Here is a 72,089-nt window from a genome sequence, read left to right on the forward strand (position 1 = left end):
GTGCTGCGACGGGACGACAAGTCGTTCGTCATCGACATCGGCGGCAGGTCGGACCGGATTGCGGTGGACCGCCTCAAGCCGGCGCACGTGGACGTCGACCACCCACCACGGGTGGCCCTTCCGCCGCGGCGAGGCCGCCCCCCGTCCACGGTGCCCCCCACTCGACCGCCCACCACCACACCGGACCCCCTCCCACGACCCGCCAGGGGTCGCTTCGGCCGGGTCATCAGGACCCCCCTCAAATTGACCCTGCCGGTGCAAGTCGATTCTGGGGGGACGTGTGTAGCGGCTACCGCTGGGTTTTCACAATCGCCTTGCACCTATCAAGGACGCGGAGCGATCACCATGCCGGGCTCGTCCAGGACGCCCGGGCAGGCCCGCGCTCAACTTGCCAGGCCTCGGTCGGGACGCCCGGGCATGCCCGGGCATGCCCGGGCAGGCTCGCCCTCAACTTGCCAGGCCGCAGCCAGGACGCTGGGCCACGCCCCCTCTCGCCTTTCCTGGGCAAACGCTCCGGGATAATATGTATATATATTGCTGCCCGATAAACGGGCTTTTCAGAGTGCCTGAGTGTTTGGTTTGATTAAAGCAACTCGGATGAATTCCAGCTTTTTGTCGCGTCCATTCTTCCGATCGACGTGGGAGCCCCAGCTCCTTCAACCGCAACTTTTAGGGATCAGAAGACTACAGTTCCAAGACAGACTTATCTTCCGGGGGGCCCGAGGCAGACCACGAGTTTTTCCTCCGGGCCTACTTGCACTTTTTGCAAGAAACCTGGACATTTGATGTCCCAATGTTATGCCTTGGAAAGGAAAAATCAGGAGCGGAGTCAGACAAGTACAACTCCGAATGCATTGGCAAATGCGAGAAATCGTCCTTGGAGGACAGTGCCTCGTGAAGGCTCCCATGCCAAAGTTACGGCATCACAGAACGACCTTGTTCAAGAGGGTTACAAACCTTTTATTTCAGAGGGGTTTGTGTCACTGGATGGAGACGTGACTAACCAGAGACCTGTTAGGGTATTGAGGGACACAGGAGCACATCAATCTTTGATGCTTGAGGGCATTTTGCCATTGTCAGAGAAGACGGCAACTGGTGTTAGTGTTCTTTTACAGGGGGTTGGTGGCTGTGTTAAAGCCCCACTTCATGTCATCCATTTGAAGTCTGATTTGGTGTCAGGACCGGTCACTGTAGGGTTACAAGCCACTCTACCTGTAGAGGGAATATCTTTTGTTATCGGGAATGATTTGTCCAGTGGTCAAGTTTCTGGTAACCCGATGTTTGTTGAAAAGCCTAGCATGGAAAATAACACTGCACAGTCAGAGCAGAAGATTCCGGGTATCTTTCCATCCTGTGCCGCGACTCGTGCTATGGGTAGGAAGCACTCTGAAGAGAAGAGGAAGGTACTGAAGTCACGCTTTGCACGGGCACGTCTTGTCAAGTACCCAAAAACTAAGTGTCAGCACACACAAGTCATGGATAGAGACCGAGACAATGTTGGCAAGCTCTTTGTAGGTGGACTGAAGTTCAAAACAAGCGAAGTTGTTCTGGACTCTGTCTTCGGCCAATATGGACCACTCTTGGAAGTGCGGCTGATAAAAGACAGGGAGACGCAAAAGTCAAGAGGGTTTGGCTTTGTCACGTTTGAAAACACAAAGGATGCCAAAGTTGCAGAAAAGGATTTGAATGGCAAGGATTTGGATGGTCGGACCTTAATAGTAGAGAAGGCAGGCCATAGGCGCCGAGGGGGCTACAGAGGAGGAAAACGTGGAGGTAGTTTCAGGGGTGGCTATAGCTCCCGGGGTGGAAGTAGTAGTTTTGGTGGTGGCCACAGTCGAGGTTACTATGGAGGCTCCCAGAGTTACGGCAGCTCCCGAAGAGATGATTATCAGGGTAGTGGCCGAGAAGGAGACCGCTATTCACGTGACTACAGCGACAAGCGCTCCAACCGTGATTATTATGAAAGTTAGGAAGAGTTTGAAGCACTGAATGCTGCGGAGCAGCCGAGCCAAGATTCCTACATGGATTAACCGTGAACTCCACATTCCTAAAGGCGTCCATGTAGTGAATACTTCCAGGCCTCACCACCCAACCACCATGAAACCTGGCTCTCAGCTCGGCCTCCCTAAAAAAGTGCTATCGATTTGCTTGACGATGGATTTTTGATCACAACCCCTTAACATTCATTCAAAAAAGGAAAAATAAAAATCAGAGGTTGATGAGATGGAGTTTGGCTTTGCAAGAGTTCAACTGGGAAATTGAGCATGTAAAGGGCAGGGACAATGTCGTTGCAGATGCTTTGTCCAGAGTGAACTAACTTTGGAAATCTCTGTAGGTTGTTTGAAGTTTTGTTGCTTTATTTTTGGGAAATATTGATTATTGCTGCTCACGGGAATTGATGATTTGGGTGTGAGCTTACTTTTGTTTGATGGAAGAGTTTTGCCGACAAAGAAAGTTTTCACTATGTTCAAACTTTCTTTCTTGAGGGGGGGAAGTGTTACGGATTCATCACTTCCTTTGTGGTGGTTTGCATCCACTGTAAATATTGCTGATTCCATGCACTATTATTGTTTTCAAAAGGTTTATTGTTCATGAACTGTTTTCAAAAGGTAAAAAAGTTAATGTGAAAAGCAACAGGAAACCGGATCGGGAACCGGACGACGAAGAGGAAGAAGAGGGGGAAAAAAGGGCAGAGCGAGTGTGTCGGACAAGAAAGCCGAGTCGCTCCGAGTTCTGAAGCGAACGTTGGCGAGCAAGAGTCACTAGCGAACTTTTGGGTTTCCAGGAAAGGGATTCCTGCGACAGAGTTGTCATCGCTGTGACTGATCAACCTGCGTGTCAGGTTTTTGGCGGTGGATTCTGAGGAGAATTATCGCCGGGCCGTTACGTCTCAAGAGCGGGTCGTCGGCCATCTTGACTTGCACAGGACTTGTGCTTCGCTCGCGGTTTCGTCTCTTTTCGACCATTTTCCCCGCATTCAGACGTCGATCTGGGGCGTGTGTGTGACGTGGCTTGTTGAAGGTTACATCGCCCATACCCGAGGGTGTGATCTCTCAGTCGCCTGTAGGGTGCCTTTGGATTTCCCAGTCGCCTTGAGGGCGCCTTTGTACAGCTTCGGCGGTGTGACTGTACTTGCCATCCGCACGGGATTCTGGTCTCGATTGGACATCGTTCTGGCGATCGCTGGAGCGAATCAACTTCGTCTTGAAGCCGGGAATAAGAGACATTGGGGAATGTTCTTGTTTCACTCACTTGGAGCACCGTGAGTTTTATATTACAAAACTGATGGTACCATCAAAGGACATATTGATTGTACTTTTGAATACTATTGTTGTTGTACTGTTATTCTTGTGTGATCTTAATACAATATTTGTTTGTGAGTAACAATTGGGGTGGCTTCTCCGTTGATCTTTGACACACAGAATAACACATTTTTCTGCCGTGACTCCTCTCGGGGCTCGGAGGTACACTGTGACCAGGGGGTCAGGGAGGAGCACGTAACAAATGCTTCACGTGCTAGAAAGCTGAGCTACATGGAAAATGTCTTTCACAGCCATAAAGACTCAAGAGGGTCAAGGACATTCAATACATATTGTCTCTCCCATAATCTTAACTTCAATGATACCTTCCAATATGTGTGACGGAGTTCGGTTCTCATTGGGAGAAATGTTCACGACTTAACTTGGGTGAACCAAAGCTCTGAAAGTAGAGTATAGTCATGGATGGATGGCACTGGCCATTCGATTTGGGTGCTGTAACTCCAACAACAATTGAATGTTGAAATCGTGATGCGATTCTGGGTGTGCTGTATCAAAGGGAGGCGCAAAGCTCCCCTCCCTTTATATAAGGGATCGTTTCTCTGTATGCAGGTTTTAAATGGGGACTGAAAATGCATTTCTTGGCTTCTACTGGACGAAAGTGGCTGCAAATTTCAGAAGTAAATGCTTTGTACATCGAGGTAATATGTTCCAAATTTCAGACACGTCCGTTTATGCATTCTGGAGTTATATTTGGAAAACCCTCGAAATCACGTTGGTGTCTGTACGTCCATCCGTCCAAAATGTGTTGGCGCTCATATCTCAAGGGCTATACATTGGAACTAGCTGAAACCTGGAATATACATCGGCCAATCAGTCTAGTTAATGGCTTTCGAAACAAATTCCACCTAAGTGCTCTAGTTTTTGCTTTAAAATTAAATATATGAAAATATATATACACACTTTTTAACTATTCAAAATATTATTACCCAAATCTAATGTGCTGGATTAATGGCATAATGGATAAGGTATCAGACTCCCAAGCATGCTGGACTACCGTGGTGTTCTTAGAAGGAACCAAGTAATGCTCTAGAAAAGTTCATATAAAGGGGCGCCCTACATCTGGCAAATAAAATACATTTACTTCTTCATGCAGATGGATGAATAAAATTGGCGCCCTTTATATGAACTTTTCTAGAGCATTACTTGGTTCCTCCTAAGAACACAAGGGTAGAACAGCATGCACACGAGATTTTTTTTTGAATGTCCCTTCTTTTCTATACTTTGCCACATGGCGCATACCATATATAAATGGGCCTTTTCTATGCCCCTGGCATTTTACCCAAGAATCAGTATAGTGTCTCGGAAAGGGCAACCAGTGGAGCAACTCTCCAAAAAGTGTATGCTCGCTGGTTTTCCTGTCTGTCAGCAATCACTGTACTTGTGAATGTCATTGAGTTCCTTTATGCGACTCACCTCTTCCATGAAACCTGTTGGCTCCATTAAACATTTACAAATATTCCAAAATAGCATCTTTAGCTCACGTGGAACATAGTTTAGGTGAGGTATTGGCATTGCACAGTGTCTGTCAGTCATGAGACAGTTAGTATGTAAACACTCGGATCTTCTTCCCCAAAACTACACACACAATTTTAATGAAACTTGACCACAACCTTCAGTACCCGTGAAGGACTAAAGTTTGTTAACAGCATTAAAAAAAATCAGGGTCTGAAACTTGACCACAACCTTCATCGCCCGTGATGCGGAAACGAATAGTCCTATTTTCACCAAACTTTATAGAGCTTCTGAGGACGAAAGCCCCCTGATGCCTTGCAAATCCCATCAAAAAATTAGACAATAAATAGGTCAATTTAAAGGTCAAAGGTCATTATGATTCCGGGATTGCTACTTTTGACTTCTCAAAAAGTAGTCACCCGATTTACTGTAGATGTAACTTGGTAGGAATCGTCTCTGCATGGTGCTTTCACAAGTTTGATCAATCCATCGACTAAGTTACATATTTTGTGGGTCATCCCTGCCTACCTGTGGTTCACTGGTTCTACCAGGTGAGGCCAGAGGCATTGCCACTATTTTTTTTATCTGCAAAGTCAAGTTTCATGGAAGTGCTAGAACACAGAACTGATCAAGACAAAAGAGAACAAAAGGTGCACAGCAGAAAGAGAGAGGGAAACGCCAAAAGCACGGCGGAGGGACAAAATAGATGGAGTCGGACAAACAAGGGCTGCGGGTAAGAATGAGTGGTAGGGGAAGACGCATGGGCTGGACAAGATGAACACGGAAGCAAACTCTCAGCAAGGAAAAATTTGAAGTTTGGGGGTGGTGGATGTGAGTGGTTTAACATGGGCAGAAAAGATCATGGTTTTGGATTGAGGATGATCTGACATGGTGGTGAAGAGCTGTCTTGAAGACCTGGAGGGAAGAATGACATTGAAGAGAATGTGGAAGTTGATTTCAGAAATGGGAAAAAAGTAACAAATGAGTGGATGTGAGCAGTGTTTCTGGATTTTGGGAGTTTCATGAGAATGGGGTTGATGGTGGACTGCATCCGGCCTGCAGATACCTGTCGGGTACAAAGCACGGAAAGAGCAGAGGTTGGAAGACCAGAAAGGAGGAAGTATAAGACAAAAAGACTATTTGAAAGTGTATTTATAGGCCTCGTGTTCTCGAGACAAATTCTACTTGTGGGTTTAAGTTTAACTGTCTTGCCTCCTTTAGACCCTTTTCTGATTGGATTGGGAGATGCATCTTCTTTTGTATGTAGACCAAAGATGTGGAGAGGCATCATTGGCTGAGGTCATGAAACTATTCAATGTAAAAAAATACAAATATGTAAATATCCAAAGTAATGGCTAATTAATTATTTATATTTTCCTGACTCCAATATGGCGCCACCAGATGAAGTTGCTTTGAAGACATTGTGGCTGTGGCTCAAGGAAACATGACAATAAACACACTCCGATATTGATGAACGAGTGAATCCTGGAAGTGCAGTGAAGAAAGTCTATCAGGGAATGGATTGATATTGATATATAGGGCTTTTCCATTGATGTAGGGAAACAACCTGCCAAAGGTTGTCATGATCTTTTTTGGGAACCAGGAAAAGGATTTGTAAGAAGTGAGAACTTTTTTCAGTTGAAACCCAAGAGATCTGTGGACAATCCAAAAGTTTGGCATTTCGAGCAAGATGCTGTTTACACCTGATTTTCAAAGGAAGGTTTCAATAAGGTCATTTAAAGTCGAGCAAGGGGTTGTCCAAATGTTCCACAACAGGATGTGTGTATTATAAAATAGAGAACGTGTACTTTGCTTCATGATAAACATCACGTTCGTCATGACAAAATAGTGGAATTGGCAAATCGTTGAAGAGTTGGCATTGGCAAATGCCAATGTGGAATTGGCAAATGCCAATGTGGAATTGGCAAATCAAAAGTGGAATTGTGGAATTGGCAAAAGTGGAATTGTGGAATTGGCAAAAGTGGAATTGGCAAATCGTTGAAGAATTGGCAAATCGTTGAAGCAAATCGTTGATTTTTTTTTTTTTTTTTTGTTGTGTATAAGATCGAGGCTCGTGAAAGAGCGAAAAAAGTCATTCCTTGTTTTTCCAAAAAAGCGTGAAAAGCGCCAAAGCGCAAAAAAAAGCGCCAAAAGTCATTCCAAAAAGAGCGTGAAAAAGAGCTTCTGTCCTGGAAGTCATTGGTGTCCTTGTGTTTTATACTTCTCCCTCCACGCCCCCCCCCCCTCCCCATGCCTCCTCCCCCCAAGCCCTCTCCCTTCCACACATCTCCCTGCTCTCAAATGTTGTGTTTGTGTGCTTCACCTTCTCTCCCCATCTTGTTTTCCGCTCCCGCTTTTTGTGTGTTTTGTTTGTCTGGTTGATTTGTTTGTGAAGTAAATGTTAGCTCTTTCACGAGCCTCGATTCAGTATACAAAAAAAGAAAAAAAAGAAAAAAATTAAAAAAAAGAAAAAAAAAAAAGGAAAAAAAAAAAAGAAGAAAAAAAAAGAGATAACGGTTCTATTCATCTTGTCACACAACCCCCCCCCCCCCCTCCCTCTTCCCACAACCACCTCCCCAACACCCTCCTCCTCCACTCGTGAATATTATAAGTACAACAAACCAGAGACAAGACTGGGCATGTAACAATGCAGAGCCTCCTTGGGGTATACCGTGTGTGTGTGTGTATATATATACACACACACACATATATATATATATATATATATATATATATATATATATATATATATATATATATATATATATACAGTGCATTCAGAAAGTATTCAGACCCCTTCACTTTTTTTTACATTTTGTTATGTTGCAGCCTTATGCTGAAATCGTTTAAATTCCTTTTTTCCCTCATCAATCTACACTCAATACCCCATAATGACAAAGAGAAAACAGGATTTTAGAAAGTTTTGCAAATTTATTACAAAGAAAAAACTGAAATATTGAAGGAGCTGGGGCTCCCACGTCGATCGGAAGAATGGACGCGACAAAAAGCTGGAATTCATCCGAGTTGCTTTAATCAAACCAAACACTCAGGCACTCTGAAAAGCCCGTTTATCGGGCAGCAATATATATACATATTATCCCGGAGCGTTTGCCCAGGAAAGGCGAGAGGGGGCGTGGCCCAGCGTCCTGGCTGCGGCCTGGCAAGTTGAGGGCGAGCCTGCCCGGGCATACCCGGGCGTCACGACCGAGGCCTGGCAAGTTGAGCGCGGGCCTGCCCGGGCGTCCTGGACGAGCCCGGCATGGTGATCGCTCCGCGTCCTTGATAGGTGCAAGGCGATTGTGAAAACCCAGCGGTAGCCGCTACACACGTCCCCCCAGAATCGACTTGCACCGGCAGGGTCAATTTGAGGGGGGTCCTGATGACCCGGCCGAAGCGACCCCTGGCGGGTCGTGGGAGGGGGTCCGGTGTGGTGGTGGGCGGTCGAGTGGGGGGCACCGTGGACGGGGGGCGGCCTCGCCGCGGCGGAAGGGCCACCCGTGGTGAGTGGTCGACGTCCACGTGCGCCGGCTTGAGGCGGTCCACCGCAATCCGGTCCGACCTGCCGCCGATGTCGATGACGAACGACTTGTCGTCCCGTCGCAGCACCCGGAAGGGCCCGTCGTACGGCGGCCGGAGTGGCCCCCGATGTGCGTCGTGACGCACAAAAACATACTCCACTGTGCAAAGTGCTGGGGGGACGTAGGACTGGGGGTCACCGTGGTGGGATGTTGGCACGGGGGCAAACCGTCGGGCGGCCTCCTGGAGGTCCGAGCGCTGGTGAGCTGCGGACCAGGGACTGGTAGCGTCGGGCACGAATTCGCCCGGGACGCGTAGCGCCTGGCCATAGACAAGCTCGGCGGTGGATGCCTGGAGGTCCTCCTTGGGGGCCGTGCGGAGGCCCAAAAGGACCCACGGCAGCCGGTCGGCCCAACCGCCGTCTTGAAGGCCGGCCATGAGCGCGGCCTTCATGGAGCGGTGGAATCGCACGCACAACCCGTTTGCTTGGGGGTGGTAGGCCGTAGTACGGTGGAGCTTGACCCCCAGGTTGCGGGTGACCGCGCCCCACAGCTCGGAGGTGAACTGTGGTCCGCGGTCTGACGAGATGTCCGCCGGTGCGCCGAAGCGGGCGACCCAGGTGGCGATGAAAGCCTGCGCCACGTCGGCGGTGGTGGTGGAGACGAGGGGAACGGCCTCCGGCCACCTGGTGGTCCTGTACACCATGGTGAGCAGGTGTGTGAACCCCCGTGACGGGGGGAGGGGGCCCACCAGATCCACGTTGACGTGGTCGAAACGTCGTTCGGGCACGGTGAAAGGTGCCAGCGGGGCCTGGGTGTGTCGGTGGACCTTGGCCCGTTGGCAGGCCGTGCAGGTGCTGGTCCAATCGTGGACGTCCCGACGAAGGCCGTGCCAGACGAATCGCGCCGACACCAGCTTATGGGAAGCTTTCCGGCCCGGGTGGGAAAGGCCGTGGAGGGAGGCGAAGATGCGGCGTTGCCAGGTGACGGGCACGATGGGGCGAGGCTGGCCTTGGGAGACGTCGCAGAGCAGGACAGTGTCCGCGAAGGGGATGTCGGCCAGGCGGAGGCCCGTGTCCGCCGCCCGGAGGGCTTGCACCGTGGTGTCGGTGGTTTGGTCCGCCGCCATAAGCGCAAAGTCCACGCCCAGGTGGACCGCGTTCGCGCTGGCCCGGGAAAGACAGTCGGCCACGGCGTTGTTTTTGCTGGCGACGTGCCGGATGTCCGTGGTAAACTCCGACACGGCGGAGAGGTGGCGCTGTTGGCGGGCCGACCACGGCTCCGTGACCTTGGCCATGGCGTAAACCAACGGCTTGTGGTCGACGAACACCGTGAAAGGTCGGCCCTCCAGGAGGTGGCGGAAATGGCGGACGGCCAGGTGTAGACCGAGGAGCTCCCGGTCAAACGTGCTGTATTTGAGCTCGTTCGGCCGGAGCTGCCGGCTGAAAAAAGTGAGTGGCTGCCAAACCCCGTTCACCCATTGCTCATGTACGGCGCCCACCGCGTAGTCGGAGGCATCCGTGGTGAGGGCGATGGGAGCGTTGAGCACCGGGTGAGCGAGCAGTGTTGCGTCGGCGAGGGCCCGCTTTGAGCTTTGGAAGGCCGCATCCATTGCTGCGGACCAGGCGATGTCGTGCTTGGCCGGCTTGCCCCGGAGGGCTTCGTAGAGGGGCCGCATGAGTTGAGCAGCGCGGGGCACGAAGCGGTGATAAAAATTCACCATTCCCAGGAATTCCTGCAGGGCCTTTATGGTGCGGGGACGCGGGAACGTGGTGATGGCCTCGACTTTGGTTGGCAGCGGCACGGCCCCGTTCTTGGTGATGTGGTGGCCCAAAAAATCAACGGCCGTCGTGCCGAAGTGGCATTTGGCCGGGTTGACGATGAGGCCGTGCTCGCTGAGGCGCCCGAACAGTGTTCGGAGGTGGAGGAGGTGCTCGGCCCGGGACGTGCTGGCGACGAGGATGTCGTCCAGGTAAACGAAAAGGAACGGCAGGTCACGCAGCACGCCGTCCATCAAGCGCTGGAACGCCTGAGCCGCGTTCTTGAGACCAAACGGCATCCGCAAGAATTCGAATAAGCCGAACGGCGTGATGACTGCCGTTTTAGGGACGTCGGCCGCCCTGACAGGTACCTGGTGATATCCCCGTATGAGATCAGTTTTCGAAAAAATGACCCGTCCCGCCAGACGGGCGGAGAAGTCTTGGATATGCGGGATCGGGTACCTGTCGGGGGTGGTAGCGTCATTGAGACGGCGGTAGTCGCCACACGGGCGCCATCCACCCCCCGGCTTTGGCACGATGTGCAGTGGCGAGGCCCACGCGCTATCGGAGCGCCGCACGATGCCGAGGTGCTCCAACGCGTCGAATTCGGCCTTCGCCACGGCGAGCTTGGCTGGGTCGAGGCGGCGGGCCCTGGCGTAGACCGGCGGGCCCGTGGTTGGTATGTGGTGCTCGATCCCATGCCGTACTGCAACGGCCGAAAACGTCGGCCGCGTGAGGGCCGGGAACTCCGTGAGCAGGCGAGCAAACTCGTTCGCCGCCGGGACGGCGCATGCCAGCTCGGTCGGCGCGGAGCTGCTCAATGTGCATACCAGGGAGCTGAAGGTTTCGGCGTTGATTAAATGACGCCGTTGGACATCCACCAGCAGTCCGTGTGCGCAGAGGAAGTCGGCGCCTAGCAGAGCCATGGGCACGTTTGCGGTTACAAACGTCCAAGCAAAGCGTTGGCCGCCGAAGCAGAGGGTGACGTTGCGCGGGCCGAAGGTGCGGATGGTCGATCCGTTGGCTGCAACCAAGGAGGGGCCACAAACCGCGGATTGCCTGTCCTGGTCAGAGGCGGGTATGATGCTCAGTTGGGCGCCGGTGTCGCACAGGAAGCGGCGTCCGGACGCTTTATCCGTGATGAACAGTAAGTTGCCCGTGTGGCCGGCGCTCATGACTGGTAATGAACGCCGGCCCGGCCGTTTCCCGGCCTGCCGAAGGTGCACGGGGGTCGGCATGTCCGGGCCTTCTGTCCGAACCTGGCATGATAGTAACACCACGCCTGGTCAGGTGGAGGCCCCGGTCGTCGTGCTGGAGGTGGTCGGCTCGGTGTAGCGGCCGCCAATTGCGTCGGCAGTTCGGTCGTCGACCGTGCCGGGTGCTCGGGCATCATGGGTGTTGCGTCGGACGGCGGTGGGTCCCATGTCGCCGCTGCGATGCGCTGTCCTGCGGCGGAGATCTTGTCGGCTTCTCTGGCAAGGGCCCGGGGATCTGTGATCGTCGTGCTTGCCAGGGCGAGGCGTACCGGGTTAGGCAGCTGACGGAGGAACAGCTCCCGGAACAGGAATGCCGGAGAGTGCTCGCCGAGCAGTGAAAGCATGTAGTCCATTCGCTCGGAAGGGCGCGTGTCGCCGAGCTCGGGCAGGTCGAGCAGGCGCCGTGCGCGTTCCGCCGATGGGAGGGCGAAAGCGTCGAGGAGAAGCTTCTTAATCGCGCCGTATTTGTCAGCGGCTGGCGGGCTCTCGAGGAGGCTCAGGGCGCGGGCCGCGGTGGCCGAACCGAGCGCTGTTACCACATGGTGGAAGCGGGTGTCGTCGGCCGTGATGCCTCGCAGGGCGAACAGGGAATCCGCCTGTGCGAACCAAACCGCCGCGTGAGCCTCCCAGAAGGTAGGCAGTTTAAGGGCGACTGCCGTGTCCATGTCGGTAGGTCACCAATGAAGGAGCTGGGGCTCCCACGTCGATCGGAAGAATGGACGCGACAAAAAGCTGGAATTCATCCGAGTTGCTTTAATCAAACCAAACACTCAGGCACTCTGAAAAGCCCGTTTATCGGGCAGCAATATATATACATATTATCCCGGAGCGTTTGCCCAGGAAAGGCGAGAGGGGGCGTGGCCCAGCGTCCTGGCTGCGGCCTGGCAAGTTGAGGGCGAGCCTGCCCGGGCATCCTGGACGAGCCCGGCATGGTGATCGCTCCGCGTCCTTGATAGGTGCAAGGCGATTGTGAAAACCCAGCGGTAGCCGCTACAATATCACATTTACATAAGTATTGTGCCTGTCGAGGCACAGCTAAAAACCACACTTGAAATTTAGCTCAGGTGCCTCCCATTTCTCTTGATCATCTTTGAGATGTTTCTACACCTTGATTGGAGTCCACCTGTGGTTAATTCAATCGATTGGACATGATTTGGAAAGGCACACACCTGTCTATATAAGGTCTCACAGCTGACAATGCATATCAGAGCAAAAACCAAGCCATGAGGTCGAAGGAACTGCCTGCAGAGCTCAGAGATAGGATTGTGTGGAGGCACAGATCTGGGGAAGCCTACAAAAAAACTCTGCTGCATTGAAGGTTCCCAAGAGCACAGTGGCCTCCATAATTCTTAAATGGAAGAAGTTTGGAACAACCAGGACTCTTCCTAGAGCTGGCCGTCCGACCAAACTGAGCAATCGGGGGAGAAGGGCATTGGTAAGAGAGGTGACCAAGAACCCGATGATCACTCTGGCTGAGCTCCAGAGATCCTGTGTGGAGAAGGGAGAAACTTCCAGAAGGACAACCATCACTGCAACACTCCACCGATCTGGGCTTTATGGCAGAGTGGCCAGACGGAAACCTCTCCTCAGTGAAAGACACATGAAAGCTCGCTTGGAGTTTGAAAAAGAGCACCTAAAGGACTCTCAGACTGTGAGAAATAAGATTCTGTGGTCTGATGAAACCAAGATTGAACTGTTTGGCCTCAATGCTAAGCGTCATGTCTGGAGGAAACCAGGCACCGCTCATCACCTGCCCAATACCATCCCAATGGTGCTGTGGGGGTGTTTTTCAGCAGCAGGGACTGGGGGACTGGTCAGGATTGAGGGAACAATGAATGGAGCAAAGTACAAAGATATCCTGAATGAAAACCTGAAACTGAGCGCTCAGGACCTCAGACTGGGCCGAAGGTTCACCTTCTAACAGGACAATGACCCGAAGCACACAGCCAAGACAACTCAGGGGTGGCTTAGGGACAACTCTGTGAAGGTCCTTGAGTGGCCCAACCAGAGCCCTGACTTGAACCCAATCGAACATCTCTGGAGAGACCTGAAAATGGCTGTCCACCGACGGTCCCCATCCAACCTGACAGAGCTTGAGAGGATCTGCAGAGAAGAATGGCAGAAAATCCCCAAATCCAGGTGTGCAAAGCTTGTCGCATCATACCCAAGAAGACTCGAGGCTGTAATCACTGCCAAAGGTGCTTCAACTAAGTACTGAATTGAGGGTCTGAATCCTTCTGTCAATGTGATATTTCAGTTTTTTTCTTTTTAATAAATTTGCAAAACTTTCTAAAATCCTGTTTTTTTCTTTGTCATTATGGAGTATTGAGTGTAGATTGATGAGGGGAAAAATTAATTTAAACGATTTCAGCATAAGGCTGCAACATAACAAAATGTGAAAAAAGTGAAGGGGTCTGAATACTTTCTGAATGCACTGTATATACACATATAGGCGCGGGCTAGCCATAGCGGGTGGGCAATCGGGTCGGAATGATGGACCATCCGTGACATCGAACCAGAGCGTGGTTGACAAAACGGTCACTGCTCCCTGTGTCAATCAATGCATCAGCATCTTCACAGTTAATCTCCACCGGCATGACAGCTTTGGCTTGCCCGCGAGGAGCAGCCATGGTGAGCGGGTCGACTCTCGACTCTCGATTCCGAAGAATTCCCTTTGGAGTCACGAACGGTGTTCCTGCTTCCAACGGGCCCTCGATGGCATCATAGCCAACTAGCAATTAAAGGATGTGTTTCGTGAGGAGAAGCCGTGGTGAGCGGGTCGACTCTCAGACTAGCCAAAGCTGTCATGCTGGTGGAGATTCACGGAGAAGATGCTGATGCATTGATTGACACGGGGAGCAGTGACAGTTTTGTCAACCACGCTCTGGTTTGACGTCACGGATGGCCCATCATCCCGACCCGGGTAGGCAATCGGGTCGGAATGATGGGCCATCCGTCTCCAAAAAAAAAAGAAAAAAAAAGCAGTCTCCAAAAATAAAACGTGTTGGGAAAAAAATGAAGCCAGGAGCATAAGAGCAGGTTTTTCAGAAACAAAAAATCTGCTTGAAGACACAGACATTGCAGGTACATGTTAAAGATGGTTTCTGCTCGCTGATAAGAGCAACATCCACGGGGCATGTTTGTGAAGTGTTGCAGCAGAACTCCAGGACTTCGTGCTCCATGAAGCAGTCTCCAACTTAGGTCCCCCACCACCCTTGGTGTTGGCTCGTGATAAAGAGATTCCCAACTTGGATGGACAAGCAAGGGAGTAGGGTGGATGAGGAAGACACTCAAAATGCAGGTCCTTGATTGTTGCAGCTGTAGTGCGGGCAGTATGAGGCTGAGCATTGTCATGCTGCAGCAAAACACCGGTAGTGAGTAGTCCACGACGTTTTGATCTGATTGCTGGTTTCAGATTATTTTCAAGGAGGTTACAGTATGATGCACTGGTGACTGTGGTCCTTCTGGGTATGTAATGCTCTGTAAGTGGGCCTCGGCTATCCCAGAAGAGCGACAGCATCACTTTCCCAGCGGACGGCTGTGTACGGAATTTTTTGGGCTTCGGTGAAGTTGAATGGCGCCACTCTTTGTTTGCTCTCTTCGTTTCTGGCTGAAAGTAGTGGACTCAGCTTTCATCCCCAGTCATTACACGCTGTAAGAAAGCGGTGCCTTCTGTTTCGTAATGTCGCAGAAGTTCTTCACATGCGCCCACTCGCCGTTCTTTCAGTTTGGGTGTGAGTTGTCTAGGCACCCACCTTGCAGATACTTTGCGGAACCCCTGCACATTGTGAATGATATGGTGTGCTGAACCATGGCTGATGTTAAATTCAGAGACCACTTCATCCAGCGTAATGCGACGGTTTTCCCTTTGCACGCGCTCAACTCCTGCGTGTTGAGTGATTTCTGGCGTGTCGGCTGTGTGAGGCCGGCCCGAGCGAGCAGCGTCTGCCACACTGGACACTCCAATTTTAAACTTCCTGTCCCAGTCGTACACCTGCTGCAGCGATAAACATGCGTCACCATATTGCATCTTCATTCTGCGATGGATTTCACTGGGATTCACACCCTCACTTCCCAAGAAACGGATGATAGAACGTTGCTCCTCCCTGGTGCATGCTTCTAAGGGAGCCGCCATTTTGGAACTGCTCCACTGACGTGATACGCTCAATGTTGCCAGATCTAAAACAGGCAAAACATGGTCCTTACCCATAAATATAACATATGTCGTCTGCAGCTACACACATTACATTCTCGAATTTATATCGCCATTTTAAGGTTACTTATTGACTGGCCCTCGTATTTCCTTTCTTGAGGAGACACAGGACACAATATTATGCAGAGAACAGAGGTGGTGCTTGGGAGAGATCACTTCCATGCAGTTTCATTATAAAAGTCACGGAAGTATGAGAGCAAACCTGCATAGCTTCCTCACCTTCGCAAGGGTTTTCCAGGTAAGCCAGACAATCAAGAGGCAATGAGTTTTTCACCTCTTGGAGTATCCCAAAAGGAACCGTTATTGTATGCAGGTCTATCTTTGCTGCGAGTTCCTCAGGTGAGAGAATTCCATTCTTCCCATCCTTTAAGAGTTCTCCCACTGTGGATATACCCTAACACAAGATTTTTCTCCTCATAGTGAGGGAAGCTATTTTCCTGACAGGTCTTTCCCTGGATGAGGACCATTTGTTCTGGTCATTTCAACTGCACACCAGGCATTCAGCATTTCCTGATAGAAAGAAGGCAATGGCTCACTGGAAATGCTTTGGGAGTTGATATTGAACATTTGCATTTTATATCATAAACTGAGCACTTTCCTGAAAAAGTATGATGCCAACGGGTTAGCATAAAGGTATCGCTTAATGGTCTGTAGCCCGAAGGTGTAAAAGTGGCTTCGAAGGCAGGAAAACCCCTGTACACCTTCAGCAGGAGGCACACTCAGGACTCCGAGGGATACCTAATGTTTCCCATTCCTAAAGCAGTCCACCAACTTCCTTTGCATCTTAGTCAGAAACCCATCTGGAATGCTTATGCAAGAAAACTTGAACAACAGCTTCGGAATGACAAATTGTTTCAGAAAAAGAGTTCTCCCATGCAAAGACATCATCATCATCAAAGACCACTCCAGTCTTTCACCTGTATTTTATCCTATTAGTAGTAGTAGTAGCAGCAGCAGCAGTAACAGCAGCAGTAATAGTAGTAGTAGTAGAAGTAACAGTAGTAGTAGCAGCAGCAGTAGTAGTAGTAGTAGCAGCAGCAGTAGTAGTAGCAGCAGCAGTAGTAGTAGCAGCAGCAGTAGTAGTAGTAGCAGCAGCAGCAGTAGTAGTAGTAGCAGCAGTAGTAGTAGTAGCAGCAGCAGTAGTAGTAGCAGCAGTAGTAGTAGTAGCAGCAGCAGTAGTAGGAGCAGCAGTAGTTGTAGTAGCAGCAGTAGTTGTAGTAGTAGCAGCAGCAGTAGTAGTAGCAGCAGTAGTAGTAGTAGCAGCAGCAGTAGTAGTAGCAGCAGTAGTTGTAGTAGCAGCAGTAGTTGTAGTAGTAGAAGTAGGAGAAGTAGGAGCAGTAGTAGTAGAGGTAGCAATTGTACCACTACTAGTAGTAGAGGTAGCAGCAGTAATAGAAGTAACAGTAGTAGTAGTAGAAGCAGCAATAGTAGTAGTAGAAGTATGCAACAGTAGTAGTAGCAGCAGCAGTAGTAGTAGTAGTAGAAGTATGCAACAGTAGTAGTAGTAGCAGCAGTAGTAGTAGTAGTAGTAGTAGTAGAAGTATGCAACAGTAGTAGTAGTAGCAGCAGTAGTAGTAGTAGTAGTAGTAGCAGTAGTAGTAGTAGTAGTAGTAGCAGTAGTAGCAGCAGCAGTAGTAGCAGTAGTGGAAGTAGCAGTTGCACCACTAGTAGTAGTAGAGGTAGCAGCAGTAATAAAAGTAACAGTAGTAGTAGTAGTAGCAATAGTAGTAGTAGTAGTAGTAGTAGTAGTAGTAGTAGTAATAGTGGTGGTAGTAGTAGTAGTTGTAGTAGCGGTATCAGTAGTACTACTAGTAATAGTAGTAGTAGTAGTAACAGTAGCAGTAGTAGCAGCAGTCGTAGTAGTACTAGTAGTAGTAGTAGTAGTAGTAGTAGTAGTAGTAGTAGTAGTAGAAGTAGTGGTAGTAATAGTAGTATCAGTAGTACTAGTAGTAGTAGTAGTAGTAGTAGTACTAGTAGTAGAAGTAGTGGTAGTAGTAGTAGTAGTGATAGTAGTAGTAGTAGTAGTAGTAGTAGTAGTAGAAGTAGTGGTAGTAGTAGTGGTAGTAGTAGTAGTAGTAGTAGTAGTAGTAGTAGTAGTAGTGGTAGTAGTGGTAGTAGTAGTAGTAGTATACAATACTTTCATAGCATCAGTATCAGTAAGTAAAAGAAAAGCATTGATCGAGCCAATCCTGTTAAACCGACATAGTAAACGAAATGCTCAATGATAACAAAAACATCGCCATGAATGTGTTTCAGGTGCTGACGATATTGTTCCATTTCCGGGTCAGCAGCACAAGCACAACACGGTTTACCGAGTTGGGACGTCACAGATGGGCAACACGCTCACTGTACTTGAGTGTAACATGAAATCGCCGTTTTGATATTTACTATTAGTATAGATTGCGTACAATGTTCATTTCAGCGTTACTCGCGGCTTGCTTTGCGGAGCGCAGAGTGGCGGGAAAAGGTCCACTTCCACCACTCCCACGCCAATGGCTGTTTGCATCGTTCGTCCAGGGCGTTGTCAACCCTCAGAAAATAAGAATTTTTGAAAGAAAGAAACGGGGAAAAAAATTCTCCAGACGTATGATGAGGTCGGCTTGAAAATAAATGAATTTGACCTTTCAATGGTGAAATATGTATGTAAGTATTGGCAGTGCGTGCTGCGTCATGACGTAAACGACGCGTCACGGGAAAATCCAGGCGGGGGCGACTGCAGAGGTTTTGCTTCGGGTGGTTCGTGCGTTCGTTTCATTTGCTCCCCTCACATCGCTCTTGCGCTGCATTTCATTATTACTCTGTGTTTTCTTTCTCTCTTAATTATATTTCCTTTTCTCTTACTTACAGAAGCTTTTTCGATCTCGTCTTTTAATTTTTTCCTTATCTCTTCGCTGTCGCCGCCGCCATGGCCTCGACAGACGGTGAGTTACGCCGAGTTTGCTGCTTTGATCGAATGTGATTGTGGTTGGTTTGTTTCGTCGTGTGTCTGGGGGTTGGGAGGTGATGAGCGCACGTTTATACCCCCGCGTTGTCATGGATGCTGTAAACTGGTGCGTGGTGTGTACATGTACAATTGTACATACGAGTGAAGTTTGAGGTGTTATTTTATTAATTATTTTGTTATACATTTGTTTCTGGACGGATTTTGTCTTTGTATCAGACAGACCGGACATTATCTCCTATCGGGGTCTCACCTGGGCCGGTACGACTACGAGTCTACCTGAAAAAGGCTTCGTAATCTGTTGGAGTAGTTCAAAGTTTGTGGAGTGGGAAGGAAAGGGGGAAAGTGGGCGGGGCTGATTGGTCAGGGGTTGAGCTTCAAAGGGATTGCGGTCGGTGGAAAGGGGGATATTGGGGTCTGGTCGGTGGAATGGGGGATATCGGGTTTAGGCCAGCGGAAAGGGGGATATTGGGGTCTGGTCGGTGGAATGGGGGAGTTTGGGGTCTGGCCAGCGGAAAGGGGGTCATTGGGGTCTGGTCGGTGGAATGGGGGATATTATTATTGGGGTCTGGTCGGTGGAATGGGGGATATTGGGGTCCGACCAGCGGAAAGGGGGATATTGTGGTCTGGTCTGGAATGGGGGCTATCGGGTTTCGGCCAGCGGAAAGGGGGTTATTGGGGTCCGGCCAGTGGAAAGGGGGATATTGGGGTCTGGTCGGTGGAATGGGGGATATTGGGGTCTGGTCGGTAGAAAGGGGGTTATTGGGGTCCCTCCAGCAGAAAGGGGGATATTGGGGTCTGGTCGGTGGAATGGGGGAGTTTGAGGTCCGGTCAGCGGAAAGGGGGTCATTGGGGTCCGGCCAGCGGAAAGGGGGATATCGGGGTTTGGCCAGCGGAAAGGGCGATATTGGGGCTGGTCAGTGGAAAGGGGGATATTTGTGTGTGGTCAGCGGAAATGGGGATATCGGGGTCTGGTCAGCGGAAAGGGGGATATCGGGGTCTGGTCGGCGGAAAGTGGGATATCGGGGGCTGGTCAGTAGAAAGGGGGATATCGTGTTTTGGCCAGCAAAAAGGGGGATATTGGGCTTTGGTCAGCAGAAAGGGGGATATTGGGGTCCTGCCAGCGGATAAGGGTATATTGGGGTCTGGTCAGCGGAAAGGGGGCTATCAGGTTTCGGCCAGCGGAAAGGGGGATATTGGGGTCTGGTCAGCGGAAAGCGGATATCGGGTTTTAGCCAGCGGAAAGGGGGATATTGGGGTCTGGTCAGCAGAAAGGGGGATATTGGGGTCTGGTCAGCAGAAAGGGGGATATTGGGGTCTGGTCAGCAGAAAGGGGGATATTGGGGTCTGGTCAGCGGAAAGGGGGATATTGGGGTCTGGTCAGTGGAAAGCGGATATCGGGTTTTAGCCAGCGGAAAGGGGGATATCGGGTTTCGGCCAGTGGAAAGGGGGATATTGGGGTCTGGTCAGCGGAAAGGGGGATATCGGGTTTTAGCCAGTGGAAAGGGGGATATTGGGGTCTGGTCAGCGGAAAGGGGGATATCGGGTTTTAGCCAGTGGAAAGGGGGATATTGGGGTCTGGTCAGCGGAAAGGGGGATATCGGGTTTCGGCCAGTGGAAAGGGGGATATTGGGGTCTGGTCAGCAGAAAGTGGATATCGGGTTTTAGCCAGTGGAAAGGGGGATATTGGGGTCTGGTCAGCGGAAAGCGGATATCGGGTTTCGGCCAGTGGAAAGGGGGATATTGGGGTCTGGTCAGCGGAAAGCGGATATCGGGTTTTAGCCAGTGGAAAGGGGGATATCGGGTTTCGGCCAGTGGAAAGGGGGATATTGGGGTCTGGTCAGCGGAAAGCGGATATCGGGTTTCGGCCAGTGGAAAGGGGGATATTGGGGTCTGGTCAGCGGAAAGCGGATATCGGGTTTTAGCCAGTGGAAAGGGGGATATCGGGTTTCGGCCAGTGGAAAGGAGGATATTGGGGTCTGGTCAGCGGAAAGGGGGATATTGGGGTCTGGTCAGTGGAAAGCGGATATCGGGTTTTAGCCAGCGGAAAGGGGGATATTGTGGTCTGGTCAGCGGAAAGGGGGATATTGGGGTCTCGTCGGTGGAAAGCGGATATCGGGTTTTAGCCAGCGGAAAGGGGGATATTGTGGTCTGGTCAGCGGAAAGGGGGATATTGGGGTCTCGTCAGTGGAAAGCGGATATCGGGTTTTAGCCAGCGGAAAGGGGGATATTGTGGTCTGGTCAGTGGAAAGGGGGATATTGGGGTCTGGTCAGCGGAATGGGGGATATTGGGGTCTGGTCAGCGGAAAGGGGGATATTTGGGTCTGGTCAGTGGAAAGGGGGGTATTTGGGTCTGGTCAGTGGAAAGGGGGATATTGGGGTCTGGTCAGCAAAAAGGAGGATATTGGGTTTTGGCCAGCGGAAAGGGGGATATTGGGGTCCGGCCAGCGGAAAGGGGGATATTGGGGTCTGGTCGGTGGAAAGGGGGATATTGGGATCTAGTTGGCGTAAAGGGGGATATTGGGGTCTGGTCGGTGGAAATGGGGATTTGGGGTTTGGTCGGTGGAAATGGGGATTTGGCGTTTGGTCGACGTAAGGGAGGTTGGTATTGCGGTCCGGTCAGCACAATGGGGGATTTGGATTGGTGTTTAAGTTGGCGCAAAAGGGGTGGCGGTTGAGTGGAGGAGGTTGGGAATGTGAAAAGGTGAAAGTGATTGGAAGAGAGGGGCTGCGAAAGTGCTGCTTGGGGGAGATGCGTAAGGTGATTGGAGGTGAAGAGGGATGGGAGGGGAATAGCAATTGGAAGTAATTAAAGGGGCAGAGTGATTGGAAAATTTTGCTGGATGAGCTGTTGGAAAGGGGAGGTTTGGTGATTTTAAGTGTTGTGCGGGTGCGGAAGAGTGATTGGAAAACGGAAAAGGGGGTTGGTGACAGGAAGAGCTTTGCAAGGTGGAAGGGGGAATGAATGACTATTTCCCTCCCTTTTGCACCCACTCATTTTACCTTACCTCTTTTATTTTGACCATGTCTTCACAACCTTTCTCGATCATAATTCTCTTTTTACCCCTTTTATACTTGGTGCGTACATGATAAATACTTAACCCCCTTCGGTGATAGTGTTGGGGTTAGACCTGTCCAGTTATCCTACAGTTGTGGTTGCGACTCGAGTGCTGAAAGTTGTGAAACGTCACTTGGCTTTTCTGAACGTTATTTAGTGAAGATTAATATCATGACTGTAACGGAAGGTTAGTGAATGGCTTTCGCAAATAACGTAACCTCGTTTTTTATCACTCGTCTGTTCCCCAAACATCTGCTCATTTATAACGGTATTGTGTCATGGCTGCCAGAAATGCCAATAATGGTACATTGTCATGTAAACATGTGAAATTGATGAATAATGGATGCAAACTTGAGGTTTTGTAATCGATTTTATTTTTAAACATTTTTGTGGTTTGTTTGTTTATTTATTTGTTTATTTATTTTCACAGAAACATTTCCTTCCATGGATATTGGTAAGTGTTTCATTCATGACCTTTGAGACCAAATTTGTGCAACAATTGGGTTTTGGTGGCTTCATTAACCTCCAAACCATATATACCATAACTGTACCCTCTGTTTGTGTGTTATGGTCCCGGCCTTTCCCACAGTCGCTTCTTTCGAGACTCGTGTGATTTCCCCATCTTGTTTGCTTCCTTGTCACTGCCATGAATCATTAAATTGTGGCTCTGCCTTTCAACCGGATTTGGAAAATGCTTGAATATGCTTTGCATCTGCTTGGCGTTTTGTTTGCAGAACACCTCTGGCCTAAATTTCAAGAATTTGAGGAACCATGCCTCGAGATCTTGGAGCAGCCGAAGCAGCGTGGCATGCGATTCCGCTACGAGTGCGAGGGACGTTCGGCCGGAAGCATTCCTGGAGAGCGCAGCACGGACACCAATCGCACCTACCCTGCTGTGAAAGTGTGCAGCACTCCCTTTTATTTTATTTTTCCACTCTGTGCCTGTTTACTCTTGGGGGGTGGGGTGTGGAGGGGGTGTGGAGGAGAATATATTGCCTGTGGTTATTTTTTTTGGTTATTTCACTGAAATAACCCCATATCATGGTTCCCGTATGTCTGTGTCTGTCCATATGTCTGTTAATATTTGACGAAAATATCTCATCACAAACTACCCGGCCGATTATGGACCAAATATGGTATGATGCGTCAGGGCAGCATGGTCTCATGTGGTTGTGCTCCCCATCCGGATTCACCCCCAAAAGGTGGAGAATGGGGGGGGGGGGGGGGATTTCCCAAAATATTGGTGCTTCATTCAAAAATCTTCTCAGAAACTGTCAAACAGATGGCCATATCTGAAGTCTCCTCATGGCCATATCTGAAAGTGGTCGTATTCATACCGCGGGCCCCTTCTCCGAATCCCTCATTTTCACTTGAACATCTCCACAACTGCCTGAGCGATATGTCCCAAATTTGGTGCAATGCATCTGGAGAATAAGGTCTCTTGGGGTTGTGCTCCCCATCCAGATCTGCCCATTTGAAGAGGGGTGAAGGTGGGAAGGGTAATTTAATTCAGGCAATTAATTTTAAAATCTTTTCAGAAACGATTTGGAAATAACCGTCAGTCCCCTATTTTTATTTATTGGAGGCAAATCCTTCAAAACTATTCCATTTGTTCTTGGCTTTCTTCCTTGGGTTTTGTAACCGGATTGGATATGCCAAAGTCTGCTTCACTACTGGCCTGTCATAGTCAGACTGACTTCCTGTTTTGTTGGGTTATTCCTCAGACTGAGTGCTTCTCAGGATTTCACTGGCTGATCATGTGATGAGGATATGTAATATAGCCAAGAGTGCTATTGTAACGATGGTAACAGTGAATGGCTTGCGGTTGGGATCTGTTAACCTGATACTGCGATTTAGAACTTCTTATTGCTGCCTTGGCATACCTTTCTTCTTCTTCTTTTTAAAAAACCTTTATTTGGTTTTATCATTGAAGTTGCAAACTGTTTAGCATCCTATGCATTAAATGAGTATTGGTAGTATTTTCACTGGTTGTAGTGAGTTATCTGTTTCTCAGTTTGATCACTGGTGGAGGCTGACATTAAATGTACTGAAATCTGGACGCTGGAGTCAGTTTGTTGACCTACCAGTCTATTGTACTCGTCGATGAGTTTCGTCCTCTGTATTTAAATAAATAAGATGTGTTCTTTGGTTGGGTGCCAGCAAAGGGTGCTGCGTTGTGAAACCTGTGTTGTTCAGAGGTGACATGATGTGGAATTTGCATTTTGGTCAAACTGAATTTCCGAAAAAAGGCCTCTGACCAGTACACTTGTAACATGTAGCCTTTCATTAGAGTACATTAGCATTTGTTTTGTCCATAACTTTTTGAGATATCCTGCTGTATATACAGTCACGTGAAAAAGTAAGTACACCCCATGTAACGTTTTGACTTTTTCAACATATTTCAACATATAGCTATTTGATCTTCATTTCAACAATATTGATTGATAAAGGTGATATAATATAACAAATATCATGAAACATTTACATTTTGTAGTCCATTGTATAATTTAAATAAACATAAATGCAAATTTGGCATGTGGAAAAAGTAAGTACACCCTTGGCTATAATAGGTGGTATTGCCCCCTTTGGCAGAAACAACCTCAAGTAGGCGTTTCTTATAACTGTCTACCAGTCTCTGACATCGACTGGGAGAAATTTTTGCCCACTCCTCCATGCAGAATTCTTTCAGCTGTGCGATGTTTGAGAGGTTTCTTGCATGCACAGCTCGTTTGAAATCCCCCCACAACGTCTCGATGGGATTTAGATCCGGGCTTTGACTTGGCCATTCCAGAACCCTCCATTTCTTTCTTTTCAGCCATTCCTTGGTGGATTTACTGGTATGTTTAGTGTCATTGTCATGTTGCAAGGTCCACCTTCGGTTGAGCTTCAACTTTCTGACAGATGGCCTCACATTATCCTCAAGCACCCTCTGGATCAATGAAGAATTCATAGTGGGTTCCATGATGGTGAGCTGCCCAGGCCCTGATGCAGCAAAGCTGCCCCAAACCATAATATTTCCACCACCATGCTTTACAATTGGTATCAGGTTAAAATATAAATAACCACCTTTAGAGGCCATTTTTCCCCGCAAAGCGGGGGTTGGCCTTTTTCGGGAACCGTGGTTGTTGTTGTTTTTCGGTCCCCTTTTTGAAGCCGAACTTGCTGGGGCGGCCTGGCCTGAACAAGTTGGCAGTTGTTTGGAATCTTCTCCACTTGTAGATGATCTTCCGGACAGTCGAATGATTGATTTCAAATTGTTTGGAGATCTTTTTAAATCCCTTCCCAGACTTGTAGGCATCTATAACCTTCTTTCTGAAGGCCTCAGAGAGCTCTTTTGATCTAGACATGGTGACGCCACACACTTCAACAACAAAGAGCAAACCAAACTAAATGTCTGAGGTTTAAATAAGACGGGTTCCTCCAAGATCCTCTCTAACGATGTTCTAATCATTTGCACCTGAGCTGGTGCACCTGATTCTAATTTTAGGTATTTGAAGTAGTGATAAATGTCGGGGTGTACTTACTTTTTCCACATGCGAAATTTGCATTTATGTTTATTTAAATTATACAATGGACTACAAAATGTAAATGTTTCATGATATTTGTTATATTATATCACCTTTATCTATCAATATTGTTGAAATGAAGATCAAATAGCTGTATGTTGAAATATGTTGAAAAAGTCAAAACTTTACATGGGGTGTACTTACTTTTTCACGTGACTGTAGTTTTTGGCCCTGTCTCCCAATGTTGAAGAATCACTTAAAAAATTCTACTTGCCAGATCCGAATCCAGATCTTCACCAGAATCTAAGCATTTCTTCCTTATCACATACACTACCTCTCTGGCAAATTTTTTCTGAATCCGTCCACAACTTTTTGAGATATCTTGTTCACAGACAGACAGACAGGGGTGAAAACATAACCTCCATCTACCTTTGGTGGCAGAGGTGATAATGCAATAATTTGTGCAGCTTTGGTAAAGGGCTGGTAGGATTATTTGGACGCCTTTGAGCCATGTAGCCTGGGTTCAAATCTCGGCCTACCTATAAACTGTCATCCTGATGTTTCGCAGGCGGGGTGTGACATCAATGTTTATGCCATCCCTTGAAAGGAGGTAACTGAGCGTCCCGTCTGCTGGCATTAGATGGTGGACGTTAAAGATCCCACAGTGCCCTTCCCGAAAAGTAGGCGAGTTATGTTGTGCACCCTGAGCAAATGATAAATTCTTACCTCGACTGTGGATAACAAGTGGTCTGGTGTTATTGGCGGTTCTTTGACCCCAGGTTACATTGGTTTATATATCAGCGAGTGTGGTTGCTGTCTGGGCAGCAGCTATTGCATTATAAACAAATTGACCGGGTAGTTCACATGTTTCATATGAACGGCCTTCTTCGCGTTTGAAGAGCAATCAGCACGCACGTGCAGCATTGATAGCGATGTTTGTTCACAACATATCAATGAGCAGAATTGTTTATCAGCTAATTTTCTTCTTTTTATTTCTATTCTAGTTTTTAACCTAAAATGTCATGTCCGAGAACTTTGTGCTTTAGCTTGGTTTGTGTCGTTGTTGGCATTTGTGCACTAAATATTTGGCAAGTTAAGAATGGAAACTTTCTTTGCAGGGATTGCTCATCTGTTTCACTTCACTTCAAGTTTGTTTCTTTGCTCCCGCAGATTCAAAACTACAAGGGCCCAGCCAAGATCCGCGTTTCACTTGTCACCAAGTCTAATCCACCGAGGCCCCACCCACACTCTCTAGTGGGTCGAGAATGCAAGGATGGCATATGCGAGATAGAGTTATTGCCTGGCAATTCCACTACTGCCTAGTAAGTATAAACAGTCTAAATTCTGTCCGTCTCTTCTTTCATGTATGTGTGGCGGTTACAAATACATATTTTAAATAGATTTCATGAAATTCTTGTGGTTGGGATTAACAAGGAAGCAAAGCATCACAAATTTGTGTGTGGATGTTGATTATCAACTTCTACATTTCCTTCTACTGAAGCATAATAACAGCAGAAATCACTGGTTTACTGCTTGGTTTCTACAGATTAATAAATAACTTTCACCATTGTTGACAGTTTTGTTTAGCACTCCTACATACAGCTCTGACTCTGATGATGAGAGCATTTCCTCTACAACTTGAGCTTTTTTAAAATAAAGAAAACGTTTTCAAACCCCCTTCCCTCTCCTTCCGCCAACCCCAAGAATGGCCGAGGTACAAATTGCCACTGTGGCACGCCAGAGGCCTTCATTTTGTTATAGGACCACAAAAACCTCGCCCAAGAGTAGTCTGTCTTGTGTTTTATTGATACTATTTTTTTTTTTCCTCCAATATAAAAAAACCTTGGGTTTGATTTGATCTCTAAGAGTCAGAATGCTTGTGCCACTTTATTTTTACCTCTGCCACTGAAGGTGTTGTGAACTGTGAACAGGGTATCTCAAAATGTTGTGTGTGGATTCAGCCGAAATTTAATTTGGTGGACAGGTCGGGTGTGTGACGAGGGTGAATCGGTTAGATTTTGGTGACGATCCAGATCCAGCTAGAATTTTAAAAAGTGATTCTTCACCATTGAGAAATGGGACCAAAAATGGTGCATCGTATAATATTTCAAAATGTGATATTGTGGATGGATTATGACAGAACTATGTGGATGAGTTGGTTCAGCGCCAAGAACAAGCCAATTCGATTTTGGTTCAGGTCCGAATCCAGATTTGGCCTGTCAGTGGGATACAAAATGTAACCTGTTCAGCCTGGCAGAGTTGAGCATTCTAGTGAGTGCCATTCTCATTGAAAAAAATTTCTTCTTGAAAACAAAGAAGGTGTGTGAGGGTGTATTGGTCATTCAGTGTCTCACTTTGTTTTTGCAGGTGGTATCCTCATTAATTTGCCAGCTGACATCAATAATTATTATCCACATCAATGCAATGTAACAAGTTCCTTACATTCTCGTTTAGGCCTCTCCCATAGCAAGTTAAGAACAGAGGCATGGACATTGGACACTGACAACCAAACGATGCATAAAGGAGTCTTTTCAGTATGAGTTGCAATGAGTACACAACGGTAATTTATTATATCAGGTGGTTGGAGAGGGGGAATAAGAAAACGATGAATGTTGTACTGGTCGCAGTTTTTGAATGATCCTCTTTTGCTAAGGCCTAGGCATCTCTTGGGAAATCCTCGAATTTGGTTGTGATTGTAGAACACTTGTTTAGCCACCAATGCATCTGTGAAGCCATTTGGTGATTATCTTTTGGTATAATGGAAGCATTTGTTAGTTTGCCAGACAGGGCTGATGGAAAGTAGTTGCTCATTCGAGCACAGAACGAGCAGTCTATGTTGGTGACACTTCTTCTTCTCCTCCTCTTCCCTTTATAAGGGGTGAGGTCCATTGGCACCAAACTTCTTCTCTGTCTTGACCACGATACTCCTCCACTTCCCTCTGTCCTCAATTCACTCCAGTCTCCAACCACCCCACCTTACTGATATACCTCCTCACACAATGCTCACATCACAACCACGGTCTACCTATTTTACACGAGTTAAAATATATATATATAAATAACTAGAACAACACTCTTCGACGTCATGACGTCAACTGATATGCCTCCGCCCGCATTATTACATCATTATAATACTTGTACCAAGTTTGATTTAAATCCATTGAGGTGTTCTCAAGTTATCACACTTTTACATGGCATGACCTCTGACCTCTTGACCCTAAAATCTAATCAGTTCATCTTTACCTCATACATACCTGCACCAAGATTAAAATATATATACATATAAAAACAGTTTCGGCTAACCACCATGAAAAACTTTGAAGTGTTGATGTCTCGGGACTTGCTCTTCTTCGAAGGCTCACTAAGAGGAAGGAAAAGTTTGAAAGTGACAAGGCTGAGAAGAGCCCCGCTGCTTACTGGGGACACCAAGACAGATTGTTTAAAAATAAGCCGAAACTTTTATACATAAACGGTATTTTGTATACCAGACTCGGTGGAGTAATGGTTAGAGTGCAGCTGTGAGTCTGGAGATTGTTGGTCTGAACCCCATCTGAGTCATACCAAAGACTTTGTCATTGTACGAGCTGCTTCCTTGCTTGACGCTCACCATTTAAAAGGAACGAGGATGGACAAACATCGTTGTGGAAGGTGATGACAAACCACCTAGTATAACCCTCGACGATAAACTGCTTTGGCAGATTGCTCTGTAAGGAGTGTGGTACATCAAATTGATATGTATGTGTCGACATTTTTTTATTTTTTTCCCTTGTTGCAGTTTTCCCAACCTGGGCATCCAGTGTGTGCGTCGTCGAGAAATTTTGGACTCGTTGAGGTTGCGTCTGCAACGGAATGTTGATCCTTACCAAGGTTGGTCTGCTCACCGCTGCACAGTATGTGCACAGTAAACCACCATTCAGAGGCCATTTTTCCCCGCAAAGCGGGGGTTGGCCTTTTCGGGGACCATGGTTGTTGTTGTTTTTTTGGTCCCCTTTTTGAAGCAATGTTTTACGGCCGGATGCCCTTCCTGCCGCCAACCCTGTTTGTCGCCTTTTACGACAAGCAGGGAATTACCAGTGAACTGGTACTCAATTAGCCGACCTCGGAAGGATGACAGGCTGAGTCAACCCCCCTGGCGTTAATTCAGCGATCGACCGGGATTCGATGTGCACAGTGCACAACACAAATTTTGCAGTCTCGTGATTTTGATTTTTCTTCGAAGGGATATACTGTATTATGAGGTGGATGAAAAATGTGTTTGACGTCACAATTGTATCCACACCATTCATCAGCAGATCGGTTGTTGCTGCTTTGTATTTCACCTGTTGAAGTTGATAGCTTAAATGCGTTTTGATATTTACCTGCAGTGGGAAACGCTGCACTAAACCTTGAAGACATTGACCTCAATGTGGTTCGACTTTGCTTTGAGGCCTTTATCACTGATCCTACCGGCAACATGGCCGCCCTACCACCCATCGTCACACAGGAGATACGTGATCGACGTATGTCCAGCCTTTTCACATTTACTGTATATAAGGCTATGCAATAACATTTCAGGAGTGTTGTACTATTTAATATTGCCACGTGTACGTTGAAAGGTCAAAATACCAGATTCACTTGAGATTTTTGTTCTTGTATAAAAATATCTACTACTATTGATTAATACCTTCTGCAACTTCTTTGAGATCTTTGGCAAGGATTAGGTTTGGCCGTCAGAATTGCTTTACTGCAGTTTTTGTCGTTGTACCCTTGTGATCTTTTTGAATGATCCTCTTTTGCTAAGGCCTAGGCATCTCTTGGGAAATCCTTGAATTTGGTTGTGATTGTAGAACAATCATTCAATTCAATCAATTTGGTTGTGATTGTAGAGTTGTGTTGTTATCCATGCTTGCTTTCAATCTTTTTTTGTTTCTTGGTTCAAAAAGTAAGAAACAGATTAGTACTGCACAGTCCAGCCTGGTTGTCATTCCTCTCTCATTTTATTGAGTTAATAACATTATTTTGTTTTATCTATTGTGTGTTCAAGGAATAATTGAACCGTATAATGTTTTATTACAGTACATGGATGCAAAAAGTTTAAACTTTAGGAGACAAGTTTAGTGCGTTGTCTCAAACGAGTGTTTTAGTTCCTGGAGTTGGAAATCCATCCTTCTCCTTCTCCTCCTTCTCCTCCTCCTTGTCCTTCTCCTCCTCCTCCTCCTTCTCCTTCTTCTTCTTCTTCTCCTCCTCCTCCTCCTCCTCCTCCTCCTCCTCCTTCTCCTCCTCCTCCTCCTCCTCCTCCTTCTCCTCCTCCTCCTCCTCCTCCTCCTTCTCCTCCTCCTTCTTCTTCTTCTCCTCATCCCCCTCCTTCTTCTTCTTCTCCTCCTCCCCTCCTTCGTCTTCTCCTCCCCCCCCCTCCTTCTTCTCCTCCTCCTCCTCCTCCTCCTCCTCCTCCTCCTCCTCCTCCTCCCCCTCCTTCTTCTTCTCCTCCTCCCCCTCCTTCTTCTTCTCCTCATCCCCCTCCTCCTTCTTCTTCTCCTCCTCCCCCTCCTCCTCCTTCTTCTCCTCCTCCTTCTCCTCCTCCTCCTCCTCCCCCCCCTTCTCCTCCTCCTCCTCCTCCTCCTCATTTGAACTTTATTGCGACTTCTGCCACTTGCACCTGAATCGTCTATTCTTTCAGGAGCATTGTCTGTTTTTTATTTTATTTTTATGTGAACAGTTCATTAAAAGATGTAAAACTTGTAAAAGACAGGAAATTTAAAACTTGCATTTGAGAGATCCAGGAAATGGAGCATGACTCCTCCACATTCCTTGCTGTACACTGGCGTTTATGTGGAGTAAATGATGTGTGGGAGGGATACCTTGGACTTCCTTTACCCTTTTACCCTTTGCACATGTTTTCTCAGGTGCCACGAGTACCTCAGAGTTGAAGATATGCCGCGTTAGTCGGAGCGTGGGCAGTGTGCAGGGCGGGGACGAAGTGTTCCTGCTTTGTGATAAGGTTCAGAGAGGTGAATGTTTTTCCTTCTTTGCAGACTTTGCCCATTTATTCAACTGTTATGCCCCTGTAGCCATATCGTTGAATTTTTAGGCCACATTCTTTTAATACAGAAACAAATCTGAATGTTGCTTTTAGTTTTATTTAAATAAGTATTTATGGAGATGATTAAAGGTAAATGGGGGAGACGGAGATTGCATGAGTTGATTGAGCAGCAGGAAGGAAAATGGCTAGAGGAGGAGAAAGAGGGAGAGGTGGGTTAGCAAGGGTAGAGGAGAGTAGTGATGAGTATGGGAGAAAGCATTAGGTGACAATTATTGGCCGAAGTCTTGAAAGACTGGACTGGGATATGCATAACGGACACGGGAAATGCTTTTGTGACATGCTCTAAAAATATTAGATGGTATGTATACTTTTGTATTTATACAATGAGCTTTATCATGTCATTGTTGTGAAATTACTGCTTTATTTATATACAGCGCGAGAAGGGGCGACCCAGGGTGTGGGGATACCCGTTGTTGCCAGGCTGACTGAGCTTTTCCCGGCGGTGGTATTGGGACATGTTGGACATTGAAAAACTTGGCCTCGTGGTGGTTACCTTTAGTCTGCGGACTTGTGGCCGCACTGCCAGACACCACATCCCAATATACACTTTATAGCTGCCTTTGGTGGCCTCAAAACAGATGTCAAGGCCAATGTGCAGTAGCTTAAAACCTTGCCGAGATTCTGAAGTACCTACCCCCAAAACGTGGCCTCATGCAGCGCCTGGAGATGGAATAGGAAAGGAGCGGTGTACAAAAATAAAATCTATATACAGTACATGGATGTTCCCTCTCCAGGGTGGATTGGTCAATAAAATTGTTTATTAAATTATCTTCTTGGGATTGGCTGCAGTACAATCATACAGAGGTCATAGGGGGAGCCTATGCAACCATTTATCCAGAAGAACCATTTTAAAATTCAAATTGTCCCTGGCTACTCCCAGAAATGTTTTGTGTACCACAGACAGGTGAACGGGTGGCAGGCATTTCCTGTTGGTCAGGTTGCCTGCAACAATAGCTGGAACAATATATATATATAGTAATACCCTGGCCTACGTCATTAATTGGTTCCATAAGCTGTGACGTAAAACTCGGTTTTTGACGTAAACCGGGCGTAATGCCTTTTAGCTCTTTCACGAGCCTCGATCTTGTATACAAAAAAAAAAAAAAAAAAATGCCTTAAAATGAAGACAAACCGTAAAACTAGAGTAAATAACTCGTGAAAGTATATAACTATCGCTAAACCTTAAAGAACACTAAAAACACATTTTAGTCATATTTTTTAATGAGCAATGAACACAATTAATAAATGAATTTGTAAAGAATAATAAATAAAATTAATAAGATTATGTTATTCACCTTAAACATGGCGACTCTTCTGAACACAAACGCACATTTTAGCAGTCTTAGCCGGCGGCGCTTTTTCAGTGACGTATGCGAGAATACGTTCCCCAACATGAATGATGGTCGATACCGTCGACCGTGGCAGCCCGAAGGCATAGACCTTATCGCGAATCGGTAAATATCAACAGAGGGCGCTCCACCGCAAAGCATGATGGGATCGAAAAGAGGGCAAACGTAAACACGAACCCAGAAGAGGAAGCGTCTGTCTACGATCGACGCTGTGTTTACGGAAAGGAAGATGGCTAATGTGAAAGAAATTCAGCATTTTTTGGCATTAAAATCCAGCGATTTAAAGAAATATTTGAGGGAAAGGGGGGTTCCCATTGGAGAAGAGAAACAACCTGCTTATGCAAGAACAGTTCCTGAATGTTGAAACCTCGATCGGCCATACAAATATCGCCGGACTGGAACTTGTCTACAATGTTCGTCATCTTCACAATTTTTTTGTCCGACGTGTTTCCTCCTGTAGGTTTGGAAATGTATGAAATTGTTCCGCTAGGTGTAATACCAACAAGGCACTTGAGAGTAGGTCTTGACATATTGGCTGTACACCTGCGAACAAAACTTGAGAGACAGTGCTTTGTCCTAATCCAAAGCGAAATGCGAGGTCCTCGCGAAGATTAAGCCAAAGCTTCATGAGTGCCATGAGTAGTTGATCCTCTAAAGATTGAGATCGCTTAACTCCGAGTTTTGTAGTATTGTTTATTTGCCAGGTCTTGTCTTCCATTGACAATTTCCCCTTATAATAATGAAGGTTCTGTGCATGAGGGGATACTTCTGCTAATAACCACTTAAACAAGTCATAACTAGGTAAACCTGTATAAAGTTTCACAAGTTCATCACAGTTTGCTATGTCCGAAACAGTAAGCTTCTTGTTACATACTGCAATGGCGGCTTTCAGTTTTGCGACGGTGTCCTTGGTTTGCAAATACTTGGCTCATGAGCTGATCACAGTTCGCAGTTAATATGTCACAGTAAAAAAAGTCCTAAAAGTAGTTTAAAGTGGTAAGGATCACGTAGTGTGTCAATGTAAACAAGCAGTCTGTCAAAGTGACAGCGACCGCCGGCGGCGCTATTGCCCCTTTCCGATCCCATGACGCATTGCGGTTCCGATTTGCGATAAGGTCTATGCGCTATCACCGACACCTTTTCACCTTTTTTGTCCCCCGTCGCACCGCGGAGCGAAAGGGGGACTATGGTTTTCCCCTCTGTCCGTGCGTGCGTGTGTGCGTAAGTGAAGGACCGCATTCGAATTTGGTGTGTGGGTGCAACCCACGTCAAAATCCAAGATGGCCGCCTCCATGTATGTCTGATGCCATGTATGTCTGAACCTTGTGAGCTGAATATCCTGAAAAATAAGCGAAGTACCAACTTCTAATCTGGTGTGTGGGTGTATCTAGGCACAAGGAAGAACACTATTGAAAATTGGGTGGGCACGTCAAAATCCAAGATGGCCGCCGCCATATATGTCTGAACCTTGAGATGAATATCTTGGAAAAATAAGCGAAGTACCAACTTTTAATTTGGTGCGTGGGTGTATCTTGGCATAAGGAAGAAAGCTATTGAAAATTGGGTCGCCATGTCAAAATCCAAGATGGCCGCCACCATATATATGTCAACCTTGTGAGCGAAATATCTTGAAAAATAAGCGAAGTACCAACTTCTAATCTGGTGTGTGGGTGTTTCTTGGCATAAGGAATAATGCTATTGAAAATTGGGTCGCCACGTCAAAATCCAAGATGGCCACCGCCATGTATGTCTGAACCTTGTGAGATGAATATCTTGAAAAATAAGCGCAGTACCAACTTATAATCTGGTGTGTGGGTTTATCTAGGAAGAACCCTATTGAAAATTGGGTCGCCACGTCAAAATCCAAGATGGCCACCGCCATGTATGTCTGAACCTTGTGAGCGAAATATCTTGAAAAATAAGCGAAGTACCAACTTCTAATCTGGTGTGTGGGTGTATCTAGGCATAAGGAAGAACGCTATTGAAAATTGGGTCGCCACGTCAAAATCCAAGATGGCCGCCTTGCGTCTTCCACTTTGTCAACTCGCATCACTTCACCGACGGGGGACCCAGGCGTAACGCTTGTCATACCTTTTTAATCAGATTTAACTTATCTTCCATCATAACCACATTACGCTTGGAAACACTAGCATTATCCTTCTTAGGACCCATGGCTAACACAGACACAGTAAAGGAATACTGTACGTCCCCTCTGTTTTGAATGAGAACCAGCAGCTGCGCGTACGTACAGTACACTGCACGTACATTTATATATATTTTTTATGTGCTTGTTATTGTATTTTAAATTGTTTTTTTAACTTCTTTTATTGTTAATTTATGTACTATTTAATTTATTTTAAATATATTTTTAAGGAATTTTTTTTTTCCGTGTCCGTATGAGTGACGTAAAGTCGTACATAATGATGTTCGCTGAACTGAAATTTACTCGAAGAGTGGCTTAAAGTCGGATTTGACGCAGGTCGAAATGGCGTAAAACGGGGTATGACTGTATCTGTGTGTGTGTATATATATGTGTGTATATATATATATATATATACACAATAAGTGCTCACCCTAACGCACTCACCCTAACCTCTATTTATACACACACACACACACACACACACACACACACACACACACACACACACACACACACACACACACAGTCGCGTGAAAAAGTAAGTACACCCCATGTAAAGTTTTGACTTTTTCAACATACAGCTATTTGATCTTCATTTCAACAATATTGATAGATAAAGGTGATATAATATAACAAATATCATGAAACATTTACATTTTGTAGTCCATTGTATAATTTAAATAAACATAAATGCAAATTTCGCATGTGGAAAAAGTAAGTACACCCCTACATTTATCACGACTTCAAATCCCTAAAATTAGAATCAGGTGCACCAGCTCAGGTGCAAATGATTAGAACATCGTTAGAGAGGATGTTGGAGGAAACTGTCTTATTTAAACCTCAGACATTTAGTTTGGTTTGCTCTTTGTTGTTGAAGTGTGTGGCATCACCATGCCTAGATCAAAAGAGCTCTCTGAGGCCTTCAGAAAGAAGGTTATAGATGCCTACTAGTCTGGGAAGGGATTTAAAAAGATCTCTAAACAATTTGAAATCAATCATTCGACTGTCTGGAAGATCATCTACAAGTGGAGAAGATTTCAAACCACTGCCAACTTGTTCAGGCCAGGCCGCCCCAGCAAGTTCAGCCCGAGAGCAGACCGCAAGATGCTGAAAGAAGTCTCCAAGAACCCCAGAATGTCATCACGGGACCTACAGGTAGCTCTTGCTAGTGTTGATGTCAAAGTGCACGAGTCTACCATTAGAAAGAGGCTGCACAAATTTGATCTACATGGGAGGTGTGCCAGGAGGAAGCCTTTGCTGTCCAGAAAGAACATCAGGGCAAGACTAAAGTTTGTCAATGAACACCCAGGCATAGACCAGCACTCCTGGAACAATGTGCTCTGGACAGATGAGTCAAAGGTAGAGCTATTTGGCCACAGTACCAGAAGACATGTTTGGCGAAAACCAAAGACAGAATTTGACCAGAAGAACCTGATACCAACTGTAAAGCATGGTGGTGGAAATATTATGGTTTGGGGCAGCTTTGTTGCATCAGGGCCTGAGCAGCTCACAATCATAGAATCCACTATGAATTCTTCATTGTCCCAGAGGGTGCTTGAGGATAATGTGAGGCCATCTGTCGGAAAGTTGAAGCTCAACCGAAGGTGGACCTTGCAACAGGTGCTTGAGGATAATGTGAGGCCATCTGTCGGAAAGTTGAACCTCAACTGAAGGTTGCAACCTTGCAACATGACAATGACCCTAAACATACCAGTAAATCCACCAAGGAATGGCTGAAAAGAAAGAAATGGAGGGTTCTGGAATGGCCAAGTCAAAGCCCAGATCTAAATCCCATCGAGATGTTGTGGGGGGATTTGAAACGAGCTGTGCATGCAGGAAACCCCTCAAACATCGCACAGCTGAGAGAATTCTGCATGGAGGAGTGGGCAAAAATTTCTCCCAGTCGATGTCAGAGACTGGTAGACAGTTATAAGAAACGCCTACTTGAGGTTGTTTCTGCCAAAGGGGGCAATACCACCTATTAGAGCCAAGGGTGTACTTACTTTTTCCACATTCGAAATTTGCATTTATGTTTATTTAACTTATACAATGGACTACAAAATGTAAATGTTTCATGATATTTGTTATATTATATCACCTTTATCTATCAATATTGTTGAAATGAAGATCAAATAGCTATATGTTGAAATATGTTGAAAAAGTCAAAACTTTACATGGGGTGTACTTACTTTTTCACGTGACGGTACATACATACATACATACATACATATATACATACATACATACATACATACATACATACATACATACATACATACATACACACACATATACACACAAACACATGCACACACATGCACACACGCACACGCACACGCACAACACAAAACACACAACACATATACATTCTGTTACTTCTCTAACTTGTGAATCAGTGATGGGTTTTTGACCAAACTTGGTATAAGTATATATTATGATGAAAAGATGACCTGATTAGATTTCAGCATCAAAGGTCAGACGTCATTTCAGGTAAAAATGTGATACTTGAGAACGGCTGAGGGAATTTAAATCAAACTTGGTACAATTATGTATAAAGATGTAATAATGTGGGAAGAAGCATATCAGTCGAAGAGTGCCGTTCCAGTTATAATCTGACTTGGGGAAATAAATAAATTTTTAATTCAGGACTATCATACTCGATATTTGTCTTGAACTGAGGCTGTGACTCAGAAATCAGAGAAGTTTGCATTGCATCAAGCCTATGTAAATCCATCGCATGGAGGATGCATAGCTTCGATTCAAGCTGCTTTGACAGGAACAGCTGGCCACAGCACTCCTCACATTACAATAAAACGATGTCCTACGCAGGAAGTTGTATCAATGAATTGGTTACTAGTTTGTGCAAAGTACATTTCCATTCTTTTCATCCTTTAATCTATAGATGAAAGGAGCCGAGTTTTTCCATCACAATTCATTTTAAAGGGTTTTTGCTGTTGTAGCATGATAAATATAAATAGGGACAATACTCCTGGGCACTCACCTGGTAGAATAAAGCAGGGTGCTGCACCGATTAAAGGTATTTTAAACAGTATCACGGTATTTTAAACCATTTCAATGTTTGCTAGAAGACAAGGTAGCATGTAGAATCATATTAATGTAATCATAAGACTTTAAGCAAACAAACAAAAAAAATACCTATTTTGAGGGACAACCATCCCCCTCTCCCTCCCTCCTCCCACGTAGCCCCCTTAGACCCCAATTTATCTTGTGCTGTGAACATGGTACATCACGGGTGATAAAGGTTGTAATCAAGTTTCATCAAAATTGTGTATGTAGTTCTTATGTTCGTGTTGTAGTATTGTTACGGTTGGCAGGGATTTCATGAGGGGGTTTTCCTGGACCTGCTTCCGAACCCTTGAGCTGACAAGCCATGGATAACTCCATGGCCCGACGGGTTGCTAAGCAACTGCAACTGCAGATGCTCGTTGCAGTAACTAAGGCTAGCAGTGTCCTTGCACCCAGGGTCGCATAACCTACTAGTGATCTAGTTATCAACTATGGAACAGTGCTCTTAACATCCCTACTGTATTTACCTATTAGGTATGGCCGGTGGCAGTGACGGCAATGGCAGCACTAATGTCGGCTTTGAGTGTGTCAGGGTGATTGTGGAGTCGGTGTGGTTGTGGTGTGGGAAGATGTAGGTTGGGGCAGGAGGTGGGATAGCATGCGATTAAGACCACCCTTCTAGACCCTGATTTTTATGCCTCCACCGACAAAGTCGCCGGAGGTATTATGTTTTTGGGTTGTACGTCCGCATGGGCTAAATCTCGTTTTTCTCAGCAACCATATGTCCAATTGAGATGAAACTTTCAGGGTAGGAGTGACACCCATGTTGAATGTTTTTATGATAACTAGTGAGGTACCCGTGCTATGCACGGGTTGGAGGCCAGAAGCAAATAGACAATGCAGAAACGGCGAATGCTAAAGCATGAAAACAATAAATTCCACATTCCTGTAGCACCTTCAGTCGTACGTCAGACATGGACAGCAAGTTCCTGAAGGACTTCCATGAAAAATGTACCCGTTCGCAAACAAACGGGTACGTTCACGTATAGAAACATCGATCGTGGGTCCGTGGCGAATCTGCATATAGCGATCCGTGAATTTCACGTTTAGAAAGTAGAAACCATCACGGCATGTCGTCATTCACTTGAGCTCAATATCTCTTTTTTTCATTCCAAACAGCATAACTCCAATCACAAATTAATCACAAAATAAACTTTTAACAACATTGTTAATATTTCCTTCATTGTAAAAACTACCAAGTCAACAGTTAAAAGGATTTCGAGCCGATAGGTGTTACGGCCTTGGCAAGATCGATGGAGACAGCGATCTGTTAGCGTATACAACAGGCAGTTTAAGGCCATTTTCCCTCCAAGCGTGGGGGTTAGCCTTGCGGTCCCCATGACGATCTTCTCAATTTTGCGCTATTTTCTGCATCTCCCCTTGTTAACCCCCTTGCTCGCATTTCTTCTTCGACCATCTTTAGCCAAGTCTTTCTCGGTCTTCCCCGTCCTCAACTTCCTTCTACATTAATTTCCATCACTCTTCTCAACCAGTCACTTTCTGTTGTTAGATCTGTTAGCGTATACACCGACCAAATAGCTATGTGGAATTCTCTCATGTAGAGATTAAACCCACATCGTTTGAACTTTGGCCGAGGTCATTATTTACTTTTAATGATGTTTATATACGAATCAAAAAGAAGATAATTGGTTTTGGGTCGTCCTCTCCGCATATCTCGTGGGATTGTGAGTTGGAGAGACGACCGTGATGGCGGGGAGGGGGTTGGCATTCTCTCAAGCAGGGATTCAACCCATGTCCTTATAAAAGGTATTTGTCCGAGGTCATTCTTTTTAACTGTGTGTTTTCATTTGTCAGGTTGCGATCGGTGCAGCCGTTTGTGCAGTACCCGGGAAAATAACGTTATGCGTGAGTCCAAACCTGAAAATGCTGGAGACCAAAGCTGAAATTGGCAAAACAATATAGCCTATTTTACTCCAGGGGGTCCCAGGATTACTCACCCAAAATATCGTTGCGATCGGTTCAGCCGTTTTTGCGGTACCTTTGAATGGATGGATGGACGGACGGACGGACATTTGGTGAGTTATAGTAAGATTATGACGTCATATGTCACGTGGTTTGGCAGCCATCGTGGATTAAAAGCAAATAATTAAATAAATATTTCTCGGAAACCGCTGAATGGAAAAATTTAAACTTTCCACATTGTCAAGTATTCCCAATGGGGAAGAAAACCATGATGATATCATAGGTGAAGTGGTATACCAGCCAAAAATGTTTCAATCTAATTATTTATCCTAAAAATCTGAAATTGCATGCACATGATCTATGACCCATTTGTATTGAAATATTAAATTTATGACATAGGTCACATGGCTTGGCAGCCATTTTGGATTGAAAGAAAATGTAAAAAAATAATCTCTGAAACCGCTCACCCTATTGATGCAAAAATTTACAAATATAATCTAACAGCACTGTTGCATATAGTTTGAAAATGATGTCACAGGTCATGTGGTTTGGCAGCCATCTTGGATAGAAAAATGAACCTTATCCGATCAACACGAAATTTCACAAACGTGATCCACACCCCATACATATGCAGAGTGATGGCATCTACACGTTGTGGGACTATGCGGAGGCATATTGGCGACAGTCGCATTGTTCTAGTTTTTTTTTTCCTTTTAATGCCATGAACAAACTTTCATCCATCGTGGGTGATGAAGGTTCTGGACAAGCTTAATCAATATAGTGTGGGTAGTTTCGGAGAAGAGAGAAAATACCTATTTTGGGGGGGGGGAGGGGGAGTCAGACCTCCTTAGACCCTGATTTATTTAATGCCGTGAACAAATATTTTAGTCTATCATGGGTGGTGAAAGTTGTAGTTAAATTTCATCAATTTTGTGTGTAGTTTTGGAGAAGATTGCAAATACCTATTTTTTTTGGGGGGGGGGGAGGGAGGGGGTCAATCCTACCCTCTCGACCCTGTTAATGAGGGCAGATTTTTATGTGCTCAATACACCTTTGTTAGGCATCAGATATGGAGTTTGTTGTCAAGTTTCATGAAAATTGTGTGTTTGGTTCAAACGGTAATGACTGAAGTGTTTACAGACTCATTCACTGACTGACTTGCTGACAGACACTGCTCGATCACATAAGCTCACCAGAATTAAGTTCAGGTGAGCTGAAAATTGAGTGGAAATTTCTTCAGAGTAAATGAATTAAAATATTATTGCAATGTTTTCCTATTCTCTCTTGAAACCGGAGGTCACTTGTCACATTGATTCACTCATTCTAATCGTCCCGTTATGTTAATCGTTCTTTTAATGTGCATATGTAGATATGTAATACATTGTGGTTATATAGCTCAGATAATTGCAATTGCATTGGCCCATAGGCTGACACCAGAGACCAGGAACTCGAGGCCTACACATACTGTCGCATTCACACACACACACTGGCCCATGATGCATATCGGCTCCAACCTTTCTATATTTGATGATCCTTTTATTACATACGTTTTGGTTGTTTTGCACTGACCGAGTGAACGGAAAACTTGTAGGTTGGGTATGGCGATTGTGAATATGACAGCTCCAGGATGAATTTGGCTTTGCACTGCACCAAAATGGTGACCATATGATTTTTCAGGTGACAATTGTGGGTGGAGTCAGGCCAGCTGTCCAACCAATGGGTGGAACAGAGCATCACACACAGACGGATGAACAAGCGTATTATATGGATATATATTATATATATTGTCTTGTCATTATGATACTGGCCACGATAATCGTGTTCCGTTTAGGTGATGACCTCTATGTATTTTGATGCTTGGCCTGGGTACCTGGGTACCTTGAAGACGAAATACCCAGGCTGGGAAAAGTGAAATCTGACACCATTGGCATTCCTAAGCAAATCGGCATTCAATTTGAGGATTTTCATTAACTTCATAATTATTGGTAGATCCTGGAGATCAAATGCATCCAAGAGAAAGAATGGTAATTGTAAATATTGTGATTTTATTATTATTGCTGAAAATTTTTGTTATTTTCTATTTGAAGGTTGACATCCTGCACATTAGTTTGTTGCACATTTATAACCCCAAAATTGTCAATCTTTCAGTGACAAATGCCTTGTTGCTTTGTAAGTTTATACATAGCTCGGCCGCTGTTTTGATGGTGAACACACGTGGTGCTTTGTTTGCTTCACTGGTGGGATCTGAACAATGCTTTGTCGTTTGCCATGAAGTTTTTGGCAGGGCCGATGCCTGTGAAATACCCAGGTATCGAGGTGTCTCGCGTTTTTCCACGTGTGCAGACGACATCGAGGTGCGCTTCTCCATCGACAATTGGGAAGCGAAGGGATCGTTCTCTCAGACAGACGTACATCGTCAGGTGGCCATTGTGTTCAGCACACCGCCGTTCCATGACCAGAACATCTGTAACGAAATGACAGTGCACATGCAGCTGCGGCGCCCTTCTGATGGGGAGGTCAGCGAGTCGGTCGATTTCCGTTACCTGCCCAGAGATCGAGGTGAACCATCGCACTGCCCTTTTGCACAAGTTGTTGTTGTTAATCTCCAAAGTAATTGTGACATTATTCCCCCCCACCCTCCTCTTTCCCTTTCCCCGTCTCCTCAATTAATTTGAAAACGGGGAAATTTTGCGTTCAAGCTTCAAACGCTGTCGTGGAACAAAATGATTGCATCACAACAGACTAATTTTGGCCTAGGTTTGAGTGTGTGTTTGTGGCGAATGATTCAACAGCCGGACAAGTTCATTTGCATCCGAGTGGGAAGTGAGATAATGAATCGACAAATGGAAACAACACTGCTGGTTACGATTTAAAATGTGTGACTAGTTTTATAATTTTGACACTGCAGCTGTGAAAAAATTACATCTGTTTGATGATTTATTTTTTTTCCCAATTATTTTTAAAATCACATGAAAATTTTTTTCCCCAATTTGTGTATTGAGGTTATGGGAGTTTGGAGGGTAAGAATGTTTGGATGTACGACAGCATGAGTTGCAGATGGAAGTGGGATATGGTATCTGTGGATGTAATGAAGGTCGGGTAGAAATGGGAGAGGCCATGAGGTAATAGACATCAGAATTGAACTTTTGGAGGGAAGCGTAAGACTCAGGAAGACCTCCACATCTGAGTTGTTGTTTATCCTTGAAGATGCATCTTTGATGTTTGTGCAGGAGCAGATGGATTAGAGAAGAAGTAGCTCTTGGAATAAATGGAAAGGGTTTTAGGAGGAGCGAAGACCATTTCCATGGAGCTAAGATTATAAGCAACGGAGACTGCTCATAGTGGGGAGCCATATTCCAAGAGCTGCCATGACAGGCGTTTTTCCCTCATAATTCTTTTCCAATCGGCCTCTGTGAAGATTGACCCCATTACTATTGTCCTTAGGCATCCTTTATTTGGTGGTCTTTTATTAGGGCTGGCATGATGGCCTAGGCCCTAGAGGTACGCACACTCGCCTCTAACTTGTCTACCCTGGGTTCGAATCCTGACCTAGCTATAAACTGTCACCCAGTGTTTCACAGGCATGGCGATTTATCAATGTGTGTGCCGTCCCTCGGATGGACGTTAAACGGGCGTCCCGTGTGCCGGCATTAGTTAGTGGACATTAAAGATCCCACGGTGTCCTTAACGGGGAGTATGCAGGCTATCGCCGGCACCCTGAACACATTGCACATTCCTGGCCTAACCTACAGAGGGCATTCCTAACCTACATCATTGTACTCCTCACATTATGGGTTCGTTAGGTGACAAGAACAAGCCGATTAGGTTTGGGTTCAGGTCCGAATCCAGATCTGGTTATATCCGAGTTAAAGGAGAAGGAGGGACATTGCAGTTGCACTAAAATATTCTGCAAATTAAACATTCTTTTTGTGAGAGTAGGAAGTTAGATTTGTGCAGATGCCTTTATTTTAAAAAGTGAATTAAATTTAAAAAAAATTCAGTTTTTAATTAAATGGCCTGAGGCTTTTGCCCAAGTATTGAGGTGTCAGATAAACAAATCACACAGATTACACAGAAGATAAACAAATCACACAGAAGACAAATCGCACACATGGCAGACAAATTTATGGGACCATGTTAGACTTTACATCAGACAAATGAGACTACCCTTAGCTAGGACGTCTCTTTTCTTTCCATACTTGCTGGGAATTGAAGATAAATTTCCTCTTCCCCTTGGGTGCCAATCGATGGGGTTTCTTTGTGCTGTATCCTTCAAATGCCGGGCGTCGAGCAAGGAAGCTGAATGTGCCGTTTTAAAAGTCTTTGGTACGTCTCGGCCCAGGATTGGGATCAAACTGCCAACCTCTCGGTCTCGGGATGGATGCTCTAACCATTGTGCCACATTTTTATGAGTGTTCCTCCAGACAGGTTTGGATAGGGCGAATGGCACTTTCGTAAATTTCATAGGGTATTGCATCAGCAGCACAGCTGTGCCCTCAGAAAATGATGTTACCCCACAGCCTTGTGCTATGTACGAAAAAAGCAGAATTTTTTTTGTCTCTGGCTCATCTTACTCACAATGTGTTTCACATTTTGTTCTCGTCTTTTTTATCGGTGTCATGTACAAATGCACTCCATAGAATTGTGGTGGATACTCATTTTTTCATCTATGTCTATAGATCCGTTTGGAATTGGCATAAAGCGCCAACGGAAGATGATTGATTTCACCAAGAGGCTTGAAGATATGCCTGGTATGTACATGAGTTTATCTGCACTGTACATTATTTATTTACTTTTTTCTTTGTTTGTTTGGGATGCATCAAACTTGAGCCATGGGCTTCCTGTTCCACCTTCTTTTTTCACAAATGTAATGCCATAATGTTTCCCAGATGTGGATGATCCATGCAATCACTCTTTTGCGTTCCAATTGTAATGAGCCATTAGGTTTCAGCTGGACATGTGGTTTCTATTTCGTAACATACTTGTACAATTTCCTGGAAGCCCATCCCACCAGAAAAAAAAGGTTGTAAATTTCAGTTTTTGAAACGCTTATGAAACTTCTGCAGGATTACAGCTCAAACATTGGTTATTGTCCCCCGTCGCACGGCGGAGCGAAAGGGGGACTATGGTTTTCCCGTCCGTCCGTCCGTGCATGTGGGCGTGCGTACATGCGTGCGTGCGTAAGCGAAGGACCGCATTCAAATTTGGTGTGTGGGGGCAACCCGCGTCAAAATCCAAGATGGCCGCCGCCATGTATGTCTGAACCTTGTGAGCGGAATATCTTGAAAAATAAGCGACGTACCAACTTCTAATCTGGTGTGTGGGTGTATCTAGGCATAAGGAAGAACCCTATTGAAAATTGGGTCGCCACGTCAAAATCCAAGATGGCCACCGCCATGTATGTCTGAACCTTGTGAGCGGAATATCTTGAAAAATAAGCGACGTACCAACTTCTAATCTGGTGTGTGGGTGTATCTAGGCATAAGGAAGAAGGCTATTGAAAAATGGGTCGCCACGTCAAAATCCAAGATGGCCGCCTTGCGTCTTCCACTTTGTCAACTCACATCACTTCACCGACGGGGGACCTAGGCGTAACGCTTGTTATATTGGCTGTGAAAGCTGCATTGAAGACCATTCGAATGTTCAGTGTACGCAGAAATAGTGATATTCGCTCCAGTACGTCGAGTATTTCCTCTTCTTTACAACCTTTCCTCCCTTCCATTGCATGTACCACGTAATATGTAGACTGCCTCTTCCTGAATTCTGATTTCCTTGCATTTCAGCGCAAGTCAGTCCATGTGCAACCTAGGAAGACGAATTTCAGTGTAGATTTTTCTTCCAAACCCTTGTTGGTCTGATTCCTGCCCCTCCAATTTATTTCCCCTAAATGGGGTGATGGACACAACGTCCAGCTGGTTTATTGTCCAGCTAGTGTTGGACAATAAACCTCATCCTGGCATCAGGATAGAGATGCAGGACACAACGATCAATCGATAAATCAAAGTTATCTGATGGGCAGAAAAGGGTTGCCATTACACAAAATATGTAATTGCAAGATCGCAACCACTTTAGGGTGATGTAGCGAAGATGAAACAGTAAAATGTGGCTCACATAGGGACCGGATTCATAAGATTACAAACGGCATGCGAAACATCGGGTCTACTGGCTGAGTGTCCCTGACCCAAGATGGTGGAGGGTCATTAAAAAACAGGATGATTGGCTGAGTGAAACACGTGACATAGCAGCCCCATGAAACAGCAAATGTGAATGGGCAGTTTACAGATTAAGTACTGCCGTGTTACCGCAGCGGAGAATGTTACAACTCGAGGCAGGCTAGTCAAAACATGCCAGGGTCAAATCCAAGTTGATGTGCAAAGGTGATGCAAAAGACTGCAACACACCTGTGCTTCTGAGGTGTTTATCTGCAGTTTACAACATTGTGTAATAATGCGGTTGTTTGCGTGCTACTGAATTTAGGGTTGTTTTGAATCTTCCTCTTTACTTGGTATTGTAACTGAATCTGATTGATTATCTCTTTTTTTCCTTTCTTTTCTTTGCAGGTCCTTTATGCAGAAAGCTACCTGTCAGACGGCCAATGGATAACACGACCATGCCTAGTCATTCCCCAATGAATCCATCCCAACCAAGAGGTTAGAAAGAGTTTGCACTGGACCGAGTTTACCGATTGTGTGTGTGACGAGGACTAATCGATTAGATTTTGGTGAAGATCTGAATATGGATTCGGAAACGTGAATTATTTAATTTTTAAGTGATTCTTCACCATTGAGGGATCGGGCGAAAAGCGATAAATAACATGATATTTAATAACTTATGGACGAGTTATGACTAAACAAGGTGAATGGGTTGGTTAGGTGACGAGAACAAGCCGATTTGGTTTGGGTTCAGGTCCGAATACAGATCTGGTTATATCCGAGTTAAAGGAGAAGGAGGGACATTGCAGTTGCACTAAAATATTCTGCAAATTAAACATTCTTTTTGTTGGAGTAGGAAGTTAGATTTGTACAGATGCCTTTATTTAAAAAAAGTTAATTTAATTTAAAAAAAATTAGTTTTTTTATATGGCCTAAGGCTCTTGGAGGAGTGGAAACACAAATCACACACATGGCAGACAAAGTTATGGGACCATGTTAGACTTTACATCAGACAAATGAGACTACCCTTAGCTAGGACGTCTTTTCTTTCCATACTTGCTGGGAATTGAAGAGAAATTTCCTCTTCCCCTTGGGTGCCAATTGATGGGGTTTGTTTGTGCTTTATCCTTCAAATGCCGGGCGTCGAGCAAGGAAGCTGAATGTGCCGTTTTAAAAGTCTTTGGTACGTCTCGGCCAGGATTGGGATCAAACTGCCAACCTCTCAGACTCGGGATGGATGCTCTAACCATTATGCCACCTTTTTATGAGTGTTCCTCTAGACAGGTTTGGATAAGGCGAATGGCACTTAGGTAAAACATTCTCATAAGTTGAACGGTAGGACATTGCTCCATCATGCAGATGTGTTCTGCCAGACTGTGAGATCCGCCGATACATGATGCAGATGTAATATAAACTAATGGGAACAAGAAAAAGAGCAATCAGAGATTGCAAACCCTCAGGAGGATGTATTTTCAGTGGTTTTTATGGCTTTTGTGTTGAAACAAATATGGCCGCCGAACCACATGACCGATCACGTCATCATTATTTTTTTTCTAAGCTAATTTTTCCTAGATTATGCTCATGATATTTCATCTTGATCGGATGTTTTGTACTTGTCAAATTATGACGTCATAATGGAGGCACCAATGACATCATTAACATATTTTATTCCCCATGGAAAGTTCTTTACAATGAGCCATGTCTCAATTTTTTCTATGCAGCGCTTTTGGAGATGTCGAGGTGCAACGTTTTTCGGTTTTTCCAAGATGGCGGCCAAGCCACGTGACCTATGACGTCATCAATATTTTTTTTTTCTCCACCCAATTTATGCCTATAGGACACTCAAATTTCATCTTGATCGGATGAAGTTTTGTACTTGTCGAATTATGACGTCATAATGGAGGCACCCATGACATCATTAACATATTTTATTCCCCATGGAGAGTTCTTTACAATGAGCTATGTCAATTTTTTTCTATTCAGCGCTTTCGGAGATATAGAGGTGCGAAGTTTTTAGGTTTTTCCAAGATGGCGGGCGAACCACGTGACCTATGATGTCATAATTATCACTAAAACATTCTACAGGTGGAGTTGCACCTATGGTGACGATTTCCTGTCGATCGGGCTAACGGTTGCAGAGAAAATCATATTTATTCTGTGTGGACAAAGACAAACAGATGAAAAATCGGTCAGAGACCGAGGACTTGCCGGAATGTACTTTTTTATATGCCATTTTTGACAAATATGGCGGCCAAACCACGTGACCGATGTCATCATTATTTGTTTTCTAAACTAATTTATTCCTTGATGATGCTCAAGAAATTTCATCTTGATCAGATGAAGATTTGTACTTGTCGAATTATGACGTCATAATGGAGGCACCAATGACATCATCATTAACATATTTTATTCCCCATGGAGAGTTCTTTACAATGAGCCATGTCTCAATTTTTTCTATTCAGCACTTTCGGAGATATAGACCGATCCGACGGAGGGTTCAATTGGACGGGCGCCCTCTATAGACGCCGCCAAAGTTGGGAGGCGTCAGCTTCATTCGGCTTGCTCTCCAGCGTTCAGATTACATGCAGTTACCGGTCTCAGTTCACTTTGCCGAAAGAATATCGATACAAAATATATTTGTTTGTTAGATTCATCGGAGAAGAGGGAATCGTGGACGATACGACCAGTCCACCGAGCTATACGACCGGTGAGGAGCCGGTGTGGTGGCCTGCGCGGAGGGACGGAGGCCCAGTCGGGTCTGCCAGACGAGTCGCGACCCTCGTGATCAAGGAACTTGGGGCTCGGCAGCGGCCACTCGGGGCCTAGCCGTAGTTGCCAGAGGTGGCCGGCCGAGGTGGACTCTGAGGGAAGAAACCATGCGGGGCGGCTGTGGTACGGCCACCAAGACCTGGCCGTATGGAGAAGATCGGCCTCAGCGATCGAGACGGTGGTCTGTTAACTTATACACCGCCCAAATAGCTATGTGACATTCTCTCGAGCAGGGATTAAACGCATGTCGTCTGAAATTTGACCAAAGTCATATTTGACCAAATAATTATTACATCATAGGTCACGTGGGGCATAGGTCACGTAGTTTGCCCGCCATCTTGGAAAAAACGAAAAACTTTGCACCTCTATATCTCCGAAAGTGCTGAATAGAAACAATTGAGACATGGCTCATTGCAAAGAACTCTCCATGGGGAATAAAATATGTTAATGATGTCATAGGTGCCTTCATTATGACGTCATAATTCGACAAATACAAAACTTCATCCTATCAAGATGAAATATCTTGAGCGTCATCTAGGGATAAATTGGTGGAGAAAAAAATAAATAATGATCTCTTCGGTCACGTGGTTCGGCCGCCATCTTTGTTTCAACACAAAAGCCTTAAAAACCATTGAAAATACATCCTGGCGACGGTTTGCAAATCTGATTGCTCTTTCTTGTTTTAACTTGTAACTGAAATGGAGAATGCAGCGTTCTCCAATTGGGCTTGAGAATATTTTCATCTTTATCAATTCCACTTTGCTTTAAAACAGCATTCTCTATATTCATTATTAGCCAGGTTGAGTTAACACAGGTCTTGAGTCTTGTATCTTTCAGCATCTCCTTGTATAGGAAGTGCGTATTTGACAGAGGTTCGATTTTTAACTCTTTCTGTATTGCTGAGAGTACGGTGATGCTGCGGATGCAGTACCTCTGAAAGTTAGGGCAGAAATTTTGCCAGGGTAACAGCACACAATTGCCTGGTTTTTTCGAAAGATAAAGTGGGATTTTTAAGTTAAATTGAGTGCCAACTTAGAGGACACCTAGCTTAACATCCTTCCAAAGGACAGCGCACTCATTGATGTAATGCCTTGCCTGTGAAGCACAGAGATGACCATTTGCAGTCAGGATGACAATTGAACCCAGACTAGACTGCTCAATGTCTCATATATAAATATTTCCTGATGTTATTGCTTTATTTGGTATTCTACAACATCCTGTGTTGTGCTTCTGATTGGTTGTATTTTCATTTGTTTTCTTCTGCAGTGACATTTGATGTATACCCCATGTCCCCAAGAGTGAACCGTCAATCCAGCCCCACTCCAAACATCCGCTCTGTTCAAACCCAATACATGCCTGTAATGGGAACAGGAGTTGGAGGGGATTGCTCCACCATGCCCGTGCCACATGCAGGCCATAGTAATTCCATCTATCCAGGGGCTCAACCAACCCCCCCGCCAAGCTCAGAGCCGCAGATTTCGAGAGCCTTCACTGGCACTGGGTCTTCGGGCCACAATGATTCCTATGTGCCTTTCATTATTGATGGCACCTTCACTGAGCTCCTCAAGCTTGATTCTACCCCACCAAATTATCAGGTGGATCCCTGTAGTAGGCAAGGGGGCAATATACCCATGACTTACACTGCCAAAAGCAGAATCACAAATCGTTTGCCCAGTGATCTGGATGCGGTCATGGTCACACCATTGGGAGCACCAAACTCGACTGCTCCTACAGCGTGCTCTGCGTATCCACTTTTCACCGGTTGCCATACAAACTACATAGCACCCCCACTCCAGCAAAGCTCATCCGGGCAGGCTACCACCATCCCCTCCAGTACAACACCGATGTACTTGCCATATTCTGGTACCTCTGAGTACAGCATACCCCAGGTGTGCACACCTGGTTTTGGATACACGGGAGACATGACCGTGATTGAAACTCGAGCAGGGCAGCACGTGATGTCCAATGCTGCAATTGGAGAGAGAGTCGACAGCACCACCATCAGCCAAGAGCTGCGGGAAATAATAATGCGAGAGCCACAGGGTAAGACATTTGGTGTGCTGGAGCTGAAAGTGCATTTGGAAGGTCTGTGGTGTGTGTTGGAAATTTTAATGATTGGTAATGGTGGCTGTGTTAGCTGCAACGATCCAGTCATTGTATAAAGAGTGTTGAATTGAGGGTTTGTTGGAGTATGTATGCCGAGACTCGTACAATCTTCATTGTACACTTTTTGACCTTTTTGTCTGATGTTTGGGAGATTCGTTTTGGCATAAACTCATCCTTTATTCGATTATACAGGTTGTTTCAAAAGTCTGGAATCATAGGGATATTTATTTTACAATTTTATTATAATAATTGCCCAAATTACAAGCTACTGACACGTATACACATATAGATTATTTTATGTAGGCTTATTTGAACGTTCCTTAACATTGACATCGATTTTTAGCACATACGTTTGATTTAATTATTTAGATCTTCAATAATGCGTGGTCTTGTGGTATAAACCACTGATTTCAGGTTCCCCCCCCCCCCCCCCCCCCCAAAAAAAAAGAAAAAAAAAAGTGAAGTGGCATTAAATCCGGACTACATAGAGGCCATTTTATTGGTCCACAAGGTCCTACACACCTCAACGGCATCTTCTTCTCCTTCTATTCTCTTTATAAGGGGTGAAGTCCAACAGTGCCAAGCTTTTGCCCTGCCTCGACCACAGTACTCCTCTACTTCGCCCTGTCCTCTGCCATTTGTCTGCACTCTCCAACCATTCCCACCTTCCTCATTCCTCATTCCTCACAAGCTTCCCATCCCTACCATGTTTTACCTCTTTTCCTCCTACCTTGCTCCATCAACCTATTTGGCCTTTGCCATTCTTTCTTACTCCATACACAACAAAAAAATTTTTTTTTTTTTTAATTAAAAATATTTCCTGTGATTCTATACTTTTGAAACACCCTATATAGATTATTATTGTTTTTTGTTGACACGTAAATGTGCATTAATTTTGTGTTCAAGATGGTTGCCACTACTTAAAAACTACAACTTGCCAAATACAAGTTGAATGCCTTTTTTACTGCATGGTTTTATCAGGTATTTTGTGCGTGGTCCTTAATCCAAGTCTCATTTAATCTCCTCCCGCTTATTCTTGTTCTAGATGGCGACCCCTCGGTGGATTTCACAAGCCAGGAGTTTGAGCGGCTAATCAAGGGAGCAGAAGGATCCATGGGCAACATACTGCCTTCCAGCCAGGCACCATTTAGTAATCAGGGTCCTGGCAATGGTGTCTCTTAGCACGCGAAAACTTTGGCTTTGGCCGAGCCTGCTTTCCTTGCCCACAGCTTATTCGTTGCTTCTGAATTGCATGCTTCTTGGCTCGAGGAAGAGCTGGACGAAAAAGTTTGTTGCCCCATTGCATCCCATCAGGCAAGGGACAAGAAGGACGAAGCGGTTTTTTAAATGTAGAAACAGGGGCAGGCCTTTTTATTTTTCCTTAAAATTGTCGAACAATTCCAAACCACATCTCTTGCCTTGGTGTTTTGTTTTTCTCTCTCATATTGCTGAGAACGTTTAATGCTTGTTTAAAGGGTTAGAGGATAAATGCGTTGCCCTGTTTTGTATGTTGCGTTTGTAAAAAGAAAGGAAAGAAATGTTTTGCTAGGCAAGAAAAGTTGAGGATTTATTTGAAGTCGAAGGTCTTTTGCCTTACTTTTAAACACGTAATAGTTTGTTTTGTTTTTTTTCTAGTCGAATTTGCTGCATTTTACAGCTTCGAACGTCATCCATGAGGGTGCAGTGTTTTCTTCAGCCATTTCTGCTCGGGTAGTTTATGGGGATTTTTATTTTTCTGGGATGAAGGTAGGAATGCTAAATATCAGTTTCGTTATAATTTTTTTCGAAATTACCCTTTTAATACCAAGTCGAGTATATTTTAACAAAGCACTTTCTTCTTAAAAATGTTTTAATTACCTCTGCAAACCGAAGGTGGGCAGAGGTTATGTTTTCACCCCTGTCTGTCTTGTCTGTCTGTCTATGAACAGGATATGTCAAAAAATTGTGGAAATTTCATGGAGAGGTTGGGTATGTAACGAGAATGAAATGATTAGTTTTAGGTCAAGATCTGGATCCAGATAATAGAATTGTTTAAGTGATTCTTCACCATTGAGAGATGGTGCCGAAAACAATACATAGCACAATATCTCAAAGTTATGAACGGATTCAGATGAAACCTGGTGAAAGAGTTGGGTAGGTGACGTGAACAAGCCGATTAGATTTTGGTTCAGTTTCAGGTCCCGATCCAGATCCGGCCTATCAGTGGATACAAAACATAAACTGTTCAGCCTGGTGTAGGTATGCACTCTACTGAGTACCATTCCAATTCTTATTTTAGTTGACAAGGGCTTTTAGTTTTGAAATCGTCCCCCAAAGTTTTTGACGGAAGCTGATTCGACAAATGGCTAATGCTATCGGTTCAACAATGAGTGGACAACAATGAGTGGACGTAGTGGAACTTGCATGCTTCAAACTACTTGACCCTAACTTTCTGTTTCAGGGCACCTCCATATTTTATCAGCCATACATCTCTGGAATGGATTTTTTATTTATTTATTTTACTGATTTAATTTCATGAGTATCTGTGGAATTTTTCTAATAAACTTTTATTAACTATGCAACTTGAGGTTAAATGGGCCTCGTCTTTTCTGTGCATTGTGTACAATATATTTTGAAAACAAAGATAGCATGACGATGGGTTGGGGCTGAGGGGTGGGGTTTGCCATGCATCACAAAGACTGTTGAATTTCAGAGAATGTATGAATTGTATGTTTGATTGTACACGTATAGTACAATACAACATAATGCCATCCGTTGTGACAGGGTGTTGCTCTGTTTGGTAAATGACTATGTCATAAACTTATGGTTTAAAAACAGTCTTAGTTATAAAACTGAAAGTCTGAAGTGAATGTGTTATTTATATACAAATAAATAAAGATCTATATATATATATATATATATATATATAAGTATATGTAGTGTAGGTTTCAAATCGTGCTCTTCCTTTTTTCGTCATGTATGCTTTTTTTATTTGTTTGTTGTTTTTTTTGTTAATAAAATGTATGAACAAAATTGTTTGGATTGTAACATTCATTGATTTTTCTGCAAGTTTTCAATTCATATTGATGAGTCAGTCGGTCTGCAAGCAAGGTTGAGCCCTGAGGAAGGTAAAACGAGGAGCATTTATCGTGAAAGGGATCATCTATTCTTGTAAATATTTTGTTGTTTTATTTTCTTGTAATTGAGATGCTTTTTGGACTCGCTCGAAAATGTCTGGTTATGACTTGGGTTACTGTGCCCGAGTGGCTGCTGACTTAGTATCTCTAGTATGTTGTATGTATCATCTACTCTTCCGAGAGACTTTGACCTCAGAAGCTGAAACTTTCAGGGATTAATGGGGGCATGCTGAATTTTTGCATGTGCAAGTTTCGTTTGATTCCATAAAGTTTTGAATTTTTTTTTGCCTCCACCGCATTGGCGTTTCCTTGCTTTGGAGGGAGGGTAGGTGCAATTTGAATTATCCGAGCTAAATAACTATGATGTGTTATAATACAGTACCTTCCGAAAGTATTGTCCTGTCCACAGCTGGTTACCACCGAGCCGAGGACGGATGAGTCGAACCAAGCTTTAACCCCGAGGCGATCCAATTATGGCGGTTATTGCGCACGCGGGACCGAAGAACCACGAAGCGTTTATTCTCACGAAACACACGGGTTTATACCGAAACCCCACCAATAACAACACAACAAAAAGGTAACAATAATTATTTACAACAAAATAGGGCACAGAATGAGAATAAATAAAAAGTGCTGAGGTAAAAATGCTTTGGCGAGGATCCTCCACACAGACGCAAAAACAGTGTGAGGTAAGAAAATAAGACACGCTCCGGCACTCACCTGGACCAAATGGATCCTGTGGTAAGTCAGCAGCCATAGAAGCCGGATGCCACACAGGCAGGAAGCCCGGAAAATGGCGGCCAAGTCCAACACCGAGGGTGCCCAGGCATTGAGGCGAGTGGTGCATACGGCCCTCTTTCTCTCCGTTCTCAAGGTTCCACAATCCTTTTCGTGATTATCATCGGAATAACAATCCTATTGGGGAAAGGAAAATACGTCCTGCAGCATCTCCAGGACAGCAGCAAAAGCCTCTACATGGACACCCCACCAAAATCTTCTCCGTGACTCTGGAACCTTTTTTCTGCCCCGCCCCGCCTTGCTTCGCGCTCGCCCTGCCTACGTCATCGGGCCGTGTCATATGGGGGGTGGGGGGGGGGGGGAGGGGGCGTGGCCTGCCAACCATGTCTCCTGCCCATCGAACCATTGTAGCTCCACCTGTCCTAGGCGGGTCTTTGCCTTAGCGTGGCCATTGGAGCGTGAATAACTTGGCTGGGCAATGTCATAAATGTTAGGGATGGCCACAGGGGGTATGACGAACAGGGGAAATTATCCGTAATCCCTACTACTAATTAACACGGCATCATCAACCCCGGCCCCATATGATGCACATTTAAACACAACCTTAAACTTCATTTTTCCCTACTTATTACATTGAAATGCTCCGACACGTCACACGGTCCATACTATTCTTATTCAACCCTACCTTTCCTGTGGTATTCTCTAACCTACCCCCATAAACGTAACAGTATTCACACCCCTTGACTTTTTTCACATTTTGTTACATCCTGAATTTAAAATTGCTTGAATTGAGGTTTTGTTTTTGTCTGACATACACAAAATGCCCCATAATGTCAGTGGAAATTTTTTTTTCAGATTTTTACAAATTAATTAAAAATGAAAAGCTGAAATGTCTCAAATCAACAAGTTTTCAACCCCTTTGCTATGACACTCCAAATTGCGATGGCTTTCATCATCATCCTTGAGATGTCTCCACAACTTGATTGGAGTACACCTGTGGCCAATTAAATTGATTGGACATGATGTAGAAAGAAACACCTTTCTATAGAAGGTCCCACCATTCATGGTACATGTCAGAGCAGACACTCGACCATCAAGTCCAAGGAACTGTCCATAGAAGTGTGAGGAGGCATGCATCTGGCAAAGGGTATAAAACAATTTATAGTGTTCAAAGAGGACATTAGGAAATGGAAAGAATATGGAACTACCCAGACTATTTCTAGACCTGGCCGGCCAACCAAACTGAGCAACCGGGCAAGAAGGACCTTGGTCAGGGAGGTAACCAAGAACCCAATGACCACTGACAGAACAAGAGTTCTTTGGCTGAGATGGGAGAACGTGCCGGAAGGCCAACTTCACAAATCTAAGCTGAATTGGAGAGTGGCCAGATGAAAGCCACTCCTAAGAAAAAGGTATATGACAGCACGCCTGGAGTTTGCAAAAAGGCTCGTGAAAGACTGAGTACGAGTCAAAATATTCTGTGTCTGATGAGACAAAAATTGAACTCTTTTGTCTGAATGCAAAGCACTATGTCTGGCAGAAACCGAGCACAGCACAGCTCATCAGCCATCCATCACCATCCCTACTGTGAAGCATGATGGTGGCAGCATCATGCTAAGAGGATGCTTTTCAGCAGCAGAGACTGGGAGACCTGTAAGGATAGAGGGAACAATTAATAGAGCTAAATACAGGGAAATCCTTGAGAACCTGCTTCAGAGTGCAAAATACTTCATACTGCGGTGAAGATTTACGTTCCAACTGGACAATGACCTCAGGCATACAGCCAAACCAACACTGATTCTGAATGGATTCAGAACAATGACCTGAAAGTCCTTGAGGAGCCCAGCCAAAGCCCAGACCTGAATCCCATTGAGAATCTGTGGAAAGAATTCGATGATTGCTGTTCACTGACACTCACCATCCAACTTGATGGAGATTGAGCAAATCTGCAAGGAAGAATGGGAGAAACACCCCAAACTTCGATGTGCAAAGGTGATACAGACATACCCAAGAGGACTCAAAGCTGTAATCTCTGGTAAATGCGCTACTACGAAGTATTGACTCATAGTGGGGCAACTTAGCATAACAATTGTGCATTTTGTGAGGAAAGCACCAAATATGGCACACTAGTAGACTATCATATTATGAAAAGATCTGGATATTGGGCCATCTCAGATTCAGAGATTTGATTTTTGCAAGATTTCGATTCGATTGGGATCGAAGAGAACACCTTCTTCGTCTTCTGTACAGTGAAGTTGCCAGCCCTGAATTCTCTGGCTACAGCTGGGTGCTTCATTGGGAGTGCAACCATGTCCCTCAGGTGAACAGGGACCCACCTGGCATAGTGTGTGTGGTCTAAGGCATGGAACCATGGGTCCAGTTCCGTCAGGGCATCAAGGTACATCGTGAATGAAGCCTGCCGCAGAGAACGCACGTAGACTAGTACCAACATCTCTAGTTCCAGCACAGTTGCCCAGTACTGAAAGTTTGGAATGTCTTCTCTTCTCTGGTGACACTTCGAACTCAGGCAGGTCTACTGCATCATCAGCATATGTCATACAGTGACGTTCATAGGCACGGTGTTGCAGGATGTGCAGTGCCGCTGCAGTGATTTGATGGGCTCTTCTTGTGCGGGTGACGTGGGCAGCTCGCAGGAAGGAGTCGGCCGTCCCTGGCGTTGCAATCTCAGCTTGCAAATCTGCAAAATCTGCAAATCTTGCAAAAATCAAATCTCTGAATCTGAGATGGCCCAATATCCAGATCTCTTCATAATATGATAGTCTACTAGTGTGCCAAATTTGGTGCTTTCCTCACAAAATGCACAATTGTTATGCTATATTTAGCTTAGCTGCCGGACTATCAGGGATTTATGTAAATTCGATATTTCTGTATTTCATTTTTAATTATTTTATCTAAAATTAAAATAAAATTTGACATTATAGGGTAATATGTAGAGATGAGTGACAAAACAAAACTACTGAATCCATTTTACTCTGAATCCATTCACTCTGAGGTCACTCTGAATCCATTTTAAATTCAGGCTGTAACAGCAAAATGTGAAAAAGGTCAAGAGGTGTGAATACTGTCAAGTCCACGGCCGATGAAAACCAGCCTTGGTTGGATAGCCGGTCTATCTTTACTCCGAGGCGACCAGGCCGAAAATTGGTGGTATTTTTTGGCGCGCGCGGGACGAGACCAAAGTGCTTACCTGCACGGACGAAAACCAAGGGGTTTTATCCGAAACCCAACACCATACAAACAAGACACGACATGAAATGCAACAATAATAATGGTTTAATAAAAATGAAGCATGGAATGAAAATGAAAGGTGAGGTAAATCTTACATCCTAATTGAGGTACCTCCACATGCAGACTCAAAAACAGACAGGGGAATGATTAAATAAAATAAAATAATGTTTTAAGCCGGCTGTACTCAGCTTTGGTGCACAACGAGGACTTTGAGGAGCTCTGTGGTCGTCAAACCCGAGTCACCGCGTGGGAAGCGCAGAAGATGACGTGGAGTCGTGCCCGTAGGCAGCCGCCGTCGTGAGGCAAGCAGACAGGGCAGCCTCCTTTGGTCTGCTCATGACCTCCGTCTCCGAAGAGTACCACCGTCAACAACACCCCCTCCAGTGTTGCAAAGGTTCTCTGAGCTCCGAACCGTCCTCCCTAAAAAGTGCACACGAGCCAGCCGCAGCCAAGAGCCAGAGACAAAAGCACCCGCCCGCCACGAAGCGAGAGAGGAGAGAGGAGAGAGGAGAGGAGAGAGGAGAGAGAGAGAGAGAGAGAGAGAAAGAGAGATAAAATGAGTTCTTCCTCCTCCGATCTCGAAGTCTCTCGATGAGGTCACTCTGACCAATCCTGAAACTCAGGGCGTGGCCTCACGGCGGGGCTTAGTTGTTTGGGATATCTAGATTATGATTCCTTCGAGATGGGCTTTATTTGTCGATCGTAATGTTCGGATCTTGCCGGCGGTGGTGGGGCGGTGTTCAGCCTGATCGGGAATGTTCGGGTTTCTGTCGGCATTTATGCCGGTAGTTGTGGTTTAATGGAGCACTCGTTGTTATTGTTGTTGTAATTGTAAAGATGTGGGTTCTGATGGTCGGCTTGTTATAATTGTAAGAACACATAGGGAGAAATCACAGGAGGCAATCACATACTGGGAGAAACTAATCTTAACCCTATCTAGTTATCACACGATCCACCCCCGCGTGAAGACACGTAAACTATCTTAATTAATCTCACAGTTTTTCTCCTTACATGCATCGAGATTGGCTTCCTACTCGCACGACGGTCCATGCTAATACTACACAATCCTATCTACTGGTGTATTTCATCCTCTACCCCCACAAACATAACAATACTTTCTGAAGGCACTGCATGCAAATAAGCAGTATACATGTTTTTACTTCATGGGTGGGTAACATGGGTTAATTTTACTTTTGGGAGAGATTGAGGCAGTGGTCTGTTGCCTATACACCGCCCAAATGGAGGATTGTTGCAGAAGAACTTGCTGCACGCTTGGAACAAGATGTCCCGTAGGGAGCCTCTGCCTATACTCTGCTACGAGCCACTGCTAGTATTTTTAAGCCACATTGCATTTCTTGACTTTGTTTAAATTGATGGTCTCACACGAGCATCATGCTTAAGGCTTTCATTTTGAGGGAGGTGGATGGTGTGCGACACTTTGAATGGAAATTCTGGATTTGGAAAGTTCCATTTGGTCGTCATCTATATTGTATTCTTACGCTTACTGTTAAATGCCAACATTGTGCCTTCCCTCCAAACTTGTGCCTGCACCCCCTCTCTAAACGATAGGGGTTTATTTCATTTCTCTGATGGAGTTGCTCTGATCCATGGCTTGGCATTTAAAATTTATCAACAGAGAAAGATAATTTTTCTCGAGCACGATAGAGCAAGGATTCCCATTTTGGGTTGGAGCCCTTTCCTTCTCTCTGCCATTTTCAAAGCTGCACTACACTCCCAATACTCAGAATGATGAGTGTTCATAGCAAGGGCATTTTATGAGATATTTCACAAATCTGTTAACTAAATTGTTACCAAAAAAATTCTTCAACAATATGTTTGTAAAGGTGTTTAATAACATGTGTTAAAATGTTGAAGGTCAACTCCGGTGGGAAACCCAGAAAAAAAGCTGTTGAATTCGGGTACCGAAAAATTATTTTCGAGCATTTTTATTTTTTTAAATCGGCCCTTAAGTAACTTATGAGGGGTCAAATAAGGGTTTTTCATGATTCTGAGTTGATTGTTGATCACCCGGGGGAAAGCTGCTGTTGTCTGTGGATCTGGCAAAGGTGGTGCCGGAGAGGTGACTTCGATCCAACCCATTGAGTGAAAGGGAGTGTTTCCGTGAATAGAGACAATGTTTAAATCTATATTGTCTCCAACAAACTGAGTGACTGCATTGTTTGTTTCCCCAACCTCCATAAAGACCACCTGATCATTACTTGACAATTCACTTTCACTGGCTGGCACTTTGGCTGTCATCACTGATTGATCCTCAAGCGCAGCATCAACCGCAACCTCATCATTGATCTGTTCATCGGTTTCCTCCACAATGGTGTCAAGAGTGCCAGAAGTATCTGGAACATCATCTCCACTCCTACTATTAAGGAAGCAGTATTTGTAGTTTTGTGTCTCCGTGTAAGACTCAGTGTATCCCAGCCGGTGGAACTTGTTGAGCATCCATTTTAACCCAAATCTATGATCAAGTTGTATGGCAAGCCCCATTTGGTGTGGCAATACTCCAGACCGAGGTCGACAGGCCTTAATAAAATTCTGCCCCCAAACGGCAACTCTTTCGTCTGTCTTGACAATCGGTCTCAAGAACATCTGAAGGCTTGCAGGAACAAGTGTCAGCTGACTATCGATGTCAGTCATACTGTGTGTGGTGGGGTATGACTTTGGACCTAAATCAATCAAGGCAATATCATTGGATATGAACTTGAGTGCCGTCTTTATGATCTGAGTCTTCTCATCTCCATGGTCAAGATTAGCATGATGCTCTCGCAGAATATTGTCGGTGCCATCTTTGAGACAGAGTACATCTGCCCTTCTTTCCTGTGTTGTGAAATACAAGGTGTCTTCGTATTTCTCTAGAAGTTTTATCTTTAGCTAATGCTTTGAATAAGAAAGGCTCTTCTCTGGTGACTGATCAAACTCCTGCAGCTTTTCATGGACTTGGTCCATGTTCATGACCCCATGCTCTAATTCTGAGTCTAACCATTCGCAGAATTCAATAAAAACTGCCTCTCGCTCCTCATCAATACTCCTCTGTCCTCTCTTCCTTTTTCCTTCCTCATCAGTCTTGGACAAACTGTCACCTCTCGCAAACATAAGTTTGCATCGCAAATGGTACAGTGTTTCTTCTGCTACCAAGTCGTTGATCCCTTCCAGGCGTCCAGTGACTTCAGTGCCCCAGTCATCCCCGCGACTCCGTGCTGTCTTCAGCAAGCTTGCCTTCAGTGTATCTGCAGTCAAATTATCTGGCACTCTGTATTTCTTTCTAGCTTGTGCTGGATTATTTTTGTAGAGCTGGGCTGGTTGGTTGCAAAGAATGCATACATTAAAGCGCGGCGTTACGCGCGCTGCTTGCGAGCAAGGAGGAAGCGGACAAGCGGTAACTTACAAGCGTCTTTATTTCAGGAGCTCACTGTAACACTGGCCCGCTCCGGGCTGCGCGCCCGGTGTATATCATGAGGCCACGCCTACCCCTCGGGCGTGGCCACCGCCCACTTGGTGCGCGGAATGATGTCACCACGCCAGTGGGCTTTTGTGTCCGCCACACGCGCCCCCCCAGAATTCCCGCGCACCTGGAGGGCCAAGTTTGCGGGGCAGACGAATGACCCGGCCGAAGCGCCCCCTGGCGATCGGCGGCGTCCGGGGTGCAGGGATGCCAGGTGGGATGCCCCTGGCTGCCCCTGGGATGGGTGCAGGACCGGGGGGCGGCGTGGCGGCGGGGCTGGGCGGTGCCGGGGGTCCGCCCGCAGGGGGGCGGGCCCGACGTGGGGGTCGGGCCACTGGCGGTGGATGGTCCACGTCGAGGTGGGCCGGCTTGAGGCGGTCTACCGAAACGCGGTCAGGAGTACCACCGATGTCCAGGGTGAAGTGCTTCGCCCCGGTCTCCAGCACGCGGAAAGGCCCGTCGTACGGGGGCCGCAGTGGTGTCCGGTGGGCATCGTGGCGGACGAAGACGTACTCCGCCGTGCGAAGCTCCGGGGCGACGTGCGTCGGTGGGTGCCCGTGGCATGCCGTTGGCACCGGGGCGAACCTCTGGGCGGTGTCTTGCAGAGCGGAGCGCTGCTGTGCCGCGGACCATGGTGCCGTGGAGTCGGGGAGGAACTCGCCCGGCACCCGCAGCGGTTGCCCGAAGACCAACTCCGCCGCGGATGCGCGCAGGTCCTCCTTGGGTGCCGTCCGGAGGCCCAGCAGGACCCAGGGGAGCCTGTCGACCCAGCCGCCATCGCGGAGGGTGGCCCGGAGTGCGGCCTTCAATGAGCGGTGAAATTGCTCACACAGGCCGTTAGCCTGGGGGTGGTAGGCCGTGGTTCGGTGCAGCCGGACCCCGAGCCCCTGCGCGACCGCCCCCCAGAGCTCCGAGGTGAACTGGGGGCCGCGGTCGGATGAGATGTCTGAGGGGGCGCCGAACCGGGCGACCCAGGTGGCGATGAAAGCCTGCGCGACATCGGCCGCCGTTGTCGACGCCAAGGGCACGGCCTCCGGCCACCGGGTGGTGCGGTCCACCATGGTGAGGACGTAGGTGAAACCCCGCGAGGGGGGCAGAGGTCCCACCAGGTCCACGTGGACGTGGTCAAACCAGCGTTCCGGCACCGTGAACGGGGCCAACGGGGCCTGGGTGTGCCGGTGCACCTTGGTGCGCTGGCACGCGAGGCACGTCCTGACCCAGCCGCGGACGGCCTTCCGGAGGCCATGCCAGACGAACTTGTCGGCGATCAGCCTTTGGGAGGCCCTCCCGCCCGGGTGGGACAGGCCGTGGATGGCGTCAAACACCTGGCGCTGCCAGCCCGCGGGCACGATGGGGCGAGGACGCCCGAGGGAGACGTCACACAAGAGGGCCGCGCCCGCGCCGTCGAACGGCACCTCGGTGATGCGGAGGCCCGTGACGGCGGTCCGCAAGGCCTGGACGTCGGGGTCAGCGGCCTGGTCCGCTGCCATCCGGGCATAGTCGATGCCGAGGTGGACTGCGTGGGCGACGGCCCGGGAAAGGCAATCCGCCACCGGGTTGTCCTTCCCCGCGACGTGCTGGATGTCCGTCGTGTACTCGGACACGGCCGAGAGGTGACGCTGCTGCCGGGCCGACCACGGCTCGGTGACCTTGCCCATCGCGAAGATCAGCGGCTTGTGGTCGACGAAGGCAGTGAACGCACAGCCCTCGAGCAGATGGCGGAAGTGCCTGACCGCCAAGTGAAGCCCGAGCAACTCGCGGTCGAAGGTACTGTAACGGCGTTCGGGCGGGCGAAGCTGCCGGCTAAAGAACGCCAGCGGTTGCCAAGCTCCACGCACCCATTGCTCGTGCACCGCGCCCACCGCGTAGTCCGAGGCATCGGTGGTGAGGGCGATCGGTGCATCGGGCGCCGGGTGCGCGAGCATGGTGGCGTTAGCCAAGGCGAGCTTCGCGCCCGTGAACGCCGTGTCCATCTGCTCGGTCCAGGTAACGTCGCCTTTGCCTGGTTTACCTCGGAGAGCTTCGTGCAGGGGGCGCAGGAGCTGGGCGATACGGGGCAGGAACCGATGGTAAAAGTTCACCATGCCCAGGAACTTCTGCAGCCCTCTGATCGTGCGGGGGCGCGGAAACCCCTTCACCGCCTCCACCTTGGCCGGCAGGGGGATGGCTCCGTGCCTGGTGACACGGTGCCCCAGAAAATCGATTATGGCGGCGCCGAACCGGCACTTTGCGGGGTTCACAATCAGGCCATGCTGGCCCAGGCGTTCGAAGAGCGTGCGGAGGTAGCGTAGGTGCTCTTCGCGGGACGCGCTGGCGACGCGGATATCGTCCAGGTAGACGTAGACAAAATCCAAGTCGCGCAGGACGCTGTCCATCAGTCGCTGGAACGCCTGAGCCGCATTCTTCAGACCGAAGGGCATGCGCAGGAACTCGAAGAGTCCGAATGGCGTGATGACCGCCGTCTTCAGGACGTCCTCCGGCCTGGCGGGGACCTGATGGTAGCCGCGTATGAGGTCCACCTTCGAGAAGAAGGACATGCCCGCCAAACGGGCGGAAAAGTCCTGAATGTGGGGGACGGGATAGCGGTCGGGAGTCGTGGTGTCATTGAGACGGCGATAGTCCCCGCACGGTCGCCATCCCCCGCCGGGCTTCGGCACGATGTGCAGCGGCGACGCCCAAGCGCTCTCTGAGCGCCGAACGATGCCGAGTCGCTCCAGGGTAGCGAACCCCGCTTTTGCCACCGCCAGCTTCGTCGGCTCGAGGCGGCGTGCCCGGGCGTAGACCGGTGGCCCGACGGTGGGGATGTGATGGGCCACGCCATGCTTGACGGCCCCCGCCGAGAAGGTGGGCCGCGTGAGGGCCGGAAAGCCGGCGAGGAGGCGGGTGAATGCGTCCGCTGCCGGAAGCGTACAGACCAACGTGGCTGGAACCGAACCGTTCGGCAAGCCGCCTGGCAAGCCGCTCGTTGAGCTGCTCAGTGGGCTGGCCAACGCACAAGCGAGCGAGCTGAACGTCTCGGCCTGGACAAGACGTCTGCGCTTGACGTCGACCAGGAGCCCATTAGCGCACAGGAAGTCTGCGCCAAGCAGTGCCATGGGCACGTCGGCGGTGACGAACGTCGATCGGAAAACCTGCCCTCCGAACCGCAGAGAGAGGCAGCGTTTTCCGTACGTACGGATGGGCGTCCCGTTCGCGGCAAGCAGCGCGGGCCCCCACCCGCGGCGTGCTTGTCTGACGTGCCGGCGGGAACGACACTCACCTGCGCTCCCGTGTCGCACAGGTAACGGCGCCCGGAGAAGGTGTCCGTTATGAACAGCAGGCTGCTCGAACGGCCGGCGCTCATCGCCACTATTGAGCACCGGCCGGGCATTTCCCGACCTGTTGAAGGAGCATGGCGGATGACACTGCCGAGCTTCGTGGCCGAACTTGGCGTGGAACCAGCACCAGGTGGTGGAGCCGGAGGAGCGCGGCTGGCTCCGCCAGGCCGGTGGAGTTGGCGGGTTTCCCCGCGGTGGCGGTTTTCGCCGCGGCGGTGGGCGGGGCGTGGCGGCGGTCATGAGGTGCGTATCAGCATGCTGCGTATGCTGTATAAGCTGATGCTGTGGAACAGCAGCATCAGCAGCATCAGCATCAGCAGCATCAGCAGCATCAGCATCAGCAGCATCAGCCACGAGGGCCGTGACACTGACGGCCACGCCGACTCTCGCCCGCGTGTCCGAAGCGGCGAAGTACTTGTCCGCCTCGGCTGCCAATGCTCGGGGTTCCGCTAGCCCGGTCCCGGCCAACGCGAGGCGAACCTGCGCTGGAAGTTGGCGACGGAAAAGCGCCCGGAATAGAGAACCGGGGGCTTCGTCGCCCAACAGTGACAGCATATGGTCCATTCGGACCGACGGGCGCGTGTCACCGAGCTCGGGGAGATCCAGGAGGCGGTCGGCCCGTGCGTCGTCCGTGAGGCCGAACGTGGCTAGGAGTAGCCGCTTGAGTGCCTCGTACTTGTGGCCGTCCGGTGGGTCGCGAAGGACGGACACAACTCGGGCGGCCGTGCCGGGCCCGAGGGAGGCGACGACGTGGCAATAGCGCGTGTCATCGCCGGTGAGGCGCCGAAGCTGAAATTGGGCTTCTGCCTGGACGAACCAGACTTCGGCCTGAGCCTCCCAAAATTCGGGAAGTTTGATGAAGTTGGCCATGGCAATGGCGTCGCGTGTGGAAGGATCGCTCCGGCAGATCCAACGTCGAGGGGGTCACCAGTAAAGCGCGGCGTTACGCGCGCTGCTTGCGAGCAAGGAGGAAGCGGACAAGCGGTAACTTACAAGCGTCTTTATTTCAGGAGCTCACTGTAACACTGGCCCGCTCCGGTCCGGGCTGCGCGCCCGGTGTATATCATGGGGCCACGCCTACCCCTCGGGCGTGGCCACCGCCCACTTGGTGCGCGGAATGATGTCACCACGCCAGTGGGCTTTTGTGTCCGCCACAACATCCTTATACAGGAGGTCAACTGACTGTGATCTTCTAGAACTGCAGCCAGTTGATGAACTGAACCCACAAGTAGTGCGTCTTCTCTTCAACTTTGATGACTCTTTCTCTGCCTTTGATGCTTGAGCTGACTTCTTGGTGGTTGCAACAAAGTTGTTGTACAGATCATTTTTACACTTCTGGTGGTACCTCAGTTTTCCTTCCTTTTGAGCCTCCTTCATACGTTCCACAACAGTAACATTTTCGACAGTTTCTGCTTGTTTCAATAAAGTTGAGTATCCCTTTGGAGTTGCCTGTATGAGCCTTTCAGCTGGTGTATCCGAGCGTGCACAGATGAAGCAATTGAGCACAGGTGGAGTAACGTCTTCATCCATATTGCTAGACTCCATGTCCTGCAAAGTAGAAAATGAGATATATTTAGAAATTATTTTTCCACAAAGGAGTGTCTGTGGTGAAATATAAATGTTAACAATCAACTCAGAATCATGAAAAACCCTTATTTGACCCCTCATAAGTTACTTAAGGGCCGATTAAAAAAAATAAAAATTCTCGAAAATAATTTTTCGGTACCCGAATTCAACAGCTTTTTTTCTGGGTTTCCCACGGGAGTTGACCTTCAACATTTTAACACATGTTATTACACACCTTTACAAACATATTGGTGAAGAAATTTTTTGGTAACAATTTAGTTAACAGATTTTCATATGTTTCCCTTACTATCAAGGAGAATGTAGAGGTGGAGGCCATGCTCGTTTTGTTTGTGGCTTTCTCCCATCTGAGCAAGTCCTTGAGTGATGCCTTCAGTTCCTTTCTTTCCGAACCCAGACATCTTACCCATTTTTGTAATCTGTATATGGATATTGTTGATATAATTGAAGAGCGAGGTGATGAGGGTAAAAGGATCATGAACCAATAGTGGAGGAGTGGGACAAAAGTAACGGAGTTAATATTGAAAGGAGGCAACACCTGCAAGTATATATATAGATTATAGAGGGTTGTGTTAGTAAGGGCTCCTCTTTCATGTGTTGCACATAGCTGAGTGGTATCATTTGCGGGGAGCGTGGCTGCGCCATTGATCCCATTCCTGACACCATATGTAACATAACTGCTTAATTTGTCAGGCAATAGCTGCGTGTCGTGCTTTCACGAGAGATCCTGCTGAAGTTGCAAGGGCATGTGGTGTTTCACAAAACACTGAACCAAAAACACACAAAGCAGGAACAGCTTTTCATTACAGCGCCCCCTGTAGGTTGTGGCTGGAATTGTGAATTTTGGCCACGGCACCGGCGATAGGTCGAAATTGAAACCCTGGCTGGAGGGTTTAGAGGCGAGTGTATTACCAGGCCAGGCTAGATATCGCAGTTTTTAGCTGGGTCAGGATTCGAACCCAGGCTAGATATCCCAGTTTTTGGCTGGGTCAGGATTTGAACCCAGGCTAGATATCCCAGTTTTTAGCTGGGTCAGGATTCGAACCCAGGCTACGTATCCCAGTTTTTAGCTGGGTCAGGATTCGAACCCAGGCTAGATATCCCAGTTTTTAGCTGGGTCAGGATTCGAACCCAGGCTACGTATCCCAGTTTTTAGCTGGGTCAGGATTCGAACCCAGGCTACGTATCCCACTTTTTAGCTGGGTCCAGATTCGAACCCAGGCTAGATATCCCAGTTTTAGCTGGGTCCATATTCGAACCCAGGCTAGATATCCCAGTTTTAGCTGGGTCCATATTCGAACCCAGGCTAGATATCCCCGTTTTTAGGTTGGTCCGGATTCGAACCCATGCTAGATATCCCATTTTTAGCTGGGTCCATATTCGAACCCAGGCTAGATATCCCCGTTTTTAGGTTGGTCCGGATTCGAACCCAGGCTAGATATCCCAGTTTTAGCTGGGTCCATATTCGAACCCAGGCCAGATATCCCAGTTTTAGCTGGGTCCAGATTCGAACCCAGGCTAGATATCCCAGTTTTAGCTGGGTCCATATTCGAACCCAGGCTAGATATCCCAGTTTTAGCTGGGTCCATATTCGAACCCAGGCTAGATATCCCCGTTTTTAGGTTGGTCCGGATTCGAACCCATGCTAGATATCCCATTTTTAGCTGGGTCCAGATTCGAACCCAGGCTAGATATCCCAGTTTTAGCTGGGTCCATATTCGAACCCAGGCTAGATATCCCAGTTTTAGCTGGGTCCAGATTCGAACCCAGGCTAGATATCCCAGTTTTTAGCTGGGTCGGGATTCGAACCCAGGCTAGATATCCCATTTTTAGCTGGGTCAGGATTCGAACCCAGGCTAGATATCCCAGTTTTAGCTGGGTCCAGATTCGAACCCAGGCTAGATATCCCAGTTTTTAGCTGGGTCCATATTCGAACCCAGGCTAGATATCCCAGTTTTTAGCTGGGCCCAGATTCGAACCCAGGCTAGATATCCCATTTTTAGCTGGGTTAGGATTCGAACCCAGGCTAGGTATCCCAGTTTTTAGCTGGGTCGGGATGCGAACCCAGGCTAGATATCCCAGTTTTTAGCTTGGTCGGGATTCGAACCCATGCTAGCCGGGATTCGAACCCAGGCTATATAATCCCAGTTTTTAGCTGGGTCGGGATTCGAACCCATGCTAGATATCCCAGTTTTTAGCTGGGTCGGGATTCGAACCCATGCTAGATATCCCAGTTTTTAGCTTGGTCGGGATTCGAACCCATGCTAGCCGGGATTCGAACCCAGGCTATATAATCCCAGTTTTTAGCTGGGTCGGGATGCGAACCCAGGCTATATAATCCCAGTTTTAGCTGGGTCCAGATTCGAACACAGGCTAGATATCCCAATTTTTAGCTGGGTCAGGATTCGAACCCAGGCCAGATATCCCATTTTTAGCTAGGTCCAGATTCGAACCCATGCTAGATATCCCAGTTTTTAGCTGGGTCAGGATTCGAACCCAGGCTAGATATCCCAGTTTTTAGCTGGGTCGGGATTCGAACCCAGGCTATATAATCCCAGTTTTTAGCTGGGTCGGGATTCGAACCCAGGCTAGATATCCCAGTTTTTAGCTGGGTCGGGATTCGAACCCATGCTAGATATCCCAGTTTTTAGCTGGGTCGGGATTCGAACCCAGGCTAGATATCCCAGTTTTTAGCTGGGTCAGGATTCGAACCCAGGCTAGATATCCCAGTTTTTAGCTGGGTCGGGATTCGAACCCATGCTAGATATCCCAGTTTTTAGCTGGGTCGGGATTCGAACCCATGCTAGATATCCCAGTTTTTAGCTTGGTCGGGATTCGAACCCATGCTAGATATCCCAGTTTTTAGCTGGGTCGGGATTCGAACCCAGGCGAGATATCCCATTTTTAGCTTGGTCGGGATTCGAACCCATGCTAGATATCCCAGTTTTTAGCTGGGTCGGGATTCGAACCCATGCTAGATATCCCAGTTTTTACCTGGGTCGGGATTCGAACCCATGCTAGATATCCCAGTTTTTAGCTGGGTCGGGATTCGAACCCAGGCTAGATATCCCAGTTTTTAGCTGGGTCAGGATTCGAACCCAGGCTAGATATCCCAGTTTTTAGCTGGGTCGGGATTCGAACCCATGCTAGATATCCCAGTTTTTAGCTGGGTCGGGATTCGAACCCATGCTAGATATCCCAGTTTTTAGCTTGGTCGGGATTCGAACCCATGCTAGATATCCCAGTTTTTAGCTGGGTCGGGATTCGAACCCAGGCGAGATATCCCATTTTTAGCTTGGTCGGGATTCGAACCCAGGCTAGATATCCCAGTTTTTAGCTTGGTCGGGATTCGAACCCAGGCTAAATATCCCAGTTTTTAGCTGGGTCGGGATTCGAACCCAGGCTAGATATACCAGTTTTTATCTGGGTCGGGATACGAACCCAGGCTAGATATCCCAGTTTTTATCTGGATCCGGATTCGAACCCAGGCTAGATATTCCAGTTTTTATCTGGATCTGGATTCGAACCCATGCTAGATATCCCAGTTTTTAGCTGGGTCAGGATTCGAACCCAGGCTAGATATCCCATTTTTAGCTTGGTCGGTATTCGAACCCAGGCTAGGTATCCCAGTTTTTATCTGGATCCGGATTCGATCCCAGGCTAGATATCCCAGTTTTTATCTGGATCCGGATTCGAACCCAGTCTCGATATCCCAGTTTTTATCTGGATCTGGATTCGAACCCAGGCTAGATATCCCAGTTTTTAGCTTGGTCAGGATTCGAACCCAGGCTAGATATACCAGTTTTTATCTGGTTTGGGATAAGAACCCAGGCTAGATATCCCAGTTTTTAGCTGGATCCGGATTCGAACCCAGGCTAGATATCCCAGTTTTTATCTGGATCCGGATTCGAACCCAGGCTAGATATCCCAGTTTTTATCTGGATCCGGATTCGAACCCAGGCTAGATATCCCAGTTTTTATCTGGATCCGGGTTCGACCCCAGGCTAGATATCCCAGTTTTTATCTGGATCCGGATTCGAACCCAGGCTAGATATCCCAGTTTTTATCTGGATCCGGATTCGAACCCAGGCTAGATATCCCAGTTTTTAGCTGGGTCGGGATTCGAACCCAGGCTAGATATTCCAGTTTTTATCTGGATCTGGATTCGAACCCATGCTAGATATCCCAGTTTTTAGCTTGGTCCGGATTCGAACCCAGGCTAGATCTCCCAGTTTTTAGCTTGGTCGGGATTCAAACCCAGGCTAGATGTCCCAGTTTTTAGCTGGATCTGGATTCGAACCCAGGCTAGATATCCCAGTTTTTATCTGGATCCGGATTCGAACCCAGGCGAGATATCCCAGTTTTTATCTGGATCCGGGTTCGACCCCAGGCTAGATATCCCAGTTTTTATCTGGATCCGGATTCGAACCCAGTCTAGATATCCCAGTTTTTATCTGGATCCGGATTCGAACCCAGGCTAGATATCCCAGTTTTTAGCTGGGTCGGGATTCGAACCCAGGCTCGATATCCCAGTTTTTATCTGGATCTGGATTCGAACCCATGCTAGATATCCCAGTTTTTAGCTTGGTCCGGATTCGAACCCAGACTAGATCTCCCAGTTTTTAGCTTGGTCGGGATTCAAACCCAGGCTAGATGTCCCAGTTTTTAGCTGGATCTGGATTCGAACCCAGGCTAGATATCCCAGTTTTTAGCTTGGTCCGGATTCGAACCCAGGCTAGATATCCCAGTTTTTGGCTTGGTCGGGATTCAAACCCATGCTAGATATCCCAGTTTTTAGCTTGGTCCGGATTCGAACCCATGCTAGATATCCCAGTTTTTAGCTGGATCTGGATTCGAACCCAGGCTAGATGTCCCAGTTTTTCGCTGGATCTGGATTCGAACCCAGGCTAGATATCCCAGTTTTTAGCTTGGTCGGGATTCAAACCCATGCTAGATATCCCAGTTTTTAGCTGGATCTGGATTCGAACCCAGGCTAGATATCCCAGTTTTTAGCTTGGTCGGGATTCAAACCCAGGCTAGATGTCCCAGTTTTTAGCTGGATCTGGATTCGAACCCAGGCTAGATATCCCAGTTTTTAGCTTGGTCGGGATTCAAACCCATGCTAGATATCCCAGTTTTTAGCTTGGTCGGGATTCAAACCCATGCTCGATATCCCAGTTTTTAGCTTGGTCCGGATTCGAACCCAGGCTAGATATCCCCGTTTTTAGCTTGGTCCGGATTCGAACCCAGGCTAGATATCCCCGTTTTTAGCTTGGTCCGGATTCGATCCCCAGGCTAGATATCCCAGTTTTTAGCTTGGTCCGGATTCGAACCCAGGCTAGATGTCCCAGTTTTTAGCTGGATCTGGATTCGAACCCAGGCTAGATGTCCCAGTTTTTCGCTGGATCTGGATTCGAACCCAGGCTAGATATCCCAGTTTTTAGCTGGGTCAGGATTCGAACCCAGGCTAGATATCCCAGTTTTTAGCTGGGTCGGGATTCGAACCCATGCTAGATATCCCATTTTTAGCTTGGTCGGGATTCGAACCCAGGCTAGATATCCCAGTTTTTAGCTGGATCCAGATTCGAACCCATGCTAGATATCCCAGTTTTTAGCTTGGTCGGGATTCGAACCCATGCTAGATATCCCATTTTTAGCTTGGTCGGGATTCGAACCCATGCTAGATATCCCAGTTTTTAGCTTGGTCGGGATTCGAAACCATGCTAGATATCCCATTTTTAGCTTGGTCAGGATTCGAACCCATGCTAGATATCCCAGTTTTTAGCTGGATCCAGATTCGAACCCATGCTAGATATCCCAGTTTTTAGCTGGATCCAGATTCGAACCCAGGCTAGATATCCCAGTTTTTAGCTGGATCCAGATTCGAACCCAGGCTAGATATCCCAGTTTTTAGCTGGGTCGGGATTCGAACCCATGCTAGATATCCCAGTTTTTAGCTGGATCCAGATTCGAACCCATGCTAGATATCCCAGTTTTTA

General features: G+C 46.8%; 1 protein-coding gene across 2 annotated transcripts; it reads left to right on the forward strand.

Annotated features, from left to right (window-relative positions):
- Nucleotides 1-18,205: 18,205 nt before the first annotated feature.
- On the forward strand, nucleotides 18,206-52,211 carry LOC137429763 (transcription factor p65). Of its 2 annotated transcripts, none has more exons than XM_068119988.2 (13): nucleotides 18,206-18,256; nucleotides 18,364-18,437; nucleotides 21,946-21,969; nucleotides 22,250-22,416; nucleotides 26,192-26,343; nucleotides 28,797-28,888; nucleotides 29,386-29,520; nucleotides 30,904-31,008; nucleotides 41,946-42,161; nucleotides 44,282-44,353; nucleotides 46,163-46,252; nucleotides 49,790-50,566; nucleotides 51,675-52,211. In XM_068119988.2, the coding sequence occupies exons 2-13, from the start codon at nucleotides 18,422-18,424 to the stop codon at nucleotides 51,809-51,811; spliced, it is 1,983 nt and encodes a 660-aa protein (XP_067976089.2). In that variant the 5' UTR covers nucleotides 18,206-18,256; nucleotides 18,364-18,421; the 3' UTR covers nucleotides 51,812-52,211. The 2 variants fall into 2 exon arrangements, with proteins under 2 accessions (XP_067976089.2, XP_067976091.2); XM_068119990.2 differs by having other exon boundaries at nucleotides 18,223-18,252.
- Nucleotides 52,212-72,089: the final 19,878 nt, after the last annotated feature.

Source organism: Myxine glutinosa, chromosome 6 (genome assembly GCF_964187855.1).
Source record: "Myxine glutinosa chromosome 6, kmMyxGlut1.1, whole genome shotgun sequence".
In the NCBI taxonomy this organism is placed as follows: Eukaryota; Metazoa; Chordata; class Myxini; order Myxiniformes; family Myxinidae; genus Myxine; species Myxine glutinosa.

Coding starts and splice junctions, on each gene's coding strand:
- LOC137429763 (XM_068119988.2), top strand. Junction 29,521..30,903: donor ACAGGAGATACGTGATCGAC/GTATGTCCAGCC, acceptor ATGTTTTCTCAG/GTGCCACGAGTACCTCAGAG. Junction 50,567..51,674: donor AATAATGCGAGAGCCACAGG/GTAAGACATTTG, acceptor TTCTTGTTCTAG/ATGGCGACCCCTCGGTGGAT.